Source organism: Rosa chinensis, chromosome 2, assembly GCF_002994745.2.
Source record: "Rosa chinensis cultivar Old Blush chromosome 2, RchiOBHm-V2, whole genome shotgun sequence".
NCBI classification, from domain to species: Eukaryota; Viridiplantae; Streptophyta; class Magnoliopsida; order Rosales; family Rosaceae; genus Rosa; species Rosa chinensis.
The window spans coordinates 44,739,535-44,811,623 of NC_037089.1; the positions used below are offsets into that span (position 1 = coordinate 44,739,535).

The 72,089-nt window shown below is 38.5% G+C and overlaps 4 protein-coding genes and 1 pseudogene across 6 annotated transcripts; 3 read left to right on the forward strand and 2 right to left on the reverse strand.

Moving 5' to 3' along the window:
• Positions 1-23,174: 23,174 nt before the first annotated feature.
• On the reverse strand, positions 23,175-28,256 carry LOC112188420. Of its 3 annotated transcripts, none has more exons than XM_024327538.2 (5): positions 28,100-28,256; positions 25,087-25,262; positions 24,201-24,762; positions 23,709-23,851; positions 23,175-23,628 (listed from the first exon to the last, which is right to left on the reverse strand). In XM_024327538.2, exons 2-5 carry the CDS (start codon positions 25,180-25,182, stop codon positions 23,461-23,463), a joined length of 969 nt encoding a protein of 322 aa, XP_024183306.1. In that variant the 5' UTR covers positions 25,183-25,262; positions 28,100-28,256; the 3' UTR covers positions 23,175-23,460. The 3 variants fall into 3 exon arrangements, with proteins under 3 accessions (XP_024183306.1, XP_024183304.1, XP_024183303.1); XM_024327536.2 differs by having other exon boundaries at positions 24,048-24,762; XM_024327535.2 differs by having other exon boundaries at positions 24,024-24,762; positions 28,100-28,255.
• Positions 28,257-29,135: 879 nt separating this feature from the next.
• LOC112188159 (uncharacterized protein At1g03900) lies at positions 29,136-32,679 on the reverse strand. Its single transcript, XM_024327213.1, has 8 exons — positions 32,556-32,679; positions 32,260-32,291; positions 31,851-31,951; positions 31,668-31,740; positions 31,463-31,494; positions 30,450-30,540; positions 29,684-29,795; positions 29,136-29,588 (listed from the first exon to the last, which is right to left on the reverse strand). The coding sequence occupies exons 1-8, from the start codon at positions 32,652-32,654 to the stop codon at positions 29,283-29,285; spliced, it is 846 nt and encodes a 281-aa protein (XP_024182981.1). The 5' UTR covers positions 32,655-32,679; the 3' UTR covers positions 29,136-29,282.
• Positions 32,680-55,580: 22,901 nt separating this feature from the next.
• LOC112184350 lies at positions 55,581-56,021 on the forward strand. The gene has a single exon (XM_024322608.1). The coding sequence runs from the start codon at positions 55,581-55,583 to the stop codon at positions 56,019-56,021; it is 441 nt and encodes a 146-aa protein (XP_024178376.1).
• A 14,016-nt stretch (positions 56,022-70,037) lies between these two features.
• Positions 70,038-71,795, forward strand: LOC112184352 (protein BONZAI 3). Its single transcript, XM_024322611.1, has one exon. It carries the CDS (start codon positions 70,038-70,040, stop codon positions 71,793-71,795), a length of 1,758 nt encoding a protein of 585 aa, XP_024178379.1.
• Positions 71,796-72,082: 287 nt separating this feature from the next.
• Positions 72,083-72,089, forward strand: part of LOC112184353 — a 2,621-nt pseudogene continuing 2,614 nt past the window's right edge.

Below are 72,089 nucleotides of genomic sequence, written 5' to 3' on the forward strand. Positions count from 1 at the left end.
CAGGACGTAGCTCAACTCCTTATTCTGCATCTACGTTGAAGTTGCTTATGGATGTGGAGAATCATTCTGGTGCAAATCGATCAAGTGGTTTGTTTCCACCACTGACTCTAAGTTCATTTAATCATCCTGATCCGAATTCGATTAAGCCAAAATTAGCATATGGGTTGTTTAAGAAAAGCATACCCATGGGGTTTTCAGAAGGCGTTACGGTGCTGAAGGAGGCGATCTCCATAGAAGAGGAGGCCTTAGAAGAGGGCTTTACGGGCAGCTTAGGGGTGGTGAGGGCAGCCTCTTAGGCAGCGAGCTTGGCCTCGTCTTTCTTCTCGCAGTAGGGCTCTGCCTCTTCTACTCTTTCTAGACTCATTGTCATCCACCATGGACACCTCTAGCTTATCTTTGGCCTAGTTCCAAAAATTCACACAAATCAAAACCCAAACTTTAAACCACATTGTCAACCAAAGACACCTATTTTCTCTGCTAAATCACACGGATAAAAAAAAAAACACAAAACTCAAATGAATTACCAGATTAATTAGATGATCACACTCCTCCTTAGAAAGAAAATTCTTATAAATAAAAGCCCTACAGATCATGAAAATGATAAAGAACAAGGTCAATTGTGGACAAATAATCAAAATCGAGATATGAAAAATGCAAAATTGAGAAAGAAAAGAAAACCTGGGATTCCATGAGAGTTGAGAGACGCGAGACGGATCGAATGTAGCAGAAGAAGGACCTTTCTTCATTCTGACCAGGGATTCCACACTGCAAAAATGCACAATACTCCATCAGGGATTTCCGGCATGATTGGGCAAGCAGCGGGCGGGTTCGGCACCGAAGGTAGCCCAAGCGCGGCTTTGGGTTTTCGTTTTGGGGTGTTGGTATTGGTCAGTGGCATACGCATAAATATTTCATCAAACTGAGCATTTTGGTCATTTTCCATTAAAATTGGGAGTCAGGCTTGCATAATTTGGATTTTGGGCTTGAGCTCATATAATTATTTGTATTTTTTTTTTGAAAGTGAGTATTCTGTGTTTATATCTTTGATCATGTGATACTATGTAATTTTCTATTAACTTTATTAAGTTAAAGGTTGCTTTTAGTCTCTACTCTTATCGATCAACTTCTGTAGTGATGGGTCTCTTTCAGGTTCAAGTAAGATTTATATAAATTGTCCTTTAAAAAAAAAATTTATATAAATTGTTATAAACAACAACAATCATGTTAACTCCATAGTCTTTACGCTTCATAAAAAGATGCCTTCAATCCTACACTTGTCTCTAATGCGATTAAAAATGAAACTAAGATTCAAGTTTGAATTTCTAATGTCAGTGATAATCTAAAAATGATAAAGGATGCACGCCGCGGGCGAGTGATGGTCCGTTACTCTACTTCAAGACTACTAGTGTCCTCTAGCGATTTCATCAGCCGAAGGTGAGTAGCTAATCTCGTGTAATATTCTCCTCAATTATTATTCAAAAATGCAATTATCTGAAAAATGCATTGAGCTAACGGAAAATTGATCGTATCTACTTCGCAGCATCGATCGGCCTTTAGGTTCTCGACAACAAATGCAATCATTTTAAACCGATATAATCAAAGTCATATTATGATATATATAGGTCACCATCTTCTTTGGGCCAAAAGTCTGTCATAGCCACTTTAAGTACTTCACAAGGCTAATGCCTAATGGATAAGCCACATTAGTTAGTTAGAAAGAGTCGTGCGTTTCATATCAAACAAAAGAATAATTGACCTAACTTTACTTAACTAAATGGATTTGATTTCCACAAGTTGATGCATCACCGGATGATAAGTACCAAGTATATATTATACATGGGAAGTTTCTAAAACAATGACTCAAAATTACGTAATCAGACTAATGTCCAAAGACTCAATTATGGCAACACCCCCTTGTCATTGATTAGTTGATTTGAATTGGCTGCATTTACCTAACTTAATTGTGCTTTACGAAAGCTGTGTTTATGGTGTGCATGATATTGAGCAGCCAATATTGATTGTGGACAACTCGATCAATTATTTCACATGCTACAAATTAGGCTATTTTTAATGGATGTTTAATATATGCATGGATGGTTTGGGTGTTGTAATTAAGGTTGTACACGGATTGGATTGGATCAGTTTTGACTCTAAACTATCTTTATGCCAAATTGAGCGGTTTATGTATTTTGAACAACTGATCATCAGAAAAAATAAGCATAGTCCAATCCAATTAAAAAATGTTTGGTTCGGTCGGTTAGGCGGTTTAACCCTAATAATATTATTTATAAAAAAAAATCTTAGTAAAATTCAATCACAATAATAAAAATTATGTTAAATAAACAATAACTAAATTTAAAATTCAATAATTAAAATCCAAAACTAATATTCGATCAAAAATCAACATTTAGAATAGATTCAAAGTGATTCACTTATTTGCTGGCTCAGCCATTAGTAATAGCTTAATTTGCTAGTATTGAAGGTTAGAGAATGAGAGACTGAGAGATGTAATAACAAACAATAACTAAATTTAAAATTCAATAATTAAAATCCAAAATCAAAATTTAGAATAGATTCAAAGTGATTCACTTATTTGATGGCTTAGCCATTAGTAATAGCTTAATTTGCTAGTATTGAAGGTTAGAGAATGAGAGATGTGATGTGAGAGAATCAAAGTGATTGTAGCGATTACATATTAGAGTTCTAGGCCTTTGGGCCTTAGATTTAATATTGTAATATATCATTTAAGAATAAAATTGTAATTAGAGTTCTAAAACTTATTTATTTTTTTCAAAAGAGGATCAAAGGATTTCATTTCGGCTCTTTACTTCAGTAGTCCAAACTATAAACAGTACAGTATTCATGGTTCTAGCAACATTACCTAATCAATATTTGGTGTGATACATATGTAGCTCTAATCAAGATGAAGTTGACACCGTACCATCGTTCTTTTTTCTTGGTTTAAAGTTTTGTCTCATCGAATTTTATTCGAATAAAGTTTTCCAGAGACCATCTATAATCTAGATTTGAGAATTTATTTATTTATTTATTTATTTTTGAAAGGGATTTGGAACCCAGCTAAGCTGGGAGGCTCATCCCCATACCTTACTTATTGTATTATTTAAAATAAGGTGTGTCGAGGGTGACATAGGGCCTTGACCTCGCACACTATTATAATATCTTCGTAGAGTACATTTCGAATAATAGCAAGAGACTCATTTAACCATACATCCCGAAGCAAATGGGGTTGCCAATAGATTGACAAACCTTGTTAGTTTCGATGTTATTTCTAAGGGTTTTTGTCCATTTACCCTAATTCTAGGGTCATTTATCTCACTTACCCCATTAAGTTTTTTTTAATTCCCCCTTACCTATAAAGACTCTAATAAAGTATTCCTTAATACCCAATTAAGTTTATTTTTTATTTTTGAGACTATTTTACCCTCATCCATTTGTTACATAGAGAGAGAGAGACAGAGAGAGAGAGAGAGAAGGAATAGGAGACTTCGCCGGATTCCAGTCACTGGATGCCACCCACCGGACTTCTTTGAAAACCTCGCCGAAGGTCCCTAAAGAAGTCGTCGAATATCTCATATGTCGCTAGAAATCTCTATTGCCCTCCAATATACCTTTATTGGGGGGCAACAGAGATTTTTGAAATCTCGCAGGAATTCCCAAAGAGATTGTCGGAGATCTCATATGGGGCCGGAGAGGTTTATTACCCCCCCCCCCCCCCCCAATAAAGGTCGATTGAGGTCTATTGCTCTCCAATAGAACTTTCGGTCCTCGAAATGGGAACTAATCTCTCCAAAATTAGACAAATAAAACTTTGATTGAATCAAAACATTTATTGTCCTCAATAGAAGTCCATTTCCCCCAATAGACCTTTATTGCCCTCCAATAGAACTTCTTTTTTCCTTTCCTTCTGAGCATTTTATTGCAAAACAGAAGTTGCACCATTTTGATTTGCAATGAAGAAGCTCCATCCCAAAAAGAAAAAAAATTAAATCAAAGGCACAATTAGCTTCGTCTTCTTGAAAGAAATGGCGTCCAAAACTACACTTTCAATTATCATGTCAAATAAATATTTGTATGGCTTGGTGTCTTGAGAAAACTATAGACTGGAGTTGCTTAATTTCAGACAAATGCAAAAGAATGAACTCTGAGAATCCTATCAAAACTAGTGCTCCACTTGACCTGAATTCGACTCACCAGATCAACGTTCTCCGCTACCACTGTCTTGGGTCGAGAACTGGAGGGGCTGAGGTCCTTGCCGGATGGGGTCTTCGGGTCGAGAGGTGGAGATCGGTCTCATCGAAGCTAGTGATGACCTCCTCGACGAAGTAGCGAGTCAAATTGAAGTGACCCCTTTCCTGGAGCAACAACGACGACTTAGCGTCGTCGACGAGGCCAGGACTGACGTCGAGAATTGCCTGCTACGGTCTGGTACCCTCCGGCATCGACGGACCTCAATTCAGACCAAATCTTGGCCTCACGATCTAATCGGTTTGGCAGAGAGAGAGAGAGAGAGAGAGAGAGAGAGAGAGAGATCAGAGAGTGGCATGATATAATTTCTTAATTAGGTTATGGGCAAAGTTGTCATTTCTCTTTAAATTGGGTTAGTGTGAATAAAATATGTTGCTAGAGTAAAAGTGAGATAGTTTTGGTCAATTTTGGTGCTTTGGGTCAAGGACCCTATTTCTAATGTATGGAGAAAAAACTTGTTCTACTCACGTGATTAGTAGCAGTGTGTTTTTGTTTCCTCCCTTTCATATTAGACTGTGAATTATTATTTTAAATTTTATCATACTTATATGTTATGTAATTGCATCTCATATGAATACAATTTTACATTTACGTTTCAAAAAAAAAAAAAAGATGAAGTCAAGGTCGTTTTGTGGTCAACACCACCAAACAATTAACACATTTTGACCTCTTAAGTATTGATTTTCATATTGCAATTTTAGATAATAATGTCAAAAGACGTTGAAATCATTTTTTTGGTTGTAAAGCGACCAACTTAATTGTGTTCCAGGCAAGGCCGGTCCTGAAGTTGTGGAGGCCTAGAGCAAAATCTAAATGAGGCCTTACTAATTCCAACATAAAAAAATATATTATAAAAATTTGGTCAAATTAATTTAACAAGGCAAATAAAAATAATATATAAGAATGAAAAACATAAATAAAAGAGAGATTACTACATAACGAACACATGTCATGGGTGGAAAATGGACAGTGACTTGGCCAACTAAACTATTTGCATTTCATTAAATTGTTTGACGTTTTTTGTTAATATATTTTATATACACATATTCTGAGATCTGAGGCCTCCCGAGATTGGAGGCCTAGTGCGGCCGCACCACTTGCACTACCTCAGGGCCGCCCCTGGTTCCAGGATACATTGATAGATAAAACCCTACAACAAAAAGAAAAGTTTACGGATTGTTAGAGCACTAATGTTCTCCTGGTTAGAGACGCCCAACGTAACTATCATATTCACGTTCGATGAAAGCGAAATGATTAGATTGGTATGAACAATTTACCTTGGAGTGGCTTAGGGTTGACATAGAGTGAAATAATGGCAGGAGTCCTATAGACTAAAAATTCTTGGAGTTGAAGGAAGGTACCCCAAATAGGATTGGGCCACTTTTTCAGTCTTTTCTTCGTTAATAAAGACTTATAGAATTTTTTTTAGACATTGGGCTTGCCCATGTCAAGCACCACAAGCACAGTTGAATCCCAAATCTTGTTTTATAGCCCATATGGGGTTAAATTGTGTAGTACTGGACATGAGTCAGCATTATGAGTGATCTAGTTGGTTTTGTAAGAAAAAACCTTAAGAGACTAGTCCGAGACCCACTCACGCTTCGGGTCTCTCACTGCTAGTTATGATAGTCTGAGAGTATGGTTGCTGATTGCTAATTTAGTTTTATTTTATTTTTTTATTATTATTATTTTATTTTATAATTTTTGTTTATGTTTTTATTTTATTTTATTTTATTTATATAGAGTAAGTTATGACAGTTTGAGTGAAAAGAGGTCAAGGAGAAGCATATTGTCTACAAGGGAATTAATTGTGCTAATGGTTTCTATTGGCAAATTGGTAATGGAGAGAAGGTGAAAGTTTGGTGTGATCCGTGGATACCAGGACTCCCATCTTTTAAACCAGAGCTGCAAGTTAACGATGGGGACGATTCACTCAAGGTTAGTTATCTTTTTCTAATAGAGCATTCTTGGGATGAAAGGAAAATTCGGAATTTATTTTCAGCCAATACAGTAGAGGCTATCTTGTGTATACCTCTAAGCTCAAGAAGAACTTAGGACAGGTGTGTTTGGAGGTTAGAAGGTGATGGAAAATTCTTGGTTAAATTAGCCTATAGATTAGCTTTCTTACAGTCTTCATCATATCGACCTAGTACTGGGGTAGTCACAACTAAGTTCTGGAAGCAAATTTGGAAGTGTAATATTCCCACTTCCGCAAATATGCATATTTGGCGGATTTGTAATGATATTCTTCCTTCTTTGGAGTGTTTGGCTTCGAAACAAGTTCTATTGGAGTCTCATGATTGTGTTTTATGTGAGGGTGAATTGGAGTCAACACTGCATCTGAGTTGGAACTACTCCTTTGCAAGGCAAGTACTTAATTCACATCGAGATCTGTGTCAAGTTTGTTTTGATGCACAAACTGATGGTGTTAGGGTGGTTGAATGGCTCATTCATTGTGTTGGGAAGCTGTCGAAACACTCTTTTGAGGAGCTACTTGTTCTACTTTGGAATATTTGGAAGGAAAGGAATACAAGGGTCTGGGAGCATAAGAGGACTGAAGCAAATGATGTGGTGATTCGTACGAGTACTAGCCTTGCTCAGTACCGTCTGCACAATGTCCAAGCAAGGCAAATGGGAACTGGGTTAAAGCAGCTCGATAGAGGTGTCCTGCCATAGGGGTTTTGAAGGTCAATATCAATGGCTCGTTTCATGCCTGCACGAAGATAGGTGGTTTGGGATTCATTGTCCGAGATTGACAGAACCCGCCCCGGATTTCAGGGTGAAATCCGAAGTGGCCCTGCGGGGCCCACTTTAGAAGAAATTCTACCAAAAATTTGGCGAAACTTCCCATAAAAGTAGGCTACCCAAAACATGTACGAAAACATTTACACTTCTAAAACATCCATCTTTATTCTCCTGGAGCCACCCTGCTCCCCAAATCAACATCAACCAAAAATCACATAACACAAATCACAACTTAAATAACATTAATTTCCTCAGGTAATCAGAGCAATTCTAACAGCAAGGGTAAACAAGGAAAACCTAAATCAAATAAAAACGCGGAAGTCATGCTGTTGACTATGCCTCAACTCCAATGTACGCCCGACCTCAACTAATTCCGCCTGCAAACTGGACATTTGAAACCGAAGGGCGCAGGGGAAAGTAATTGAAAAACACGTTAGAGTGAGTGGACAAAAATAAACGACTAAATAAATAATTTAAAAGAAAAGAGGTTGTATTACTTTCCCACGAATTTAAATTCGTAAAACTTCGATGCATGCAACGTTTATAAAACGTATGTCTTTAAACTCGGCGTCTCATGAAAACATACCAGTCCCCGCTGGCTAAAAGAATCGGACTAGCCCCGCTAGTCAAGTAACACATAAAGGATATGGGGAAAAGATGTCACCATACGGGTAAAAGAGCCCCTTAGGCTCTACCTACCCTCGACTGCCACTCACACATAGATTGTGTGAGGAGGAGAACTAATAACCTCTACTTCCACTCACACATAGATTGTGCGAGGAGGAGAACATTACCTCGACTGCCACCCACGTGAGGAGGAGAAAACCTACCTCAACTGCCACTCACAAACACAAAGTAAGTGAGGAGGAGACCTAATCACATGACCCGCGTATGGTGAGGAAGAAAATCGTCAAAAACCAATAAATCCATATAGCTTACCCACACTTCTCACGAGATAAGAATCCAAGTGTGCAAAGACGTGACCCCGCACGCCAAGATTTCTCTCAATCTCAGAATAAGTAAGTGAGAAAAAAATCCATAATAAACCAATATTTCACTTTGGCGGATATTTTGAAAATAAAGTAGAGTATAAATTCTGAATCCGCGCATAGCAAAAATAATATCCGAAATTAATCATTAATTAGGCATTCCCAATGCCAAAACCGAAAGTCAATAAATAAAAGAGAAATCCAACTCCATCGAAACTCGTCTCGAAAATCTTCCAGGAACTTAAATCGGCGATTAGGAATATACTTAATTCCGGCAATTATCTCGGAAATAAGTAATTAGTAAAATAATATTATAAATCATAACCAACCTTTGAAACTCATTATTGAAAGCAAATCTACAAGATAAACCGAAATCAAATTCCGAAAATCAATTCATTTGCTCAAAATGTAATATGATTAATAAGTAGAGCATTATTTTAAGAAATAAATGCATGCATCATTATTTAAAAACAAAAGTCCACTCACAGTACTATATAGGCGACCAGGCGTACGAGTTCCTTCATCGAGCAAAAGCTCGGTATTTCGTCCTGTACACAATTATTCGTACATAAATAATTATCGGACGGAAAAAAATCTTACGATAATCAATAATTAAGTCTCAAAACCCAAAACCTCAACTTCTCCAATTCTCTTCCACATCCAACCAAACTTCACCAACACTGCCCACTCGTCGATTTCAGACTATATATGGAGGAAATCCGACAATCGGATTCACGATTAACATTAACCGAAATCCAAATCTTTAGAAATTTATAATCGATTAAAAACTTCTCCAATTCCAACCAAATTCACATATTCAACCTCTACAAAAATTATAGGATTTAACTAGCTAAAAAAATGTAATTTAAATTACTGTTTAAACGCCACCACTGTTCACGAGCGGCACTGTTCATGCGGCGGCCAACAAATTTCAACCACAGAATCATCTCAACATTCTAAGCTTTTTTCATAACTGTGACCAAGTGAGAAAATACCTTGAAGTGCTCCAATTTTGCAGATGAACACAAACCCGGAAATCTCCAAACCCACCAATTTGGAAATCTTTCAAATTCACCTTCCAAATGTGGAAATTTCAGCTAGAAGTCTTGAGGGAAGATGATCAGTGACTCGAGGCGCTCCTAATAGAGCCAATTTCACCGCCGAAGATAGACTGGAACTGGAGAATTTCGTAGGAGAAGCCAACTACTACAGTAAAAATGCTTGCATAAATTCGGGGTTTTCCGGCCAAATCGCCAATACCCACTTGTACCATCGTGTAGAGGAGGAAGAGACGGTCCAAGGACAACTGGAATCACGTCAATCGGACGTCGGACGGTGAAGAAATCGGAAAAGAAGAAGGTAACTTTCTATATATATAGAAAGTTACCGTGAACAGTAACTTTAGTATTTAGGCTATAACTTTCACATACAAACTCCGATTTTTACGTACCACATATGAACGCGCTCGGTTTAACGTCCTCTACAACTTTCATGAAGAACATTTTCTCACATTTTGACCCGAACAAAAAGTCAACTTTTAGGGCCACTAAAAGTATCGAACAAAGTAAAAAGTGAAAGTAATTGTCGTTTACCGTCCAAATGACTAGTAAACTGGTAAATTGAGGTACGAGACATTATAGAGATAGTCAGGGAGTAGTGATTGCAGGTGGTGTACGGTCTCTTCATCATTTGTTCTCAGCTGAACATGCCGAGGCATTGGCATGTCTTGAAGCAGTCAAATTTGTTCTGGAGCATAACTTGAACCCTGTTATTATTGAGACAGATTCTCAGGTTGTCCAGCGACAAGCTTCTCTGTCAAGTGAGGCAAACTCTTCTATTGTCAGTAGAGTTTATGAGGATATTGTAGAGCTACTCTCCTATTCTCCAAATTTAAAGATCACTCATACCAAGAGAGAGGCCAATCAGGTGGCGCATAGGCTGGAAGCTCATGCTACAACTCTTCAGCAAGCAAATTTTTTCTTTTCTCCTCCTAGTTTTCTTATGGCTGCACTTGCAGTGGATACCATTCTAGTGTAATTCTCTCAGTTTCAATAAGGGGATGACAATTTTACTCAAAAAAAAAAGGAAGAAATATGGGAAAAAGATATGTGCATACAACAATTTGGATCACAACTAACCGGCCTATTTGATTGTCTAAACGGGTTATGTAATTTGATCCACCACTTTGTGTTCACAAAGTTCATTAGGCGGAAGAAAAAAACATCAAATTTCATGTTCCTTAAAGCAGGCCCATCACTTAATTTTGAGAAGCAAATTTCATTTATTGAATATGCTTTTGAAAGATGAAGAGATCAGCGTGGTAATAAATAAAAGGCTACTTTCATTTTACCTCTCTAAGCGTTACACTTAAAATTAGTTGTGTTCCTATACTTTATAATTTAAATTTAATCAATGATAAGTACTTGCAATTAATGGACAAGCTAAAAAATTGTTAGCTTGTTCATTTAGTGCTTACGGGGCTCATTTTGACTCCACATTTTTGATGATGTGGCACACATAATCAACATGTCACGTCATTAATAAATAAAAAAATTAATGGTTATTTTAAGAATTTAAAAGGAAAACCTAAGTCTTATTGGCTTTCATCTAGCAACACTCCACGTCTGCATTGGCCTCAAGTCTCATCGTCTCAAGAGGAGTGCAGCCAAACGAGTTGTTTCGGCACTTTGGAACGTTGTTGGATGCTCATCAACTCATCAAGTAGGTGAAGCAGTGAGTTGTTAGGAATGAAGAGGTTGGATTAGGGTGGTGAAGTTTGTTCATATTGATTTCGATTTGGGGGTGTGGTTTTTGTGAGCGGTGGCCATGGTGGCTCCATGTATGGACATGTAGTGGGTGGTGGTCGTTGGATTAGGCATATGTCACAAGAAAGCGAGATTGATGTCAAGTATGTTGTGATGTTTTTGAGAGATGTTGGTTGTATTCCAATAATAGGATGTCCTCTGAAGGGTAGCACGTTCAAGTGGTGGCACGACAATGGCAAAGTGATAATGTAACAAGGTAGGTGTGATTGCCCTAATGTGGTATAGGTTGAGGTTTATGATGAGTCACTTTGTAACCACATAGGATCATTGGGTATGCGGTGGGTCAAGTTTGGATAGTGAAGGGTGGTGGGCCTTGGCAGTTCGGGTCCACAAATGATTTTTCGGCAATCTGGTATTTTGACAAGTCTATTATAGTTGGATGGATGTTCATCATCGAAAGGTCGCAAGTGTGGCTCTATGTCGATGATGACCTTTCGTTTGTAGGGTCAGATTGCTTGCAACATGTGGTTGGATGTTTTTTGTGGCTAGATGTGGGTCCCGCTGGCTCGATGAGAGTGGCGGCAAGATAGTAGCATCAGCTGAATGGATGACTCCTAGCACCCTCTCAGTGGTGGTTTTGGTTTTTTTTTTATGTTGTTTATCTTGTTCTTAGTTGTTTTAGTTTTTGGATCTATTTTGAAATCTCAAATAAGTATATGCTCTTTCGAGCCAGAGTTGAGTTTGTACCAAAATAGTCTTATTGGCATAAAAATGTCGTTAGGGCCTTCTTCTTTTACATATGTCCTTCTGGCTTCATGAGGCGTGTATGGGCATGCCAAACAAGGTTTTGTTTCTGGGTTGTCGAATTTTTCCTTTGGTCTGACTTCTAATCAGGAGATTATAGGCCAATAATGGTTCAATCTCAACTTCAGGGTTCTTGATGCCTTGATGCAAGAAATTAACACAAGTCGGTCTTATTAGTTGGAGTCTTCATGTTGTGTAACTCAATGACTGCTTGTAAAAGTGCAAGTAACGATGAAGAATATAAAGTTTGTGAGAAGATGAAATGCATTAAGTAAATGCCAAGAGAGTAGGTGGATGCAAGTAAATAAAATGCATTAAGATAAAAGAAGAAATTTAAAGATCAAGTATGCAAAATGCAATGATCAATCAATTTCACAAAGGCACATGAGTAGAAGGCCTCCGAGGTCTTCAGAGTGATCTTGCAAAGTAAAACCCTAGGTTTTGCATGTTGCCGGTGGCGAACACATATTCCTCAAACCAAGCATCGGCGAGGCTCCAGCGAGAGGGTGGCGAGGTGATGATACGACGACGTTGCAATGGCGGTGAGAGCTACAATCGGTGATGGAGGTGTGGTTGATCATCGTGGTGGAGGTCAGGGTTGTCTAGGTGTCAAGGCTTGTTCTTGTTGATCGACAGCAGCTTCATAGCTTTGATGAGGTTTGCGGAGGATTTTGAGTTTATTGAAGGCGGTCGGAGGCGATGGTGATTTGGTTCCTGGTAGGGTCGCAGCGGTACACTTCTTAAGTCGATCCAGGTAGGGGTTCTCTCAAGTCCAGAATGATGGTGGAGGATAGAGGCCGCTCGCTAGAAGAATGATGAGGCACGACCACTTGCCGGCTCCTATCTAATCGACCTGAAGGGAGGAGGAAGAAGTGATGGGGTCAATGGGCCTCCAAGCCGTCTGGATTGCAGTTTTGTGGCCTTGACGGGTTAGCCCATTCCTTTTCCATTTTTCTTTGGGCTGCTGGAGAGTGGCATGGCCTATGTTTTATTGCTTTGAATAATTGAGCTTTGCTCACTCGTGCCCTATTCTATCTGGGATCGTTGTTGTTTACTGGTTGATAAGTGACGATGTATAGCATTGAAGGTCTTCGGCGTCAACGCTTGTCAAATTGGTTGCTCTGGTTTAGGATTGGATAGGCGTAGGGGTTGTTTTACTTTTTGCAATTTTTTTAGTTTGGTTTTTTTTTTTTTTTTTGAGAAAAATGCACCATCAGTGCCTCAACTCTTGCGCACCGGCCAAGTTGATACCCGGACTCTCAATTGTATCAATGTGATACCTGAACCCATATTTTGCTATCAACGAGGTACTTCCGTCAAATTTCTCAAACGGAAACGTTAAAAAAGTCACATGCCAATCACATGGGCCAAAAAAAAGGGCAAATACGTCTTTTGCCCAAATGCAGGCCAATTTTTTTTTTTTAACACAATTTTCTCTCTCCTCCTCTTCTTCTTCTTCTTCCTCCTCCTCCTCCTCCTCCTCTGTTTAGTCATTCAGTCCAATGAAGAAGGTAAAGACAGAGACCAGAAACGAAATCTTGCAGCAGTTATCACAAGACAATCCTTTTGCCTTGTCACTATCCCTACTTTTATTAAACACCGAAGACGTGAACATCGACGAAAGCCTCTGCTTCCCCATCACCGCCGCCGTAAGCAACGAATTGGGCTTTTTGGGCCGCGGTTCCTTTTCCTTCTTCTCCACCTTCTTTCTCCTCCTGGGCCTCATATCGTTGTCTGATTCATCCGATGATGTCGGAAGCCCGCAGAGGGTCCAGTCCTCTTCCTCGTCGTCGTCGTAGTACCTTAGGCCGTCATCATCCTCGATGAAGTCCCGAACTCCTTGAGGAGCTTAGCGATAATCGCGTCGTACTCGTCCTCGTCAACCGTGTCGTAGATCGGCTTCTCCATCTTGATCTGGAACCGGTCATCGGAGTTTTCAGAGCAGCGGCCGCCTTGCCGACCAGTATAAGCTGCCAGTACGTCGCCACCTCCGCCCCACCAGAGCCTCGAGTTACCTTCAAGTCGCTGTAAGTGATTTCTGGGTATGCATTGATTAATGGGTTTTTGATCTAGCTCCTAAGGAAAGAAAGCATAAAGCTTGAGTCTATGTTGAACAGATGGTGTTTTGATTTTGAATGATGTCAAATGCCAATTGATTGGATAATATATTGATTTCCAGATTTGGTTTTGGTTTGTTATCGAATTTCAATTTTGGTCAAGACTTACAAGTGGAATTGCTACATTTTAATTTGAAGCTCTGAGATTTTTGGGATAGTGGAGCACCTGCATCTGTTTGCGTCTGGTTTACAATGGCAATGCATTCATACCATCTTCATTCTGGGCCCTTTTCTTTATCTTCTTCAACCTCAATTTCCCTCATTAATTTGCTTCGTACCCTGTTGAAGGTTTGTGTACAATTTGTTGGGTTTTGGTTGTGATTGGAGAACTGAGTTTTGGCAATTTGTTGAGTTTTGGTTGTGATTAGAGAACTGAGTTTTGGTTTAATGGAGCATTGCTTTAGTAAAGTTTGGAACTTTGGATTGAGCTGAAATCGAAATCGCATTGAACATTTTTTATGCTTAAACTTAGAGCTGAGGTAGTGGAGGTCCGAGAGGCAGGCGGTTCTCGAAAATGACTACTAAGGGAATGGTGATCATCCCCTATTGAAAATGGCGGGAAATCAAGGTTTGATAGAGTCTGGGGTCATTTAAGTCATTTCATGGCATTTTTTGGGTCCGCATGTTTGCCACATCAGGCATCTGCCGGAGCCGTTAATGAAATGTGACGGAAGTACCTCGTTGATAGCAAAATATAGGTTCAGGTATCACATTGATACAATTGAGAGTCCGAGTATCAACTTGGCCGGTGCACAAGAGTAGAGGCATTGATGATGCATTTTTCTCTTTTTTTTTGGTTGCTCTACTCTATGCAGGCTGATTTGTGCATCGAGATGTATTATGAGAAATTTTTTAATTACTATAGCTTCACAAAGAGATGTCATTGCTGTTATTAATGGAACCTGATTCCGTTCCCCTAAAAAAAAAGTATGTAAAATGCTGAAAGATAGAAGAATATCATAAGCAATCTTTAAAAATGTTGAGACTTAATAGAGATTGTTGTAGATGCTGAATGTATTGAGATTTTGTGTTTGGTCAAGGATCTATAATAAAAATTTCTATGATTTTTTTTATTGCCAAAGATAAAACGAGTGAATAAATATAACACATAGTCTCGGCTTTAATTGTCGAGACCTCATTGATTACAAGAATTGAAAGTCATGAATTTAATTGTAGTAACTGCTAATTTGGAAATGTCCCAAGTTTGGTTGCAGCTGCTTTGAAAGCGTGCTTTATTCTCAATTAATGAGTGAGTGCCATCAGCCGGTTGTTACGAGTGGCTCACTGCTCGTAAAGAGAAACCTCACTGCACCGAAGTGGCTCCCTTACTACTCAATTAGCTTTCGCCTGCGTCACACTTCTCATTTTAGACATACTAACAACATATGACCTCAGCCTAAGTTGGCCGTGATGTTGGCTTCACTTGTTATTTTGTGGACAACTTAACTGCGGTGACGATATTACGTACTTACAATCCCAAAACCTAGCTAGCCACGGTGCCAACTTCACTTGCTATTTTGCGATCAAGTTGGTCACAATATCGAAATACTTACAATTCCAAAACCAAGTGCGTGGTGTACTAGCTTAACTTGCTATTCCACAACCAACTTGGCCCTGTATACGAATACAATAAGTTGAGGTGGCTCCCTGATGGCCTACCAAGCCTCAGCCTACGCGACCTGGTACTCACTTCTCATCTTTGCCTCGTCAGCAAAATGCCTTATGGACCTGACTACCTGTCTGTCACATGGGCCTTGCCAAATGTAGATTCAAACTAGTTATGGTCATAGGTTTCGACAGGTGGCTGGATTAGAGTAGCCGGTCGGTTATCAATATGATAAAGTTCTCTGCCAACTTAAGGTCGTGCATTTTAGTGCCAACTTGTTGTGATGTGATCGATCAGGAGATCTTAGTATGACCAACTCAATAGTTTCTATTGTGGCACTTGTCCCGATTATTGCTAATTTTTTTGTCTTTCTGGCTTGTTTAGTTTCTTAATTTTGTTCCAGTCGTTGGATTCATTGATCTGTCAGTTTCTTCTCTTTCGAGTGATGATGTTAGTTTTAGTTTTATTGATATTAGTCATGGTTGTAAGACCACTTTGGGTATTGTGATTAAGTCATTACGTTTAATTTGTAATTGCAATTTTATTAGAATAAAATTTTACCTTAATAAGAAACAAATTCTTAGATAAAAATGGGCAATCTTATTGAAGAAATATTTAGGAAGTACAGTCTCTTTCAATGACCTCCTAAATAATCTCACTATGGTCATTCAACAAAGAATAACTAGAATTCAGAGCTAGTGCAGTAGGAGCTGAAACATGTGCTGCAGTGCTACATTCACGTCTTATATATTTGTGAGCATATTTGATAGTAACTCCTTGGAACTCTGCCATGATAGCCGACAGGACCCAAACCGGGTTCCACCCTGAAATTCGGAGTGGCCATGAGGGGCCCATCTTAGAAAAAATTTCACAAAAAATTTGGTAGAACTTCCTTAAAAGTGGACTACCCAAAACTTGTAAAAATATTCTAGCACTTCTCAATAAACTTATCAATCCTCAACTTCTGGAGCCTACCTGTTTTTTTTTTTTTTTTTTTTCTAGAAAAAAAAAAAAGAGGATGAAACGGTTTCACTCTTGTCTCCATGGTGACTCGAACCCATGACTTCGTACATAGGTAGTAGGTGCTCTAACCCTACCTGCTCCCTATAACTCATAATCAACTTCCTAACAAGTAATAGAAAACGAATCTGAATCTCAAATCTTGAATATAAAATTATCTTTCTAATAACACACCTGAAAAATGGTCATCAAAGCAATCTACACAAATGATAGAAGCATTTTAATGTGGTATTTTAATAGTTAATTCCTCACATTTTGCTTAGTTAATTCCTTAACGAATTGATTTTTAACTCAAATTCTTTTTCTTAGGTACATTGGAGTAAATGATGGTGAAATGAGCATTATGTCCACACTTACCTACAAATGGTGGAGAAAAATGGAAATGTACTAAAATGTCAATTTTACACATTTTCCTACTCCGGCTAGGAGAAACCAAGCCAAGCAAGGAAGAAGGAGCGGCTGCCTGACCAAATGAACTTTAAATGAGCTAAAACTTTCCAGATCCATTGTAGACACCCAAAGGAACATTTCATATGAAGAGTGCAAGATCCAGATAGAAGTGGAAGACCTTCATTGATCGGTCCAAAGTTCTGACTAAAAGACGAAAACTGAAAGTCGGACCTGAAGTATTCTGGAAGCATTTCCGGCCAAAATACATTTCTAAAAGATCTGAAATTTTACCAGGGTAATCTACATTCATGGGGGAATATTTGTTATGAAGAAGTCTTGGGCAGAATCTAAACTTTCGGTGGAGATAAAATTGAAGTAAATGAGTAGGAATCCATCATCATCATCACCAAAAAACATTCCATGTTTTAGGGTGTAATCATCATGTTTTCTCCATCATTACTCACACTAATCCACCATCATCATCACCCAAAAACATTCCATGTTTTAGGGTGTAATCATCATGTTTTCTCCATCATTACTCACACTAATTTACTCAATCTTTTCCAATTTCACTCTTCTTTCTCTTCCCTATATAAACACATTCTCCTCTCACTCTAAAACATCTTCCTTCATCCATCTCATCTTCTTTGTCTCTCCATTTCCTTTCCATTTTTCTCTCCATTCTCTAGTTTTAAGTTTCTGCATTTTTAAGCAAAGAGAAGAAGAGAAGAAGCCATGAAGCCTCCTAGCCGTCATCATCCACCTTGTGCCGTGATAGTGAAGTCTTGCTTTAAAGATTCAAGATCAATGTCTCAAGCTCTTCATCATCCACTCCCTTCATGGTGTAATTTTATCTTTTTCCTTGTAATTTCTTTTGGTTTTCTTTGTTTAGATTTGTAGAACTATGAATTCTAGTTAACAAATAATGCTAAGGGCAAAGTTTAAAGCCCGTTTATATGTTTTGAGATAAAGTTGTGATTTCTATATGTTGATTTTTATGTTGCTTTATGATTAATTGAGAATTTTCAGATTCATATATTGTGATTCGAGAGTTGCTTATGTGAGTTTGTTTAATTAAATTTGCGTTATAGATAACTTTTGTATTTTAATCTTATGTGGTTGCAAACACGTAGGGTTTTGATATGAATGGTGCTAGGTTTAAGAACATGAAATCGACTTTTCGTTTTGTGTAAACTTGAATCAAAGTAGCAAAGGTTTTGTGCAAAGACCGAATTTAATTAAAGAGGATTGCAATTAGGTGGACTTTTCCATACTAAGTTGTACACTTGAGTTGATAGCCTTTCTCTATGTGTAATGCGTTAAACATGACATGATTGACTAGCTTTCTAGGGTTTGATTGCATGTTTAATAGGATTAATCTAGGTGCTTTCACTTAGATTAATTAGCATTGAAAAGTAAAATATGGGAAATTGTTTGCTTTTAACGTTTCACATGATCAACTCCTTTCTCATGACTTAGATGAACAATATTAGGGTTTGAATCAATTTTAATCATATGTTTCGGTTTTTGATCTTTTTTCTCTCACTCCATTTGTATTTTTATGTTTTTGCATTTTAATTATTTTGTTAACTTAGTTTTATTTTCGAAAAAAAAAACCAAAAACAAAATCCCCCCTTTTTTCGTAAATAATGTTTATACTTGTGAATATCTTTGTGAATATTATACTTTGTTTTAATTTTAATTGTTTAATTGTTTGACAATGACAGGTGTACCCTCAATCCCCGGAATAGAACGATCCCTATTTACTTATACTACTAACGACATTTCAGGGTTAAATTATGCGCTTGTTTTTAGCGCATCAACAAATGAACTGGAATACATACAAGTAGGTTAACATGTAACCTATAAAGATAACGGAAGTGGTGGTCACTATGCATCGACATCCTACACAAGCTCGATCTTAACTACTCTGCAGACTTAAGAGAAACCAAAAAGCCCAGGGAAAAGCATTAAAAAAAAATTGTTAGAATAAATGGACAAAAAATAAATAATTTCAAAGAAAAATAATTTAATGCTTTCCCGATTTATTATCTGAAAAACCGAACATGCAGTAAAGTCTCGTAAAAGTACTCTTGATCCTCTTCTTTACTAAAATCCCAAACATGTATTGTAAAACATCTTGAGAACCATCTCAAAATCTCATTAAAATACTCATATGATAAATACCTCAAATCATACTGTAAATCTCATCTCATAATATAACTTCAAATCATCAGTGAAATCATCTCAAAACTCTTGGAAATCTCATAAAATACTCGTATCGTAAAATCAACAATGACTAGAGGGAACTGTTGACTACTCATCTCATGCCACCTAGAGGGTACTACCAACCGGAATATGAGGTGGCAATGGTTAGAGGGTACTACCGACTTACTACCCCATGTCATCTGGAGGGTACTACCGACCAGACAACGCATCGGAGGGTACTGCTAACCGAAATTATATTATTGAGAGTATTTGTCGACCATAATATTGTCTAGATGGTACTACTGTTGACCAGAGGGTACTGCCAACCAGGTAATGCATGTATGTGCTAACATATTAACCTCCTCGAATAAACTAACCTCAATCTCATTAAAATATTAAACTCAACAAATCTCGAGAAATCAAACATACTCAAAGTTTTAAATATCATACTCTTAACATTTAAATCTTCGTTATTCTCATATCATACTCTTAACATTTAAATCTTTGTTATTCTCAATAACTCAATACTCAAAATACTCAATAGAAATCATTATAAGATCTCAATAATTCAAATATTAGCAAAAACTCTGTAAATCCACCATAACTCAAAATAAACTCATAGCCGATAAATCATAAATAACTCGTTGAAAACATAAGATTAAGAAATCTTGATAATTATAAGTAAATCGTAAAATCAATTATCAACTCAATTATTATCTACTTAAATCAATATGATAAATTAATGCTCAAAAATCATACTGCATGCAATTTAATTTAAAACAAATTTCCACTCACATAATTACGCTATAATGTCCCTTCGACAATTTTCTCCTCAAGCTCGATCTTCACGTCATCCTGAATATATTAATATTATGAATAATTGTTCTCGAGAATCAGTACTAAATTGACAATAATAAATCAAAACCCTAGAAACTATAATTTGCCGAAAGCTCGAAATCATATCAGAACTAGCCCAAACTTCATAGGTTATGTCAATTCGATTATTATAACAACATATCGAAAATTGGGATCGATCCAACGGTTGGGTCCTCCCAAATCAAAACCCGAATTTGTGAAACATCGGAAATTCCGATCATTTTCAATACGTGCTTCAATTGATACCAAGTTCATATCCACATGCTTGTAACAATAAGTTCAACCCAACAGACCAAAGCAGGAAACCAGAAGCGGACAGATGCGCTCCCACGCTTTGCCACAACCCGAATTGGGTCACCAAAATACATCAACATGTTCCTCTCATCATCCCTAATAACTCTCTACTATAACATTGATATTTTTTTTTTTTTTGTCAACATTGATCAATTTTAAGTGTATAGATCATAAATTACCTCGAACCTGAAATTCCCAAAATTGCTCTACTCTTCGATTATCTCTTCTCCGATCAAATTGGGCCAAAAGATGTATACTAGGATGATTAGTACATCAAGGGCTTCAAAACCCGGGTGGTGGGAGGGGCCAAGAAGCTTCCAAACTTCTAGAGAGAGAAACTCTGCCTTCTCTCTAAAAACACCCAGCCGACACAGCTTTCCCCCCTCCTCCCCCCTTTCTTGCCAGATCTAGATCTCTTGATCTGGATCTTTGGCTTGAAAGTCGGGGGAGATCCCTTCCCTCTGCGTGAGGTTTTTCCTACCCTTCTTGTGGTAGCTCTCTGCCACGGCGGTGGCCGGTATGTTTTCTCTTCTGCCTTTGTTTTCCTTTCATCCCCAGATCCCTTTTCCCAACCTTTCCTAACTTTTCAATTCCAGCTTACCCATCCCTATAAACCCTCTGTTCTTCTTTTTTCTTCATCCTCCCCACCCCTACCATCCCTCTTCCTTCTCATGTCTTTTCCATCAATTCCCTCTTCTCTTTTTCTTTCCTTTTCGTCTATTTCTCAAATCTCTGATTCTTCATGGACAAGATGCACATCCTCCTCACCTTTCAGACTCCACTTCACTGATAGCTCGTTGGTCCTCCGGAGCTCCGACGTCGGCGTTGTTTGGATCGTCTCTTTAAACGGGGTTGTCCCTTTATCGCGCATAAATCCGCTGACGGTAGTGCAACAAGGTTCTGTATGGTCTTTGGCCATCTGTCCCTTTGATCCCTCTGCGGATCGTTTATTTTTTTCTTCTTTGTTGGTTCCTTTGTTTGTTTCAGAGGCTGTTTTGTATGGTTTAGAGATTTGGGTTATGGAGATATTTCGATGGGTTCTGTGCTACTTTTCTTGTATGGGATTGTTTCGGTTGGTCTCCAAGTTCTCGCCGGCCGATCTCGTGACGTTTCTGTGTCACCCTTGGGTTTGGCTGGTGGCGGCGACGTCACTGCGTCCTCTCTCTCCTGGTCGATCTGCACTGTGGTTGAAGCTTGTTGGGCTGTCTGGGCCTGTTTGTTTTTGTTTGTTTGTTCTTTTACTTTGGGCTCGGTTTGGGTCTTTAGCTTGTACTGTTGTTTCTAATTGAATAAAAATCCTTCCATCGCCAAAAAAAAAAAAAAAAAAAAAACCCGGGTGGTGGTGTCATCGGAGGTGGAAAACGGAGATAGAAACGGGTCAAGGCTACGGAGATCTGTACAAATCCTCAATCACACAAAGTTTGAGAAATAGTAATGCATGCACAACAGTCAAAATATCTCTTTACCATTTCATTAGTGAAGCTCTTGGCAACAAGAGTGGTCTTCCCAGATCCTTCCATCCCGACCACTAAGATGATTTTCTGGTTTTTCTCCTCATTCATCAGCAATTGTATTAACATGCTCTCTCCTCTTCAATCCCAACGAGCTCATCTTCCTCAATGAAAAGAGAAGACTCTGCTTGGTTCTGCACACATTTCTGACTATCATGATTAGAACTCGTTCCTTCTACACCACCAACAATTGAAAATAACTCGGCTGCCCATAGATTAGCATGGGGCTGGTTAAGTAGTAGCATCATGGCCAGTAGAAGCCCAAGTCAGACCAATAGTTTTTTTTTTTTTTTTTTTCAGCGAAAACTGACGAGAGAATCAGCATTCGAATCAAGTCACACTTCCAAGTCTCTCTAAGTAAGACTTTAATAAGAACTATTAAGACATGGTATTCGTCTGGAAATGTAGTACGTAGTACAGGAGCATATTTGCAAGAAAAAATTTATACATATGGAGCCTTGGTTTGTGTCGTAAACCAACACACGTACAAGAGTTCATGAACAATAATTTGAAGCAAAAAGAGTTAGCGTCACGTTCATGATGTTGAAAAGCATACCTTGCCTGCAGTCAAACTCAAATTTGCAGAAGATTGAATCAATATGTGGATATGTCAACATTCTCTCAGTATCAGAAAAATATGGATCCAGGGTTAACATACCTTATGAGGGGAAGCAGTAGGTAGATCTGCTAGAAAGTAAGTCTCAAACTAATTGAAACCTGACAACCAAAGACAACAAGATTTTGTGGTTTGATCTATCATCCAGTACTAATAGAAAGGTTAATTTTTCATCTTCTTCTCTCACTTCTAGAATCTCAAATAAAGAAGGTTAATTCTGCTATTGCAGAGATGTCATGCATTACTTATTATGGCACTCTCAAAACTTCAACATACTAACTGCGGTTCAACTATCATTGTACTCGAGAAAACAAAATGCGCACATACAAACGCAGTCACACACAAATACAAGTACATTATGTGTGCATGCAGCCCTGTAAATCTAACCTGAAAATGCCAGGCATCAGTAGCAAAACACATGAAAAGGGTCAATTACCGTTTACACCACCTGAAGTTCAACCAGTTTTTTTTTTTGGTCTAAAATGCTTTTAATAAAAAGCCCAAATGGAGAAGAGATACAGAAGATAGCAACTATTACAACATAGCAGCAACTGGTACAACACACCAGGCAATAGGTAATAACTGCACATAAAAGAACTAATGTGGACACGGAAGACCATCACTAGACAAAACAGAAACTAAAGAGGTTGGGGGTCTGTTGACCCAAATTTCATTGCACAACCTTGATTTGGCAAGCTTTGCGGCCACATCAGCAGCGCGATTAGCTTCTCGGGAAATCCATGACCAAGAGACCGAGCTAAGAAGCCCTATTAATCGGTGGAATTCTGACAGAAAAGGATAGATTCTCCAATTTCCTTTTTCAATCCTGTTATTTAGAGCAGCAACCAATTCTTGGGAATCACTTTCAAATATGATGTTGTCCAGCTTCAACCAGTTAGGAAGGCTCCAGGGAACATCTACAACAAATTTCAGGAGAAAAAGAATAGCAATAGAAGCAAAACAATAGTTTATTCACTCATGGGTACAAGCCAATTTATTTATGATTCTGGGTACAGTGAAGGTCTCATTTGGGTTGGCCCAAGTTGTACTAAAATAACATTTCCAGGTACTTTATTTTGTATAGACGACATGATTTTTAATACTCGACAACTGAGCCCAGTAGCACCAAGAGATTACATAATCACTGGCCACTTATTTGCAAATTTTCAGAAGCTAGATAATTTAGACAGCACCATGATCAGCCATGGGATGCTGCAGTAAGTTGGACGCTTATTTACAATTTACAAAGGCGCCTAGAGAATCTCCCATTCAGATTCGCAAATATCACGAGTCGGGGATTTCTTTGAATCTTCTCCACCTAAAAATGCTTTTGTATGATGCCCATGCCATAATGCAAGCTGCTCATATTCTTGTTTCCTTGCTGAACTCGTTCTTGAAGTGAAGGCTTTTGGAATTTTTTTCTAGAAAAAGGTTTTCAATTAAGGCCAATGGCAATAGAAAAAAATGCAGAAAAATAAAGAGAGATACAGAGAGACTCTACCTTGTAAGGCTTACAGTTGGCTACCATGTGATGAACAAAATGAAGTTCTTCACCACTGACCATCACACAAGTTTCCTCGAGCTTTGCCTTGTCAGATTGTTGACTGATTTCCGTTCCATGCACACTGGAGATATTAGATCCACCTGCAAATGGTCAACCAGTAACTACACATACAAAAGAATCTGCAAATAATCATGCCAAAGAAACACAACACCCCCCCAAAAAAAAAAAAAAAAGTATGCAGGAATCAAACTAGAAACCAAACCAATAGAAAACATTTAAAAAAATGCAGTTTTATAGTATTAAAGAAATCACCATTTGATTCAGCTGATAACCCACCAATCGATGACTCTAACAGTTCATTCCATCTTTTTCCATCAGATTTATCCAAAACAATCAAATCAGATGATTGGCAGTTAATTGAAACATCATCTGTACATTGGCTAGCATTCGCAACCACACATCTTTCCCTCATGGAATCACATCTCATACCTTCCACTGTAGGAGTTATAACTTCATCTGGTTGGTCACATGAAGCGTCATGGTTTTCATTTGAAAATTCGCTGCATGATAGTGATACTCTGTTAAAATCTTTTCCAACAGCAGTATTTGCCCCTGGCAATCTGTCCTTGATAGGAGTTTGTTTGACAACCAAATTTTTATTGATATAGCTTCTCATGCCATGGTCTTGTCTTGAGTACAAGTCAGAGCATGCTACTTTAGCACAATCACCTGAGGATCTTGTGCAAGAATCATACACGCGCTGTCTATGAAACAATCCTGTATGTTCCACATTCTTCTCCACAACAGAAATCACCTCTGAATCCCCATTTACTTCTTCAACACCAACCTTTACATGTTCTTTCGTTTTTCTAATCTTTGATTTCTTAGAATTATCAACATCTGAATAATGTTCAATAGGAAAACCACAAGCTGATATATTATCTCCATCCAATGAAGAGTCACAGAGCAAATCTTGCATTATATCTGCATAGAACTTTTTAACACTCTCCCCAACAGTCTGTACCTGATCTTCAACAAATTTAACTGTGTCCTGCCAAAAATAGTTGAAAGAAGACATAAGTTAAGAACAAATACTAGATGAACTGAGTAATGAAATAGCAAGGGCACTGTCTACAAGGAAGACAGTATCACATAAACCTTGTTCAAATTAGACAGCGGGAATGTAACATGCATTCTATAGGTGTGATGAAAAGATAAGCACAAAAAACAACTCCGGCAAGAAAAAAATGTCACCAAGCACTAAAGATAGGAAGAAGGCAAAGAACTAAAAATTGCAGAAATTCATAAACACTACAATGCCAGCAGTCTCTGGCAACCATTCCATTGTGAAGATTAATAATCCAAAAGGTCTTACCTGGTACATATTTTCTTCCACCTCCAAGCACATAGATTCAAATTTCTCGTACACACACCCAACCCAGTTTATACCTTTGACATCCATAGTTGTCATAAATTTTCTTCACAGAACAGGTGTACGTCGTCTGCTACTTTGTAGTTTCAGTAATCAGTTCAGCATCAACTAGTGCGCATCTGCAGGATATTACAATCAGAAGAAGCTCTTAACAACACATAAAAGTCTTTCTAATCCAGAGTAAGGAAACAACGAAAATCCATAAAATGACGGTTCATTAATTTATAAGGTTCTAGTTTTCATAAAATAAAACAACCTATAGGATATGGTAAAATGTGACTAGTACTCAAAAGAAATATCACATTAAATGGTCCACAATTTTCAGGTCATTTTGTACTTTGTGCAAAGAAGTTTAGCTACATATTGTGCCATTTTTATTTAAGTTTACTTAAACACTACAATTATTACAAAGGAAAATATCATTTGCAATGTCTTTAACAAAAAGCAGAGAGTTCAGTAACAGATGATACCTGAACATTTAAGTAGTGAAATCCATTATTCAATGAATAAAGTGCTATTATTTACATATGCCAAAGTAAGCTAAAAGAGGCACAAGCCAAAACATGGTCTGACCATAAAACATATCTAATCATCAGCTGACCGACAGAGGATAGTAGGAATGGGTAGGCCCATGTGGTATATGGTTCAAATCCCCTCACAGTACCTACCTAGTTATGTGCTAGACCTTCCTGTCTCATATAGATTGTAGGGTTGGGCAGGAAGCCCCAGTTTTTTATGCCTGGGTCCACAAAACAGGTTTGGAGGATTCGTTTTGAGAAAAAGAGAATTACCAGGTGGGATATAGTTATAGTTCAAATATTGGTCATTATGGTTCTAGAGAATTTCTTGGGGCTCTGTATGGAAATTGGCTATTTAGATTTCATAGTGTAGCACTCTACGGCATGTTGTAATAAGAAACAACTTTAGTGTGCACAAGAGAATGGGTGTGGCTCCAATAATATGCGAAGAGGCTCAAGTTGTTGCACTTGGAAAGACATCCCTCAAAGTTGTTTCTTTAATTTACCTTTGCCAATTGTGGAGTGGAATGGGGAAAGGGTGAGATTTTGGGAACACTACTGGATGCTGGCCAGAGTCTTTTGCACTCTTTAGCCTAGGCATTATCATTAACTATACAACAATAACTATTCCACTGCTACATAGTGAGTAGATCCTTCTTCATATCCCTTCAGTAGAGATTTTAGGTTCTGAAGCAAATGATCTGGAGGTTCGAGAACTTACATCACTATTTATCATATTTCTCTAGACCAATTTGGAGAATCTGATGCTTCATTGATGAGGGGCTACATCTATTTTGTTCGAGCTGCGCCAGCCAAACCTAATGCAATGCTTTTCTATCTGACAGGTTTAATCAATTTGGGGTGAAAGGAGAATAAAGTGCAACTTTAGGGAGATAAGCTCTCATAAACAGCTTTTGGGTGGTTGGGGTGTCGAGAAATAGAAGGATTTTGATGCTGTGGAGTGTGAAGAGCTGGATCATCTTTGAGAAAGGTCAGTTTTCAAAATTCCATGATAGCTCTTTTACTACTATTCTTTTAAAGTGATATGTTTTAGATTCTTTTGTTTTGCTGTTTTTTCTTTTTTCCTCTCGGTCTGTTTTGTTTGTAAGTTTTCCTACTGGTAATGATGCTTCTGTAAGAGGATTTTGTCGTCCTCTGCCGTGTTAAGATGAAAGAGAACAGGTTTATTAAATGGTTTCAATAGTAATATCAGGCAATACTTGTATTAGCAAGAGATTCTACTTCAAAAGCACAAGCACAGTAATTTCCTTGGCAAGAGATTCTACTTGAAAGTTTGTTTAACATCTTTCAGTTTCCTTAGACCTGAAAAATATCAAGTCTGTACCTTGCTGAATGCTAAAAGTTGAAATAATCAAAAAAGTTTTTCTCATTTTGCCTTTCACATCTAGTGACTATCACCATGGGACACCAGAGATGCCAGTACCTCATCACCTAAGCCCTCATTATGACCATTGTGCAGCAGTAAAATCAACATCACCAACATTACTTCCCATCCAACAAAGTAATACAAAAACTGAGACTTCCACTACAACCATCCTCCCAACTATGTCCATCCCACACACCTTCCTATCCATAATCAATGAAATACCAGATTCTAATGAGTTTTCAAGCTTAAAACTTCAGGACTAGCATTCAACATGCTTAGTATTCAAATCTTATTAAAAAGCCCTATAAACAAGGACTACAGTCGGACATTATCTCTAATGATCTGATGGAGTGATGGTTATTCAAGATGGCTGTCTCAGTGATTAGATTAAATTTTTTATTTAAGAGAATGATAGTTAGAATTTTGTTACTATCTCAATGCCCAACAAGGAAAAATTTCACCTGGAAGACTAGCAAGACATTAATATGAACAGTTGCAAAATCTGATCTTAACATGACTAGATGTCTCAGCAATCCCATAACTACTTATCAAAGGATAAGCAGAGGGCATACTAGAGTTATATGAAATGAATTGAGGAAGCAATATGATAAACAGTCCTTTAACTTGTTGAGTTACTTTAGTACCCATTAAAAGCCGAAATAGTCAGGTTTTTCCAAAAACTCCAATTCACAAAACCCAAAGAACCTATAGAGTAAACAGTAAAACCTCAATTGATCACCATTTCCTTCTCATAATGCAGAAATTCACCCCAAAACATGACAACCAGTATCAAAAAATAAAAAATTTAAACACGCCTGCTATTTTCAGATATGAGAACAAACTACAAAGCTGTTTCAGCTATAGCAAAACAGCATCATACAGTGATACCAAAGCCTTCATACAAAACCATAAGCTGCAACAAGCTGATCACATATATTAAATGGAAAAAGGGCATGCATGATCAGGGAAGAGAAAACCCTTATGACAATTTGAGAAGATGATAATTGAAGCTTGGATCATCTAGTATGAAAATTGAAGCTTGAGAACTTACTTGGAACCCAGAAAAGCCAAAAGGTTGAGAATAAAACCCAAACCCAATTCAGTTTTGGTGTTGCTTGTAAAGGTCCTATTCGTTTAGAAACAATAAAGGACTAAACAGAAGAAACGGAGCACAAAAGAAACATGAAAGGCAGGCAGAAAGAGGGAAGCACAAGAAACGTAAAGACACATTTCACCTGGCTTTCTTCCATTGCTTAAAATCTTGCCACGTGTTTTTTCGGAAATATTAAAAGTCAATTAAGGTCTTCGCCTGTTTTTTTTTTTTCTTCCTTCGGTTGTCAAATGAGTCTCGGCGTATTAGCAATAATTTTCTTAACCTAACTTTTTACAAACTTTATCACCGTGAGATAAAAGATTGTATAGAGTACCATTTATTTACGTTTGTTTCTGGATTGGTGGACTTGTAGCTTCAATATTACGATGAAACTATTCTGGTGACGTAGTTACTCTAACTTGACCTAGTACGGTCGTATGATTTTTCAATCAATGAAATCATTTTCTTTCCTCTTCAAAAAAGAAAAGAAAAAAGCTTTATTAGCATGGAAAAATTTGATCCCAAAACAAAAACAAAAATAAGAAGAAAGACGGTTTAAGCATTCAATGATTCAATACTTACATTACAAGTGTATATGTTCATTTGAGATCCAAAAACTTGTTGCAGAATCAGTATTCTGGGGACGAAGAGCTTGTTGGAGAATATGACTCCAGTGTATTACGAACAAATACCACAGTATCAATTTCTTTTTTGGTCGAAACACAATATCAGTTGGGAATCAAAATTTTTAGTGAATGTAACATTTTGTGGGTAGCATGCTGCATGCACAAGTATTTCCTCTTGGTAAATCAAGTGAAGCATTGCATGAAACAGAATAAAATAAAATGTGGCTTCATTCCAATCATCGAATGGGAGCATCCATGAAAGCTCCATTGGAATTGCAGGACCAAGCCTTTTCTTTTTTCCTCTATGTCCACATACTTGCATGAATTTTAACACATATCTCAGGTAGAGATCATCATGATTGGCACAATTTCTCTTCAAAGTAAATTCACATTGGTTGGTATGTAACAAGATATACACCAGATCCATTAAAATTTCAAACCCCAATCCGTCTAGGGAACAGACATTCAGACACTTGAATATAAGCATATCTCATCTCAGAGTTTATAATTTTATATTAAACAGCAGCCTGAAAATCCCCAAAGTCATCATCTGGTATTTCTTGCGTGCTTTGATTTGCAGAAGTATTCATTTCTTTGGAATCATCTGCCATTGATTCTGGAAGTTTAGAAGCACCCTCCAGAGCCAGATTTGGTGGGTTTGAGGGAGACTTCTGGACATTCGTAGAAGGAGAGAGTGGTCCTGGAGGAGGTGGTGGTGGTTTGATACAGATCAAGGACTCTTTTTGGTTACTCTTTTTCGCGGGTGGCGAATTGCTCACTCCCTGCTCTGAGAGCTTGGACTTCACACCTTCAGAACTTTTCTGTTGACCAAAGAAATAAAAGTCAGTTAAAGCACTCACTCTAGTAAGTAGCATGAATGAGAAGACAGTTGACAATAAAATACAGATGCACTAACACTTTTTAACTGCAGTACAAGAGTCTCCCCCTCTTTTAAGCTGTAATCAACTGATGAAGTTTGCTGAAATTTCTGTTCCATCTCTTCCGCAGTTTTCTTCTTGTTTAGATATCTTCAAAGCAAATGAAAAAACAACTTGAGCTCGAGTGATGGAAATTCATCTTCAAAGCATACAGTATCAGCATTACAAAATCAGATAACAAAACCTCTAAAATGTTGCAGAAAAAAAAATAACAGTCAAGAGAGGTTCTTTCTAAAGCCATTGGATATATCTATTGCAGGGTCTCTCTTATTTTTGCTGACTTGGGGAAATTGAATGTTGGGACCATGAAGAATTACAGGCAGGTGTTTTGGTTTAGTGAGAAGTCTTTTCAAACACAATTTCCCGGTTTAAATTCTTTATCCTTGGACCAAAGTTCTGTCATTTTTTCAAACTGCTCATATTCTCCTACTGGGAGTGATTTCCATTTTTCTTTTGGGAACTAGTTTCAGAAGAAACTTGAATCACAAGGAGCTTCAAGAATTTTCAGTTTGCTGTCATCTACATTCTGTAATCTCTTCCAACTATTCTTTTGGGATCTAAAAATGACATGTTCTTCAATTCTGGTTCTTGTATTTAGAGGGTGTATCATGAGGGGGCTACTGGTGCACTTTTTTGTACTTCCCTATTTTTGTATAATATAACATTCTTCTTCCTACCACATCAAGATTGTTGTAGAAAAAAATGACCAGGAAAAATTGTAAGAATTGTCTGTATAGAACATACTTCATGTGATCATGCAGGGCTGCTTGGAAATCATAAGCTTCTGTTCTTTCTCGAAATCCTAGGCCAATGAAAGCATGCCGAAGTCGACCATCTGCATAAATTTAAGAGTAATGATGACCAGAGATGAATAAATAACGGGGAAAAAAATAAAGTGAACAAAACACTCTAGGAAGCTTTAACTTGCTTCACAAATCTAGCACAATTTTTATTTTTTAAATCAGAAAACTAAACACTATATGGGTAAAATAAAGTAAATCAAAAAGAAAAATGTGACATCATTACTCTGCAAAAACTGTAGGGCATATAGGTCTTTGGTTTATATCACCACATGGTGGTGCACTGATAAGCATAAGTTAAAAATATTTCCCAGTACATAAGACAATTAAATGAAATCCTGTATATTCTCTAATGTCCATCACATATGTATCTAAGCACTAACTACACCTTATCGGTGTAGCCTGTACTTCTAAGGATATCCTACTTTCTATCCTTCAGAAACCATCTGTAGGAAAATGGAGAGATTACATACGATTTTTATCTTTCATTTTCATCTTTTCTTATCCTGTTTTTTTTTTCTTTGATAAGATGACAATGTTATACTAACAATATCTATGAATTCAGAGTAACAAATCCAACCTTTTCCGTTCCCATCTATGATATTAAACCAACATACATGGAATAAAGGCTTTGCAATTTTAGCCCTGTCTCATTAACAGATACCTATAAAAGTTTCAAAGGCCTTGTACCCATGGGTTTCCATGTCTAGAATGGATATACACATATTATTGCACATAAGTTTTGCTATACTGTTTTAAGTTTTTAACAACCACTGGCTGGTTTCTCTTGAATCATGGCTTTTCTTTTCCTATAAATCAATGGGAAGATGGAGAAAGGGGGATGATCTAACTTGCAAGTTAAAAATTAATAAGAAATAGAATCAAAAGTATCTATATATAGGCGGCTAATAGAATTCATTATAAAAGAGATTTTAAAAGAAGAGACCAGCAGCTCACCAATATTCTCCTCTACACGAAGAACAAAGTATCTGCAGAACAAAACATACATCAACTTGTCAAACACCCTCAGAATGATAAAATAAAATTCACATAAGTTCTAAGGCTTGATAAATTCAATTTACGTGAGTATTGCAGTAGATTGATGTATAAAACTCACGAGACACATATAGATTGTACAAGTTTATGAAGAAATGGGACTAACCTGCTGCTATCAATTACAGGTTCAACTGGATGCGGCTCTCCTTTTCTTAAAAATGCCCGAGCATATAGTTCACCTATTAAGGATATATCAGATTATGGTCGAAAAAGAGATTATGTTGATACAACAAAAGGAAAACATACAACATAGTTCCACCATCTTATAGTAAATAAAAAGCATTCTCACCAGTGCTCTTCTCTTCAAGTCTGATAATGCAATCTTCTCCTTTGCTAATGACTTTCAATATTCCTTCCCAAACCCATTTGTTTACATCCCATTCATCAGCCCTGAAATAACCTTCAGACTTAAAAATCACCTCCAACATATACAATCTAGAGTTCCAAAAGTAATCACAGAAACTGTCGATGGAAACAGTATCTTCTTTTTGTGTTGTATTTACAATCTATCGATAAGCAACCAGTGAATAAAATCCTCAATCTCAGGAAACTTATTTCCAAACCAATCTTTCAAAACCTCACACAATCTAAAGCCCAACTACTCCAAACCTCACACAGTCAATGGCATTGCACCCTAACAATGAAAATTAAAACATAAACTGTCCGACGCATACGAAATTTGATGAGTTGAGCAAAACCTGTACGAAGCTGCACTTTTTCTGGGTGGTATCTGCACAAACAAAAACACAACTTGAGCTTGACATCACAAAACAACTTGATTTGGTGTGAACTAATCTAACTCTAAGTGAAAATTCCGTATGTCACATAAACATTACCAATTTCTATACATTCATACACACAGATCCTAAGCACCGCCTTATTTCGGAAAAGGGTTCGTACTATATAATATCAGTTCTCAAATGAACTCATTATCAAAATCACAACACCAAAACAGAATCGGATAACATGTATGAAAACTGAGGTGTATATATACCAAGTAGACGTAGCATTCAGAGACTTGGAAAAGCACAAGCTCCAGTGCCTCAACTTCGGCGTCGTCTTGATCATTCAATATCTTCTGATCCTGCTCCATGATTGGATTCTGATCCCAAACCCAGTAAGGTAAAAATGTGAATCCGAAACTGGGTTTTGAGGGTACTGGGAATTTGGTAAGAATCAATGGGGTTTTGGTTTTCAGATTTGACGAAGTTTCTAGTCTCTCTCTTTCTCTCTCTCTCTCTCTCTGTAAAAGAGACGCAGAGCTCTGTTTACTTCAGATAGCCATCAGGAACCGTTGGATCCGATGACTTTTTGTGATCAGAGACTGTGGAAGGGTGTAGGATTATTTGGTGAAGTTGAAGCATAAAATGGTATTTACGGACGGTTGTGATGAGGAGAAAGGTCATTTATATGGACGGTCTAGATGGGGTCAACGCGTGTTATTTGGTAGAGGAAACTATAGTTCCCCATTGAAATTTACCGGGGACTTTCTTGGCCAAATAATACCGTGAATGAAAACAAGTACATTAGGAGAAATAATAAAGGAATGACAAAATCACTTTAAAACAAACAAATGTCAAGTGCTTCTAAAACTACCTATGACACATTTTATATATATTTTTTATATTTATTATTATTTTTTTAATTCAGAAGCACTTATGCCAATTTAAAAATAATCTCAAACAAGTCTTAAAGTAATATAGGAAAATATCATTCACCCTAAGCTCCTGAGCATATTGAAGCCTTTCCTAGACGGCTTGTGACATTGTTTCTAATAGAGGCCTTTGTCCTATGATACTTAAGATTGATTCTCAACTGTTGGTCTGTGTGCATGACTATCATCTCAAATACCTTGAAACATTTACTTTGATCGTATTTCAAGTATGTCTGAATACAAGCTACTTGTCTAATGGGAAAGGTAATAGGCACGACCTCCTGTTACTGCTTCCCAAGATGTACTGCAGCTACAACAACCACTTTTTGTGATGTGATGTATGTAGATACTTGACATGGATTCCCAAATGTTGGGTTGTGTCAATTCAGAAATTTAATGCAAAAATTTGATCAAGTTCTTATGTTCATTGCATAATGACTTAAAAAATGAATGGCTAAATACATGTTATGAAAATATCATTTAATAATGAATGGGTAAATAATGTTATGAAAATTATTCTCAAACAATTAATCAAGATAACTGAGAAAGTGCTCAGTACCATTTGGTCTAGTGACATAGTCTCTCCTCCGTAAGTGGGAGGTTATGAGTTCGATTCACTAAAAATCAGTTGTAGCATTTGAGTTATTTACCTGATCAAAAAATAAATAAATAACTAAGAAAGTTTCAAATAATGTTACACACGAAACTATAACTCCTAATACATTCATGATGATAACAAACTTAATATGTAACAAAAAGGTAAGGGAAAGAGAGCTAATATGCAGTTATATGTAATTAACCCTTGTTTATATTCCTCGTCTTATTATGGTATTAGAGTTCTTGGGTCGCTTTGGCCTTGTCAAATTAGTTTGATCTTTTTCATTTGAATTTGATCCAAATCATGACTAAATTGGTTAAGGGATCGTTTTCTGAATGTGATTAAGGCTTTGTTTGCGAATGTTTTAAAATGATTTATGAAACAAAAATGGTTAATTACATATAAGTGCATATTTGAATGTTTTTTTAGCCATAAGGCCACCAAATATTTTTTTTCCCTCATAAGGCCACTAGAATAAAAATTGTGTTAAATTTTGGATATAAAAATTAATATATTTACGTAAATGTCACTAGAGTAAAAAGTTAACAATCATCCTCTCTCCTCTTCGGTGAGGTCTCTGGCCAACTCCGGCGTGTCTCCGGTGGGTCTCCGGCCAACTTCCGGCGGGTCTCCGGCCAACTTCCGGCGGGTCTCCGGCCAACTTCCCGCTAACTCCAACCAACTTCCGGCGACCACAAAATCTACTGTCACTAACACTAAAAGCTACTATTACCAACAAAATCTACTGTCACTAGCAACAAAAGCTACTCCGGTGAGATTTCTAGCTATTGTCACTAGTAACAAAAGTTACTGTCACCAACAAAATCTACACTCTCCAAAACCAAAAGCTAATGTCACCAACACCAGAAGCTACGCTCACTAGCAATAAACGTTACCGTCACCAACACCAGAAAGCTACACTCACCAGTAAGAAAATCTACTCTCACATCACCAAAACTTACTTTCAACAACGCCAAAAGCAATAATCAAGTAGAACAAAAGCTACTTTCGAAGACTGAGAAAACTATTCTCAGAGACTAAGAAAACTATGACAATATAAAGGATACAACAAAAATAAAATGCTACTGGAATTGAGAAAAGAAAACATATTCAATGTTACAAAACGTATGCTAGGTTCAACAATAATGTAACTATATAAAATGCTACTGGAATTGAGAAAAGAAAACATATTCAATGTTACAAAACGTATGCTAGGTTCAACAATAATGTAACTATATAAAAAGCTACTTCCATACTTGTAAAAAGCCACTACCATAGTTGTGAAAATCTATTACAATAGTTGTATAAAGCTATTGTCAATGTTGTAATGCTACTATCATTTTCAATGGTGATGCTCTAAATGATAGGAGCACAAAGTGTGACATTTTTAATATGTATTTTCCCTCATTTGGCTAAGTTATTCTCTTAAAATTAATAATTATAATAAAGTTTATGTTTTTAGTTACTTCAAGGTCGGAAATGGTGAAAATAGGTAAAAAAAGGGCATAAATGAGCATAAATTAAAGACAAGTCATTTTAGAAACTTTCCTCTTTCATTTTAGGAAATATTTCCTATTTTGTTTTAGGAAACTTTCTTCATTTGAACTTTTCTATTTCTGATTTTCCTATTTTAAAGAGAGTCCATCCCATTAAAAACTCTTGAGTGATGAAATCAAGAAAAATTGAAGGATTAATCAGGAAGAATTCGAGGAGATAAAATGGATTGTTTTTAATCAATATTTATTCCTTATTATCTTATTTCTTATTGATTATAAACTCTAATTAAATTCTGATTTTTCTTGATTGTAGGAGTTTATTGTGTGCACAATTCTTGGAAGAAATTAGTGCAATTCAAAGGAGAGGAATAAGGGATGTATCTGGTCGCTATTCAAGGCATATACAATGAGCCATTAAGGGGAAAAGAAATCAGAAAATTCATGACTTTGTCAAGAGAAAATCAAGCAAATTTGGAGGAGAAATCACCTCTAGATGAATGGCCATGATTACATCACAAGATAGGAGAATTCCACTATAAATAGCAGCCATTCTCAACACCAAGAAGATCACTTCCTGACCAAGATTACTTCCTACCTTATCAGTTCCTAGCTAAAAATTATTCCATAGCTCTGCCCAATTTGCTTCTCAAACCTCCATCACCTACAAGATCGTGACCACCATCATTCCATCAATCCAAGAAGTTCTTAGGCGCTGAGTCAAGGACGCTCCACCACCATAGCAGAGACGAGTTCATCACCTTGTTGCTAAGCCGCTGAGGAAAGCTTCAAAAGTGTAACTATGACTCTACTTATAATTATTGTTTCGGTTTTGTGTGTTTGGATTTGTGAGTTGTGTAATTGGAGACATGAGATTTTCAGAATATTTTTATTAATATTTTTGAGATTTTCAGTTTATTATTGAGTTAATCTCGAGAATTCTTTCATGATGCATGTTATAATCTTGTGCCCTTTTATGTGTTTAGGTAATTTTCAGAGTTAGGTTAATAAGTTTGCATGCTAGAATCACGCTGAGTATTCATGTGTGTTTGCTTAATTTGCCAAGAGTAATTATTATTTGTTAAGACGCTGAGTTAAACAAGTAGTAATTAGTTCTAAAGAGTGGTAAAAATCATGCTTTAATGATTAAACGATTCTGGAAATTACGTGTTAATTGCTATGAGTAATGGTTAATTTGCACGTGTGAGTTGATTCAAAGAACGGATCATATAAATGGATTGGACCGTGACAGATTTTCATTTGAGCTCTTATCTAGCATTTAAGATGGGCACGTTTTTGTTGCATGTTGAAATGAATTTTCTGTTTTTACACCTAATAATTTCCGAGTGGTAGTGGTCTAGGTTACGGAAGTCGATCATTGTATATAATTTTATTTGTTTTTATTTATTTTATTTTAAGTAGAGTCATAGTTACACTTTTGAAGCTTTCCTCAGCGGCTTAGCAATAAGGTGATGAACTCGTCTCTGCTATGGTGGTGGAGCGTCCTTGACTTAGCGCCTAAGAACTTATTGGATTGATGGAAGGATGGTGGTCATGATCTTGTAGGTGATGGAGGTTTGAGAAGCAAATTGGGCAGAGCTATGGAATAATTTTTATCTAGGAACTGATAAGCTAGGAAGTAATCGTGGTCAGGAAGTGATCTTCTTGGTGTTGAGAATGGCTGCTATTTATAGTGGAATTCTCCTATCTTGTGATGTAATCATGACCATTCATCTAGAGGTGATTTCTCCTCCAAATTTGCTTGATTTTCTCTTGACAAAGTCATGAATTTTCTGATTTCTTTTCCCCTTAATGGCTCATTGTATATGCCTTGAATAGCGACCAGATACATCCCTTATTCCTCTCCTTTGAATTGCACTAATTTCTTCCAAGAATTGTGCACACAATAAACTCCTACAATCAAGAAAAATCAGAATTTAATTAGAGTTTATAATCAATAAGAAATAAGATAATAAGGAATAAATATTGATTAAAAACAATCCATTTTATCTCCTCGAATTTTCCTGATTAATCCTTCAATTTTCTTGATTTCATCACTCAAGAGTTTTTAATGGGATGGACTCTCTTTAAAATAGGAAAATCAGAAATAGAAAAGTTCAAATGAAGAAAGTTTCCTAAAACAAAATAGGAAATATTTCCTAAAATGAAAGAGGAAAGTTTCTAAAATGACTTGTCTTTAATTTATGCTCATTTATGCCATTTTTTACCTATTTTCACCATTTCCGACCTTGAAGTAACTAAAAACATAAACTTTATTATAATTATTAATTTTAAGAGAATAACTCAGCCAAATGAGGGAAAATACATATTAAAAACGTCACACTTTGTGCTCTTATCAAATTCCCCCACACTTAGTTTTTGCTAGTCCCTTAGCAAAATCCAAACAAAAGACTCAACCAAAACAAACAATTCACTACCAGACTCTACACAAATGACACACAAAGACTAAATTTCCCTTAACATTTGTCTCATAAATCCTTACTCTCATGGCATCAAAATTAGCACTTAATCAAGAATCAATATTTAGATATTCGAGAGTTAATTGAAGCATATAATCCACATATAAATCAGTAGGACTTGGGTGTAACAATGGTGATGGGTGGAGCTCAACATGTTTCAGACAAGTATGATTCATATCCTCACAAGGTATATCCACTCTTTCTTCTCTGAGAACAGGGCAATGCTTAAAACCTTATAATCACTCAAATTATATGTGAGAGAAAATATTTTGAGGCAATCAAATATCTCACATATATAAGAAATGAAAAGCACTTTGTAAATATAATTTTTCAAGATCATGAAAGATATCAACTACTTGCACGGATGGACCCAAGCCATAGGTTCAACTCTTATAACTCATCTCCACAGATCAAAGGCTATCCCATCTTAAAGATCAAAAAGGACTTTAAAGGGTTGAAATGGGGCTAAGGTTCAAGGTTTTAAGAAACAAAGGTTAAGGAATGTCAAAGTATCCTAAAAACCTAGTAGAGCTTTTATTGATGTAGAGAGACTTCTAGAAATCCACCAAGGCATAAAAAAAAAAATGTCACACCCATAGAGGCAAAATATGAGGCCTAATATCTTCATGTTGGGCACAAACTTCATTCTAAACTTCCTTTGAACTCTCGTGAACTGGACAAAGACCAAATTTTTATGTAATGGGCCTTCAATTCAAAACAATCTCCAAATTCACCAAGTATGGGGGACTAAAATCCATAGACATATTTTTCTTTTTTTTTCTTTTTCTTTTCTAGCCGTACACATTGTTTTCTTTATTTCTTTTTCACGGCTTCCACATTTTTTTTCTTATGGACAAGTCTACCCCCACACTTGAACTTTCACCTCTTTTAAATCTTCATATTTGCCACCCTCATCTAGTAAGTCTCAAAAGATAGCTCTACTAAATTTTTAGAACAAAGGGTAAGGTTGTAAATATACTAAGGTTCAGGGTTAAGGATTTTAAGGGTGATGAAAGAAAATGTTTAATGTAGGCTCAAAGTGGTTAAACTAGGGAGTCCCACGACGGGCACAAATATGGACACAAGTTAATTTGGCTATGGTGGTGATTCCTAGGATGCCTCTATCCTTTCCAGAATCAGGGACATGTATTGATAAAAGTCTCAACAAGCACAAGAGTGAATTCTAGCATTCTCTAGTCCATCAAACTTAATCTATGGCAAGCAATCAATCGAATGAAGAATAATGAGATCATCAAAACATCGCCAAGAAAATAAGAATATATTTTTCATTTATCACTCCAAGAAAAAGGGACATGGGCTCATATATCTCACATGAGCTTTTATGAATCAAAACTCATATTAACATGGTCATATTCTGTACCAAGGTTACGAAATCCATATCCACTACACATGCATATGCTTTTTATATATCTCAATTAACCAAAGAATAACATTTAAAATCATCTCAATATTGTGATCCTCTTTTAGCTATAATTTCAGAGATATTGAATCATCCTAGACAGTTAAGGGCATCCTAAGACTCAAACTTAAAACAAAAGACTACGACTGACTCCAAAAAGGTTTTGGACTAGGGTTATTTCCTTTCTCCTTTCAGTAACTCCTTTGGAACATGACCAGGTAAAGAGGGGACCGATTTTGGCGGAGCTCAGCTCACTTGTTTGACAGGGGACGAGACCATTTGTCAGCACTTCTCGGATCCAAACTAGACCTTAGACATCACATCCCATCAGATGCGCCTACTTTGAAGAAATTATTTCACTCAAAAATCATTTTGACTCAATAATTAAAAGCAACAAATTTTTTTTTATTTTAATTTTTGACATTTTTCAATTTTTTTATTTATTTTCAATATATATGACTGAAGACAAAAGTATAAATCCCTTCACCCACACTTAAATATTGCATTGTCCTCAATGTAATCAATCATAAGCATGCAATGGAACAATTAAGTATATAGGAATGGAATTTATGAAAATAAATACAAAAACAAAGGCGAAAAAACAAAAATAAAAGCTACAAGTACAATTCAACCTAAACAAGTGAAGGGATAGAAATGTCAAACTCTCGTTGATGGCTCATCCACAGCTTCGGTTGAAATGGGTTGCCTCCCATGCAGCGCTTAATATTTATAGTCCTTCAGCCTGGACTCTTCTCCTTGTTCACACAACAAATTTTTTTTATTTTTTTTGAGTTAATTTTCTCTATTTTATTTTTTTACACACTTACAACAATTAAGTATTTAACAAAATTCAAAACAACCTAAGTATATTAATCTAAGTGAAACACATACAATTTACAACATGCTTAATCTAAGTGAAACACATACAATTTACAACATGTTAAAATAAAACCTTCTACAAATTGCACAACAATTATAAAATACATGCTTAATTTGGTAACACTCATAAAACTTAAACTAAATCACAATTATAGCTTGGCCTAGCAAAAATCGCAATTTGTCACCATTCCACAAATGTAGTGCAAAAATTTAGCATGCATTCTATATAAACAACAAAATTAATGACACTTTAAGCATTAGAGATTTTAACAATCCCCGGCAACGGCGCCAAAAATTGATGCGGTCGAAATAGCCTCATAATTTAACCCTGCAAAATGTAGTTGTCAGTATAGGATAAGCAGGGATCGTTCAGTCCGGGGATTGTAGGGTACACCTACACTAAAAGGTCAATTAACAAATAAAAGAATAAAATGGGGAGTTTTAGATTTGGTTTCTAGTCTACTTAATTATAATAAAGTTTATGCTTTTAGTTACTTCAAGGTCGGAAATGGTGAAAATAGGTAAAAAAGGGCATAAATGAGCATAAATTAAAGACAAGTCATTTTAGAAACTTTCCTCTTTCATTTTAGGAAATATTTCCTATTTTGTTTTAGGAAACTTTCTTCATTTGAACTTTTCTATTTCTGATTTTCCTATTTTAAAGAGAGTCCATCCCATTAAAAACTCTTGAGTGATGAAATCAAGAAAAATTGAAGGATTAATCAGGAAGAATTCGAGGAGATAAAATGGATTGTTTTTAATCAATATTTATTCCTTATTATCTTATTTCTTATTGATTATAAACTCTAATTAAATTCTGATTTTTCTTGATTGTAGGAGTTTATTGTGTGCACAATTCTTGGAAGAAATTAGTGCAATTCAAAGGAGAGGAATAAGGGATGTATCTGGTCGCTATTCAAGGCATATACAATGAGCCATTAAGGGGAAAAGAAATCAGAAAATTCATGACTTTGTCAAGAGAAAATCAAGCAAATTTGGAGGAGAAATCACCTCTAGATGAATGGCCATGATTACATCACAAGATAGGAGAATTCCACTATAAATAGCAGCCATTCTCAACACCAAGAAGATCACTTCCTGACCAAGATTACTTCCTACCTTATCAGTTCCTAGCTAAAAATTATTCCATAGCTCTGCCCAATTTGCTTCTCAAACCTCCATCACCTACAAGATCGTGACCACCATCCTTCCATCAATCCAAGAAGTTCTTAGGCGCTGAGTCAAGGACGCTCCACCACCATAGCAGAGACGAGTTCATCACCTTGTTGCTAAGCCGCTGAGGAAAGCTTCAAAAGTGTAACTATGACTCTACTTATAATTATTGTTTCGGTTTTGTGTGTTTGGATTTGTGAGTTGTGTAATTGGAGACATGAGATTTTCAGAATATTTTTATTAATATTTTGAGATTTTCAGTTTATTATTGAGTTAATCTCGAGAATTCTTTCATGATGCATGTTATAATCTTGTGCCCTTTTATGTGTTTAGGTAATTTTCAGAGTTAGGTTAATAAGTTTGCATGCTAGAGTCACGCTGAGTATTCATGTGTGTTTGCTTAATTTGCCAAGAGTAATTATTATTTGTTAAGACGCTGAGTTAAACAAGTAGTAATTAGTTCTAAAGAGTGGTAAAAATCATGCTTTAATGATTAAACGATTCTGGAAATTACAAGTTAATTGCTATGAGTAATGGTTAATTTGCACGTGTGAGTTGATTCAAAGAACGGATCATATAAATGGATTGGACCGTGACAGCTTTTCATTTGGGCTCTTATCTAGCATTTAAGATGGGCATTTTTTTGTTGCATGTTGAAATGAATTTTCTGTTTTTACACCTAATAATTTCCGAGTGGTAGTGGTCTAGGTTACGGAAGTCGATCATTGTATATAATTTTATTTGTTTTTATTTATTTTATTTTAAGTAGATTAGAACCAAATTTCAAAACCCCCCATTTTATTCTTTTATTTGTTAATTGACCTTTTAGTGTAGGTGTACCCTACAATCCCCGCACTGAACGATCTCTACTTATCCTATACTGACAACTACATTTTGCAGGGTTAAATTGTGAGGCTATTTCGGCTGCATCACTAAACCCATAGGCATCATTTGCCACTTTTAGCACGAAACTTCATTTCAACATTTCTTGGTTGGCCGATGGATCTCTTGGTCAATGGAGGCTTCAATATCCAAATTCACATGATTTTCTAAGGGTGAAGATCCTCTCCTGAGCAAATTCCCCTCCTAAGCTACCTAAGCTTTTTACAAGATGACGACACGTGTTGTTCACAGATCTAATGGTCTATCTCTTTTCCTTCACATCCACTTTGTTTCTTTGCTTTCTCTCTCCTGTTCTTCTTTTACTTGGCTATTCTTCTTTTCCTCCCCTTTCTCTTTCTTCTGTTCTTCTTTTCTTTACGTTCTTCCCTCCTTATCAGACGAATTGCAGTTAATCAATCTCTTTCCTTCCCACATAGATTTACTCTGTCTCAAAATCAAAAAGTTACAATTCCATTCCTCCAAAAAAGCGCCACAACTTTTCAATCTTGCAATTTTCCGGCGAATCCCAATTTACCAAACTAGTTTTCCAACGAACCCAATTTACCAAACTCTATCTTAATCCACAAACTGTGTTACAGTTTTAAGAAGAGACTCATCCCAAGGTTTTCGATCGTTAAAGTTTTGATGTGGAAGGACTGATAGAAGAGGAAAAGTTGAGTTTGACTACTGTTGTTGTGACTCCAGAGAACTACTTCTTGAATAGGTTTCTGACCACTAATCTCAGCCAAATAACTCAGTTGTTAAATGTATACTAAGGCAAAGTTGCTGTGCAGAACCAATCATAGTAATTTGTATACCAATTTGTCATGTTCTTTTGCATTAATTCATCATGAACAATGAGATACTTGATGGGCAGAGATTGAATGTGATCAACGTTATCACTCATTAATAATGCGGGCAAAGCCCTCAGCCTCTCTCAATTCACCCAGGTCTTCAAAATTTCATGATTTTTGACTTGGAATTAGATTGGTTTTATTTAATTTTCCATCATTGTAGCATTTGAAATCGCTCCCTTTTGTAGTGCTCTCCACAGCTTCAGTTTGTTGCTATTCCTTTAGTGATTGCTTATCAATCTCTTTTGAGGGCTTAATCTAATTGGATTTAGTTGTGGCGACGGAAGCGATGAGATTGGGTAGCGATGAATGATAAACAAAATCTACCTCAGCTAGATTTGGCTTGGAGTTAGTAAAATCTAATTCTTACCTTCATTTTCCAGGTGCTTTACCAAGATCTGGGGCTTTCGAAATGCCTAGATCTTGTTGACACTAATGTACGATTTAGAACCATCATTCATATATGAGAGGTGGGGGGAGAGAGAGAGAGAAAGGTGGAGACTAGAGAGAGAGAGAGTTGGCATCGGAGGGTTATTTTGTAAAATCAGTAACTTTTTATGTTGAGGAGATATGTAGACCATTAGATATGAGACTTGACACGTGTCGTCATCTGGTAAAAAGCTTAGGTAGGTTAGGAGGGGAGTGAGCTCAGGAGAGGATCCTCTCCCATTTTCTAAATCTACTACTACAAATGCAAAGGAGAAGAACTCTGCAAGAACAAAGATGCAACAAAATATTAGTATTTGAAATGAAAGCTAAAACAACAATGTACCGTACCGCTGTGCTACAAAAGTGACACTCTTTATCAACTAGATAAAAAATAAGCAATCTAAAAAGCTACTGTCATAAATACATAATGCTACTATAACACACATACAAAACAACTAAATCAGTAACAAAAAGTTACTGACATAGGTACAAAAAACTACTATAAAACTTGTACAAAGCTACTAGCTAGACCATTAATAAAACGCTACTATAACACATGTACAAAGCTGCTAGACTAGTAATAAAAAAGGTACTGACATAAATATTGATTACACAAACCAGCTAATTATACATATTGATAGTGTAACATAAATTTCAAATAAGAAATGCTTGAAATATGAAATCACAACAATAAGAAAATTGAATTTCATTTAGGATCATGCTTTTTCATTTTGATAAGCTATTGACAAAAAAACTACTTAAAATCAATCAAAATGAAAACAAAGAAGCTATTGACATTAGATTGAAAATATACTAACATAGAGATAGAAAGCTACTATCATCACTGTGTTGAAAAACCACTGTAACAATTATAGCAAGCTACTGGCTTGAAATCAATTAAAACAAAAACAGAAAACCTATTGACACCAGATTGAAAAGATACTAATATAGGCATAAAAAACTACTATTACTGTATTGAAGTCACATGTAGTCCATATTTACCAACGGCTGAATACAAAATTCCACTGGTTGATAAAAGAGATTTTAACAAATATGTTTGACCATCAGCTGCTTTAATGGCAGTTACATGATTCACCACAATTGGAGGCAATTGGTATAGAAAACAGAATGGTTAGTCTTGGTTGGTCCCTGCGAAGGGCTGGAAAACTCGGGGTCTTGACCTTCCAGCTATGTGACTAATAAGACCACCACGAAATGTACGTAGGAGCCTTCTATCAATTATCAATTATCATCTAGCACAAGCTACATTATACGTTGGTAACCATTTATTGATTTTTTTCCCTAGGGGTCTGGAAGACAACGAAACTACCTATGAAATCCAACAATATGTATACCACATCAAACTAATAAATAAGGTATAATTAATGAATTTACCTTTCTAGAGCAATAGCAAATAACATATCAAGCTCAATAGGTCGTACATCTCCATACTAGTGTTTGTCACTAACCGATACAAATTCTTAAGAACACAACTCATTAATAATCTTCCAAATGAAAGATAAAACCCTGAAAATCTAACAAGAATTCATCTTGATAATTCAAATATCACAAAGCCCTACAATTTAACAAGAAGCAGAAGCAGGAGAATCAAAGTAACAACATATGGATGGATCTGTTCGTTACAAAAAAAGTGATCAATTTCCTAGAAGCAAATCTGAACATGAACCAAACACAAGAATCAATGTAAAGCATCCACTCGCTTTAGTTCTTCGCTGCGCTTAATACTAGTCTCCCTGCTAACAATTCACACATCCACAAAATCAAAATCAAACGGAGCTCCGTTTCCAATTGCATAGGATTTACATCAGAAATTGATAAGTACAACTAACCTGGATGATGTGTCGATGACGGTGACGGGAATACAATCGGAGGAGGTGATCATATTTTTAAAGACGAAGCATAGGCTTATCCGATCTCGGAGCGACTCCAATTTGCATCAAGTCGGCGAGCGAAATCCTGCTGATCGAGTATAAAGCACAGCCCAACCATTTTGGCTCTTCTTCGTCATCACTATCGGAGAATAGGTCGCCGGCGACGTGAGAGCGACATCGAGATGCTTCAATTCAACAAGCGCCTCCGCTATGCTTGGAACACTGAGACCTCTCGCCATTCAGGTCGTACCTTAGGTTGATAAAGGTCGTTGGTTCTGCTTTGATGAAGGCTGTAGTCATCTTGGCCGCCGTTGCAGGAAGCCAAAAAATAAAAGTGACGAGTTTCGTTGGAGGACGAAGAGGAAGAGAGAGGGCTTCCTCGGGAGAGTCGCAGAGAGAGAGGGAGAGTGGTTAATCTGATACCAGGTGGTTAGTTCTCTTAGGTAGAAGGGTAAAATAGACAGAGAAAATATAATTTAAAGAGGCAAGTGGCCTTATATGCACAAAACAATTTAGGTGGCCTTATGACTAATATAAGTCTCAAAGTGACACTTGTTTGTAATTTTCTATATAAACAAAAAAAGAATAAGAAAAACAACCGTGTTATTTATCCATAAGAGTACACGTACACCAAAATTTTCATAAATTGAAAACAGAGCAAAAGGCTACATAATGTAAACATAGGAAAACCAACGCTTTGATAGAGACTCGAGTAAAAGTAGAAAAATAGATGATGCTTATACTTAATGTCTTAATTAAAATTAGGGCTGTCAATTCCAACACGACTCGAAACCCGCACGAAATAAAGTGGGTTGAACCCGCACGATTAAAAAGCGAGTCAACCATGGGTCAACCCGCAATGACCCATTTTATAAATGGGTCGGCCACGGGTCAACCCACCAACACGAAGTGAATCTGTATAACCCGATTATGTATACTTTATCCTGAAATTTTAGACGTTGGGAATATTTGATCATAGGATTAGACAATTTGAAATATTTTTCTTTATAATTATTCTATTTAATTATTTATGAATTATATATAATTATTTATATTCTTCGTCTTGTGGAGTTTTTAGTGAATTTAATCAATTTATGCATTTTTTTAGTTAAATTGGTCGCATTGTTAACCTTTAAATAAGTCATTTTGTCAAACACGACACAACCTATTTTTTAAATGGGTTAAGCGGGTTGAAAACGGGTAACCTGTTTAATAAATGGGTTGGGTTTGGGTTTAAATTTTTGACATGATTATTAAATAGGTTGGGTTTGGGTTTGTATCTTGCGACACGACAAATACCTTGACCCAACACGAATCCAACCCGACACGACCCATTGACAGCCCTAATTAAAATTCTCTGACGAAGAGTAGCTGCAACTACTTATTTTCTTCCTCTTCTTTTATGTAGTTTTCCTTTCAGAGATTTTTTTTTGAAAACACAATTCTCTCCAGATTTGCTAGTCCATGGCTTTGTCACGACAAGGTTTTTGCATAACTCGAGCAAAGATTGATCCCCAATCCTTAATTCCTCAAGTTCTGACTTTGCTAGTAGCGTTATTTCAGTCTTGAACTCCTTGTCAATTGGTATTTCATTCATAGTCTCTCTGTTCTTTTTCTTGGATAATTTTGTATCAAGGTTTTCCTTACCTCTCAACTAAGCTTGTAATTATGAGTCTTTCCTATAGCATGAGAATCAAGTCTTATAGGTATCAATGTTGCGACTTTTTTTAAAAGCTATTCCAGATAATAATTACAGTATCGACCCTAAAATTAAGTAATTAACCCTGGAAAGTCATAAGATAAAGTGTTTACTGGTGGAAAAAGATTTTCTTGGCCAAAGTCGATCTCTTTAATTTGTTGACTCAGTGTAATTAATGTGTGCATATCCAACTATTTGATTATGTAATCTTATGTCATAAATATAAGTAGAGATCCTTGTGAGAAACACTCGTTTACTGCAATTGCTTATTGTCCAAGCAGACCAAGCTCAGAGCATATTTAGCAATGTTATCCATTTTTTAGTCAAATTATAGCCAAAGTAGTTAAAAAGTCATTTTGCCTCGCCAATATCTATATATGTGATGTAGGAGGAGAATGGGCTTGGTTTAGCCAGAAAACCATAAAAGTAAAGAAGCGGCGTTGAATCAAAAAAAGTGATTGGAAAATAGATAATTCACGCATTATGAGGTTATTAGCCACTGAAATATTCAAGAAGATTAGGTTTTGGATTTTTCGGGTTTCTCGTGCAACTTCTTGATTCTACCGCTTCTTTACTTTTATGGTTTTTTGGCTAAATCAGGTCCATTCTTGTCCTAAATCAATATATCTTCATCAGTTCTCTCTATTTTAGCTAGGTTTAAATATATATTTCTTAATAAATAAGAAATAGTTTATATGCATTAATTATAAATTACATATAATAACTTAACTGTCAATTCTACTCTACTGTCATTGGATTTGTATCCAATGGTGGAGGATAAAGTGAAAAGTAAATAAATTCTAACTAACTTACTATCATCGACCATGTGATTTATATCCAATTATAATTTAACATAACACAACTGAATAGAGAATTGATTGAGTAAATGAACATGGCTTTACTGATAGTGGTCATGATTTACGGTCCTTCAACTAGCTTCACTAATTCAAAAGGACACTCGGCCTTTTATTTTAGGGTCCTTGACCCAAAGCACCAAAATAACAAAAAATTATCCCACTTACCCCAACAACAAATTTTTGTTCACACACACACACAATTTAACATAAAATGACCATTTTACCCTCAACTCAATTAAATAACTACAACCACTGCCACTCAATATCAATCTCTCTCTGGTCCCGATCTCGCTCTCTCTCTCTCCCTCCTTACCCACTTCCTACTGACCTCCAACTCCGATGCATGAGCCAAGCCTTTTCCGGCTCCGGCGTTCTACCCACGCAACCTACCTCTCTCTTCCAGACTCCGGTGTCGAGGACCAACCCGCCGGTGCTGCTCATCTCCGGCATCGATCCACTCCCCGATCTTCACCTTGGCGCAATTGCCCAGATTCCGGAGTTCGATCCACTCCGCTGCGCGTCACCGACGTTCGATCCACTCTGCCGTTGCTCCGGTGTCGTATCCTCCAGTGCTAAATGCAGGCCAGTGGCAGAGGAGAAAGGAGAAAGATGATTTGGCCAATTTCGCAGCTCCGGTGCCCAAATCAGGACGTGGAGTGGAGGAGGAAAGCCTTTGGGATGCTGACCAGTCGTGGCAGAAGTTGCTTCACCGGAGGATTAGAGGTCACTAGTTCCTGGGTGCCCAGATTAGTATATGGGTGCACAAATCAGTTTATGGTTTTTTTTTTTGTAAAACAGAAAGAAAGAACAAAGAAAAGAAAAGTTTTATTAGGGGCTAATAGACGTCTATTGGGGGCCAATAGACGTCTATTCGGGGCAATAGATGTTTTAAATTTATGTAATCTCTCGTTTTTTTTGTTTAATCAAAGTTTTATTTCTGTAATTTTAAGAAGATTAGTTCGCATTTCAGTAATCGAAAAGTCTATTGGGGGGCAATAGACTTTTTGAATTTAAGTAATCTCCTTGTTTTTTTTTCTTTAATCAAAATTTTATTTGTGCAATTTTAAGAAGATTGGTTCCCATTTTGGTAATCGAGACGTCTATTGAGAAGTAATAGATGTCTATTGGGGGGCAATAGACCTTATTGCTCTTATATTAGGGGGCAATAGGCGTATATTGGGGAGCAGTAGACATCTATTAGGGGGCAATGCACTGTTGGGGCAATAGACGTCTATTGTGGGGGCAATAGACGTCTATTGCTCCTCTATTGGGGGGCAATAGAGGTTTTTTAAAAAAATCATGTGGGCGGCAACCGGTGACCAGATTCCTGTCGCCTGTAACCGGATTCCGGCTACCGGTGACCGGAATCCGGCAAAAATTGGCCGGAATCCTGTGACCGGTGACCGGAATCCGGCAACCGGTGACCTGATTCTGGGGACCGATGACCGGTTCCGGCGAAGTCTCCTATGGTTTCTCTCTCTTCCATTTTCTCTTTCTCTCTCTCTGTCTCTAATAAAGGGGTGAGGGGTAAAATGGTATTTAATAAAAAAAAAATCTTAATGGGGTATTAGGGAAGACTCCCTTAGAGGGTATTAGGTAAGAGAGAATTAAAAAAACTTAATCGGGTTAGTGGGAAAAAAATCTCTAGAAATAGGGTAAATGGACAAAAACCCTTTATTTTATGTCTGACAGGCATAGGAGGCAAACAGTCCACTAATAGTACGACTGTAGGACAAAAAATAGCCTACTAATTACAAACTGACATACATAGTAATTGGAATTTATATGAACGTGCTCCATTGCAGTCCCTTCATTGGCACAGACAATGTGTTTCAACATTTCTAATGCTAGTTTCTTGAGTTAAGATGAATGGATGAATGAACAATTGGATATTTTCATCCTAGCTAGTTACAACTTTACTAGACTTTATATCAGAATCTACTTTTATTGGCTGGAAGGTTTTGTGGCACTAGCAGTCGGCTCTTAAGGAGACTAGGACTGGAGTGTGGCTACCAGTAAGAGAAGGAGAGGGTTGCTGATAGGAGCATTTTAATGTGATATTTTAATAGTTAATTCCTCACATTTTGCTTAGTTAATTCCTTAACTAAATCAATTTTTAATTCAATTTCTATTTTTAGGTACATTGGAGTAGATGAAGGTGAAATGAGCGTTAGGTCCATAATTACCTGGAAATGATGGAGAAAAATGGAAATGTACTAAAAGATCAATTTTACACATATTCCTACTCCGGCTAGGAGAAACCAAGCCAAGCAAAGAAGAAGGAGCGGCCGCCTGACCAAATGAACTTCAAATGAGCTGAAACCTTCCAGATCCATTCTAGACACCCAAAGGATCATTTCTTATGAAGAGTGCCAGAGAAAAATATGAGTGGAAGGCCTTCAAACAATCAGCCCAATTCTCTACAGAAGCAAAACCGGAAAACTGGACCTGTAAGAGGTCCAGCAGCATTTTCGGCCCAACCACATGGCAATACATTCTGAAATTTTACCACAATGATCTACACTCATAGTGGAACATTTCATATGAAGAAGTCAAAGGCTAAAACTGAGTTCTTAGTGGAGATAAAAATTAAAGGAATAAAGGAAGAGAAAGTGCTCTTACCTAACAAATCCACCAAGTGTTTAAGTGCTCAAACCTAACCCATTATGATTTGTTTAAAGGCCAAATAGTGTTGCTTGGAAGCCTATAAATAGAGACCAATTCACCATTTCATAACACCAATTCCTTCATCCATCTCATCTTCTTTGTCTCTCCATTTCCTCTCCATTTTCATTTTCCATTCTCTAGTTCTTAGTTTTGCATTTTCAAGTAAAGAGAAGAAGAAGAAGCCGTGAGGACATAGCCTCCATCGTCCACCTTGAAGACTTGCTTCCAAGATTCAAGATTCCAACGTTCAAGCTCTCCATCTCCATCTCCCCTCACGGTGTAATTCATTCTTTTTCCTTGTAATGATCTTTTGTTTTCCTTGTTTGAATTCATATGAACTTGTTTCTAGTTAACAATTAATGTTAAGGGCAAAGTTTAAAGCCCGTTTATATGTTTTGAGATAAAGTTGTGATTTCTATATGTTGATTTTTATGTTGCTTATGTGGGTTTGTTTAATTAAATTTGCATGATAGAAAACTTTTGTATTTTAATCTTATGTGGTTGCAAACACTTAGGGTTTTGATATAATTGGTGCTAGGTTTAAGAACATGAAATCGACTTTTCGTTTTGTGTAAACTTGAATCAAAGTAGTAAAGGTTTTGTGCAAAGACCGAATTTAATTAAAGAGGATTGCAATTAGGTGGACTTTTCCATACTAAGTTGTACACTTGAGTTGATAGCCTTTCTCTATGTCTAATGCGTTGAACATGTCATGATTGACTAGCTTTCTAGGGCTTGATTGCATGTTTGATAGGATTAATCTAGGTGCTTTCGCTTAGGTTAATTAGCATTGAAAAGTAAAATATGGGAAATCATTTGCTTTCGAATGTTTCACATGATCAACTCCTCTCTCATGACATTTAAAATCAACTATATGAATTGTAATTGGATTTCTTGCATATGGATGTGGTTTTGATCCACCCTTGTATATATGTTTTTACATTTTCTTTATTTTATTTATCTTAATTTTCAATTCTATAATTCTTAAACCCCCCTCCCTTTTTATTTTGTTACTTGTATATATTTCTATTCTTTATTTTATTTTTGTAAATAATACTTTATTATTTTAATTCTTTATTTGTTTATACAATTGTATATATTTATATTCTTTATTTTATTTTTGTAAATAATACTTTTCTTTATTTGTTACACAATTACAGGTGTACCCTCAATCCCCGGATAGAACGATCCCTATTTGCTTATACTACTAACGATATTTTCAGGGTTAAATTATGCGCTTGCTTTGAGTGCATCAGTTGCTCTAGAGAGGCTTGGATAATCTTAGAAATTGTTGTTGTGAATGTGTTTGGACCCAAAATGAGCATTTTGGCCTGACAAGGCATGTGTTGGAGAAATTGAGCCAATGTCAGTAGCTCAAGCTATATATTGTCGACAAGTTCGAAATATATTATTTAAAGGCTAAATAAAGCCTACTATGGAGAATTATGCGAGCTGTAAGAAAAGGAAATGATGGAAGCATGGAAATGAAAAGTCAACTTTAGCACATTTTCCTACTTCGGCTAGGAGAAACCGAGCTAAACAAGGAAAGAGGGGCGGAAGACTAACCAAAGAAGATCCAAATAAGCTGAAACTTTCCAGATTAATACTAGACATCCCAAGGATAATTTTTTATGAAGAGTGCAAGATCTAGTTTCAAGTAGAATGCCTTCAAACAATCAGTCTAATTTTCTACATAAGCAAAACTGGAAAACTGGACCTGTGAGGAGTCCAGCAGCATTTCCGGCCCAACCATATGGAATTAAGCTCTGAAATTTCATCACAATGATCTAAACTCATTGTGGATCATTTCATATGAAGGAGTCAAAGACCCATTATGACTTCTTGGTGGAGATATAATTAAAGGAATAAAGAAGCCGAAAGTGATTCAAAATCACTCCAAAACTCATCATTTCTATCTCCATTTAGTGCTCCACTATCTCCAATTAGTGATCCACTATCATTTGTTTAAAGCCAACCATTTTGGCATGGTAGCCTATAAATAGAGATTACAATGAAACACTTGAACACACACATTCACAACAACAATCTCTCAGATTATCCAAGCCTCTCTAGAGCAACCATCTCCTTCTCTTACCGGTAGCCACACTCCAGTCCTAGTCTCCTCAAGAGCCGACTGTTAGTGCCACCAAACCTTCCAGCCAAGCTAAAGTCACGCTTTAGCAAGTTCTCCTCACTTCCTAGAAGTTCTCGCTCTGCTCGATCTACAACATTGAGTATCAATTGTGATTTTGAAGAAGCTCAGCAAAAGTCCTCACCACGAGGCACAAAGAATCCCACGACGAGGTTGGTGCTCTCCTCGTCCACAATTGTTTGAAAGAAGTTAGGTCAAGGGACACCCCCGACGACCGCACCCGAACGGTGTTGGCATGCCAGTGCAAGAAAAGAGACTGTTGACCATCTGCAACAAAATTGGAGCCAAACATTTTGGCACGCCCAGTGGGACCTACTGCAAGCTATAAATCACACCACTATTAAAAAATTGAGGTTGGTAAGGGGTTGTGAATCATAACGGAATAGGTGAAGTCTCTTTTGTTAATATTGACCTAAACTCCTTATTGGTGCCTAGTTCAGGTCCCTTAAGGTTAAGGGAGGTTTTTATTAATATTTGTTGAACTGTCTTCACACTTATGATCTTTCTCATCTTAGTAAGTATAGCCTATGTGAAATGGTGTCTAGAAAGGGGACAACATTCATAACAGGTTATTGAATCCATAAGTGCGTGCAAATGGGCCTAAAATCACTATGTGGAAGTAGTTCATGCCAAAATGGATTCTGCCTCTTTTGTTCACCCTCCCCCATCTGGCCATTTCAGTAAGGTTACCCAAAGGATTTGAAAGAAAGTTTGTGTCTAGGTGACTATACTTGGGCCGCAAGTCTAAACCTTGATTCACAGTGTCTTATTGAATTCAACTACTTTCAATTCAGACTTCCAGAAGCCATTGGGAAGTCAAGCGCAAACCCTTATCAAAAGGTTTACGTTAACTGCCCGAAACATAAGACCTTCAGTTACAGACTGCACTCGCGTGCAGATTGTCGTGGTCTTTCCGAAGAACAAGTAATCCAAAGATTTTCTCCCCACCCTCCATCGACAGAGATGTCAATTGAACGAGGAGGAAATCAACATCCTACTACTGAAGGCGAGAAAGTTCCCACCGCCCAGCCTAATCAGGCTGGCAATACGTCTAGCATCACTCAGGTAGCCGCGAGCGCAGTTACAACTATTGAATTTGTGCCTATTCTCGTTCCAGAAAATGCGACCATAGAAGAGCGACTTAATATCCTTCAACAGAATTCTGCTGCATACCATGAGAAGATGGAAAAAGCCCTTGCGGAGGACCGTTGACGGCTTGATGAGTTCAAGATCTTGGTCAAGAGGCTTGCGCTAGGGGCACAACAAACACAAGGTCAATTGGATGGCATGAACCAAAAAATGCAGAAGAACCACGAAGAGCTGTTGGTCGCAAGCAAACACATCGCTTCAGAAGTCGCGACAATTCGCAAAGAAGGATCCAACATCGTGACCCAGGTGGCCATGCAGAAGGCCGACCTTGACCAGGCCAGAGAGGTTCTACATAAAACACTGGGAGATCCTAGTGCCATTCTAGGCTCTCTAGGTCAGTCCCCCATATCTGGCAAGTACATACCACCAAATGCTCGAGAAAAAGCAAGCGGCGGCAGTACAGCCACATCCGTTACTGCTGTATCAGTCAGAGGTAAAGAGACTACTGTGGCAACGGGTGGGAAGAACAACGCCGCGTCATCAGTCACACAAGGGACCAGGACTTTGAAAATCAATGAAGGGGCCTCTGTTGGTCATAACCTGTTTCCCCAATATGACAGGGACGGAGTTGAATATGTGCACCACGATCCACCTCCAGCAAGTCATTATGGTATCGACCGGGTTGAAAGTCCAGCGAAGGTCACTGCAGCCACAAAGGGTAAGCCAGCAGTGGGTTTTACGTCGCAGACGTCAACCCGACATAAAATGACCCATGGAGGCGGCTATCTTTGGTTAATCAGGCTTCACAGGAGCCACCGCTGATCTAGCCAGTTGATGATACAGTGGTTCACCCACCTCCTCCTGATCCAAGATATATAAGGATAAAGGAGGTAGAAGCAATGATCAGGGCCGTGAACCAGAGGCCTAACCTGAAGGAGGCCTACCAAGGGCGCTTCCCACCGCATATTACACAGACACCTTATCCTAGGGGATATAAGAACATTACGTTCTCTACTTTCTCGGGAGAGGAAGTCGAAAATGTCACGGCCCATTTGGTTAGGTTTCGAGTACAGTGTGGCCAGTACCAGAACGACGACAATCTAAAGCGTAACATCTTCGCTACTTCTTTATCGGGGTCTGCCTTCACCTGGTTCACTAAGCTGCAACCCTGATCAGTTGAGAGTTGGCCCTCGATGGAGAAGCTGTTCAAGGAAACCTTCGGGACTATCGAGCCGGAAGTAGATCTGGCTTCACTCACTCAGATGGCTCAACAGCCAACTGAATCAGCTGTCATGTACCTTCAGTGCTTTCAGATCCAGAAAGGAAAGTTGAACGTGATTCTGCGGGAGAAAGAACTGGTGAAATTGGCAATCAAAGGCTTAGAGCCACGCCAACGCAAAAAACAGCATGGAAGCATGTTCAATTCCATGGGGGAACTGATCACATAAGTAGGAAGTTTCGAGCACTTGCTCAGGGAGATGGACGCTATGAAAAAAGCCTCGAAAGGGACATACATCCCAGGGAAACGCCGAATAGTGGCTGCACTCAGCCATCAATCCAGTTCCTTTGATCCTTACTATAAGAGTGAGGAATCTAGTACAGCAGAGGCTGATGAGTCTGAAGAAGATGAGATAGCTGCCCTGGAACTCACCGAAAAAAAGGCTTCAACGCTAAAGCAACTGAAACTGTGCAAAGAGCTGGTAAAGCTCAAGTCGGTGGTTTTCACCAAACCAGAGTTCGCAAGTTATACTTACGACGCGACAAAGCGCATGAAATCTTGGATGAAATGATTGCCGCGAAGATGGTGAAAACCGACTTCGGCCCATTTCCCAAACCAGAGCAGCTAAGGGAGAAGAAATACTACAAACTCCATAATATGTGGAATCATAATACAGCCGATTGTGTTAAGCTGAAGGATCAGATCCAAATCTGGTTAAATAACGGTAGTTTGCAAGTAGAGGCACCGAAAATAGCAGCAGCGTTGGTGGACCTAGATCCCTTCCCAGATACCGGCATCAACATGGTGGACGTGGCATGGGGTGAAAAAGATCAGCAGAATCAAAGTCCAGACCATGCTGCTAAGGATTTGAAAAAGGTTGGAGACAAAGTCATGAAGCGGGAATCCAAGACTCGTTTACCCATCGTCCTATTCTCGCGGTGCAAGGAAGAATGTGACACTCAAGCCCTAGATGAGGAAACATCCCAGACGACAGCTTTGGATCTCTGCCGCCAATACGATTAGTATCATCCTCTAGAAACTTCCAACCATGCAGCCCAAGAGTATACAGTGGTTCAGAAACTCTTTCTCCGAGGGACTCAAACTTAATCAAAAAGTTGAAGACCGCGAGGGAAGAAGAGCAAGTAGATAAGCGGCAAGGGGTTTTAACCAGACCTTACATTCTGCCAGTGTCGACGTCCTCTATCAAAGAAGGGAGATGGTATACACAGAAGAAGGGCAAGGCGGTGGAGATGAGCTCTTCAAGGAAGAGAAAACTCCAGCGGAAGTTTGGAGAAGCGAAGCGAACCTTGGAAGCACTAGATCAAGGACTGATCAAACCATCGCAATTACTGAAACCTCCAGAAGAGTATCAGAGACAATTGGAGGCACTGGCCTCCAAGAGATTCGTTTCCCCGCAAGTTCAGAAACAGCAGCCCAAAGTATCACACAAAGAGCAAAAGCCACGTGCCCCCAAGAGCAGCGCTCAGGAGAAGTCCCTAGTTTCCACGAGGCAAGAACAGCCGCCAGCTCGTAAAGTCAATGTTTGGCAGAGAGTATCTCGCGAAGGAAGAAATAGCGAGCTTTCCATCTTTGACAGGCTGGGGGGCAAAGACAATCGGTCCGCAATTATGCAGAAAGTTCAAAGCTTGGTGGTCACTCTCCCAGAGGAAGTGCCAGCAGAAAAACAAATTTTAGTATCACTGAACCAGGTTCCCACGGTACAAGAGCACGAACAAGCCAAGGTGGTGATCCCCGCAGAGGAATCATTGGTTGCTTTCATGGTTAAACAGTTCAACGCCGATATCCCAACAGAATAAATAGCGACCACCAAGCTTTGAACTTTCTGCACAATTGCGGACCGATTGTCTTTGCCCCCCAGCCTGTCAAAGATGGAAGGCTCGCTATTTCTTCCTTCGCGAGATACTCTCCGCCAAACATTGACTTTATGAGCTGGTGGCAATTCTTGCCTCGTGGGAACTAGGGACTTCTCCTGAGTGCTGCTCTTGGGGGAACGTGGCTTTTGCTCTTTGTGTGATACTTTGGGCTGCTGTTTCTGAACTTGCGGGGAAACGAATCTCTTGGAGGCCAGTGCCTCCAATTGTCTCTGATACTCTTCTGGAGGTTTCAGTAATTACGATGGTTTGATCAGTCCTTGATCTAGTGCTTCCAAGGTTCGCTTTGCTTCTCCAAACCTCCGCTGGAGTTTCTCTTCCTTGAAGTGCTCATCTCCACCGCCTTGCCCTTCTTCTGTGTATACCATCTCCCTTCTTTGATAGAGGACGTCGACACTGGCGGAATGTAAGGTCTGGTTAAAACCCCTTGCCGCTTATCTACTTGCTCTTCTTCCCTCGCGGTCTTCAACTTTTTGAATAAGTTTGAGTCCCTTGGAGAAAGAGTTTCTGAACCACTATATACTCTTGGGCTGCATGGTTGGAAGTTTCTAGAGGATGATACTAACCGTATTGGCGGCAGAGATCCAAAGCGGACAGTCTGGGATGTTTCCTCATCTAGGGCTTGAGTGTCACATTCTTCCTTGCACCGCGAGCATAGGACGATGGGTAAACGAGTCTTGGATTCCCGCTTCATGACTTTGTCTCCAACCTTTTTCAAATCCTTAGCCGCATGGTCTGGACTTTGATTAAGCTGATCTTTTTCACCCCATGCCACGTCCACCATGTTGAAGCCGGTATCTGGGAAGGATCTATGTCCACCAACGCTGCTGTTGTTTTCGGTGCCTCTACTTGCAAACTACCATTATTTAACCAGATTTGGATCTGATCCTTAAGCTTAACACAATCGGCTGTATTATGATTCCACATATTATGGAGTTTGTAGTATTTCTTCCCTCTTAGCTGCTCTGGTTTGGGAAATGGGCCGAAGTCGGTTTTCACCATCTTTGCGGCGATCATTTCATCCAAGATTTCATGCGCTTTGTTCGCGTCGTAAGTATAACTTGCGAACTCTGGTTTGGTGAAAACCACCGAATTGAGCTTCGCCGGCTCTTTGCACAGTTTCAGTTGCTTTAGCGTTGAAGCCTTTTTCTAGGTGAGTTCCAGGGCAGCTATCTCATCTTCTTCAGACTCATCAGCCTCTGCTGTACTAGATTCCTCACTCTTATAGTAAGGATCAAAGGAACTGGATTGATGGCTGAGTGCAGCCACTATTCGGCGTTTCCCTGGGATGTATGTCCCTTTCGAGGCTTTTTTCATAGCGTCCATCTCCCTGAGCAAGTGCTCAAAACTTCCTACTTCTGTGATCAGTTCCCCCATGGAATTGAACATGCTTCCATGCTGTTTTTTGCGTTGGCGTGGCTCTAAGCCTTTGATTGCCAATTTCACCAGTTCTTTCTCCCGCAAAATCACATTCAACTTTCCTTTCTGGATCTGAAAGCACTGAAGGTACATGACAGCGGATTCAGTTGGCTGTTGAGCCATCTGAGTGAGTGAAGCCAGATCTACTTCCGGCTCGATAGTCCCGAAGGTTTCCTTGAACAGCTTCTCCATCGAGGGCCAACTCTCAACTGATCAGGGTTGCAGCTTAGTGAACCAGGTGAAGGCAGACCCCGATAAAGAAGTAGCGAAGATGTTACGCTTTAGATTGTCGTCGTTCTGGTACTGGCCACACTGTACTCGAAACCTAACCAAATGGGCCGTGACATTTTCGACTTCCTCTCCCGAGAAAGTAGAGAACGTAATGTTCTTATATCCCCTAGGATAAGGTGTCTGTGTAATATGCGGTGGGAAGCGCCCTTGGTAGGCCTCCTCCAGGTTAGGCCTCTGGTTCACGGCCCTGATCATTGCTTCTACCTCCTTTATCCTTATATATCTTGGATCAGGAGGAGGTGGGTGAACCACTGTATCATCAACTGGCCAGATCAGCGGTGGCGCCTGTGAAGCCTGATTAACCAAAGATATGCCGCCTCCATGGGTCATTTTATGTCGGGTTGACGTCTGCGACGTAAAACCCACTGCTGGCTGACCCTTTGTGGCTGCAGTGACCTTCGCTGGACTTGCAACCCGGTCGATACCATAATGACTTGCTGGAGGTGGATCGTGGTGCACATATTCAACTCTGTCCCTGTCATATTGGGGAAACAGGCTATGACCAACAGAGGCCCCTTCATTGATTTTCAAAGTCCTGGTCCCTTGTGTGACTGATGACGCGGCGTTGTTCTTCCCACCCGTTGCCACAGTAGTCTTTTTACCTCTGACTGATACAGCAGTAACGGATGTGGCTGTACTGCCGCTGCTTGCTTTTTCTCGAGCATTTGGTGGTATGTACTTGCCAGATATGGGGGACTGACCTAGAAAGCCTAGAATGGCACTAGGATCTCCCAGTGTTTTATGTAGAACCTCTCTGGCCTGATCAAGGTCGGCCTTCTGCATGGTCACCTGGGTCACGACGTTGGATCTTTGTTTGCAAATCGTCGCGACTTCTGAAGCTATGTGTTTTTGTCACGCCCCGAATTTTGAATAACCAATTCAATTCCGAAACATGAATAATTACAATTATAAATACCAATCTAAATTTTTCTTTCAGAGTAACACGCCTCACACCACTCAATATTACAATACCCAACTACTCAATTTCTTATTACAGCACACTCTCACAAATTCCAAATTGTAAAGTTCGAAATGAACATAACAAAACTCACAATAATGCTGTGACTCGATTGCCACTGCCCTAAGTAGCCCGATATGCACCCTGATTCTCCTGACCTGCAGGATTATCCGCTACACCGTTTGAATAGTGTACCGGGATTGCAACAACCCAAAACCAGGTAAGCTTTTGACAGCTTGTATGAGTAAACTTAAGGATTGCACAAATTTACATTAACAATTTCAACTCAAGCATAGAAATTGTAGAAATAACACAATCACAACGACCACCACAAAACCACATCACTTTCTCACTGTCATATATATATATATATATATATATATATATATATATATATATATATATATATACAGATCCTATCCAGAGCGGAGCTCCGCTTTGAAAATTAACGTGTGAAGTTCAAGTTTTGGGTCACTTTTCGGTTGCATATTCACATCTCGATCGTTCAGTTTTTAGGTACTAGTGTATAGATCGTCTCTGCAAATTTTCAGCCAAAATGATGATCGTTAAGGCATTGATAACTGACTTAAAGCTAGTATGGTTCAGGTTGACAGATTCAGTCTGTCCATTGGTTTAAGCGAGTTAGATACCTTAACGATCATCAATTTGGCTGAAAATTTGCAGAGATGATCTATACACTAGTACCTAAAAACTGAACAGTCGAGATGTGGATATGCGACCGAAAAGTGACCCAACACTCAAACTTCACATGTTAATTTCAAAGCGGAGCTCCGCTCTGGATAGGATCTGATATATCTGTATATATATATATATATATATATATATATATATATATATATATATATACTTATGAGTCACAAGTAACTCCACGTTACCCGTTACCCTCATAAGATCACTCAACATTTGGCAGACAGACTAGAGCTCTAACTGATCGTTTCCACCTACCCGGCGCAAGAGCGCTGTTCACGATTTAATACTATTAGTAACCACCAACCCGGTACAAGAGCGTGATTCACTGATAGTATGCCATGGTCACCCCGTGACCTATTGATCTCCACAGATCAAACAATTTATTGTTTCTCAAAAAATAAAACTCAACACCTTACTATACGGTTTCCTCAACAAAATCCATCAATACATATATATTTTTCATGTAAATAATGTATGTACATAGACATTCACACAGGAATGACTATTAATACCAACTATAGATCTCATACAATAAAGAATTAAATTCCTTTTTATACTTAAAATCATTTTCTTACCTGTGAGCCGTAGCCCTATGAACCGTAGTCAATCGAGTTCATATTTTTCAAAACAATTATTTATTTCTAAACAATTTCCACAATTAAACACAAATCTTTGGAACTTCGGTTCGTAAATGAACCATGTGTGATTTACTAACCTCTAATCCCACTGCGTCTTCTTAACAGCTCAAAATACGATTCACAATCGTCCACAAACTCAAACCGTCAATCACCTAGTCATATACGATCTTAACTTAGCAAATCATTCTCAAACCGCACATATACGACAATCCAACGGTCGGATTCTAATTTAATGATAATCCAACGATCGGATCGTAATTAAATGAAGATTCAACGGTCAGATCCTCACGGATTGCCCTTAGGATCATCCTCCAAAATTATCACGAAGATCCAACGGTCTGATCTTCTTGAATCGTCCTTCCAAATAACTATTTCACAATTATACGAAAATCCAACGGTCGGATCTTCGCCCGTGACCTCACAAAGTCATCGGAACAGTCATACGATTAACATATTAAAATTTGAAACAAAACCGATGGTCAGATCTTCGCAGATCGTAAACCGAATATAAAACGTAAAAACTATAAATAGCAACGTCAAAACGTAAATTCACTATTTTACACCTTTTTGTAAAATAACCTTATGATATATCAAAACGCTCGTAAGGATGCATAGATCATCGTCCAGATAATATAAACTCAAAATATGGTCCGACGCGCCGCCACAAGCGATGGTCAGTGGGTGGTCAACGCGGCGGTCAACACGGTCAACCACCTCCGATGCAAATGTTGTCAACTAGACAACTACAAACTTCTTCAAAATGAAGGGTTGATGAACTTTCATACCTGGAGCTAAGCGAGATTCCGTCTAGATCGTCCTAGATCGAGCTTTGAAGTTGGATTAATCTCGTGCGTCCGATCTGATCAGATTCGTTTAGAACCGTCTGCTTCAATCCTTGATCTACCACTTTACACTCAAAATCGTCATACAAGGAGGATATGAGGATGATCAGGAGGAGAAGGACAACCCAAAACCGAGAGAATCGCCTGAGGTGATGCCGGAAAACTGGAAATTCTTCCGGGTCGGGTTTCGCATGGATGGGGCTTCTTCGATCCAGCTCTGGGGGCGGCGGCGGCCATGACGGTGCCATAGAGCGACTGGGCGGCTTGCGGCGATCACAGGAAGGGTCGGGTAGTGGCCGGAGGAGGAGCAACGACGCTGCTGGTCTCGGGTCGGGTTAAACGGTTCGGCCGCGTGGGAGAGGAGAGAGAACGGAGAGTTTCGGGGCCAAAACGAAAAATTACAATTTTTCTGTCCTTAATGACAGAATTCGAATTTTTTTTGGCTATTTATAGAAAAATCAAAATTTTCAAATATTCATAACTTAATCATACGAACTCAGAATATTGCGTTCCACAAATGCACGAGATCGTATCGACGAGCTCTACAACTTTCATGAGAAAGTTTCCCCAAATTTTGTACGTATAAAAAGTCAATTTCCAAGAGCCCCTAAATAACGTTCGTTTTCGAAAATAAAATCGTTCGAACTAATTCCACAACTTCTCCATAGTAAGCTTTATTTAGCCTTTAAATAATATATTTCGAACTTGTCGACAATATATAGCTTGAGCCACTGACATTGGCTCAATTTCTCCAACACATGCCTTGTCAGGCCAAAATGCTCATTTTGTTTCCAAACAGAAATTAAAAACAATGGTTGGTGACTAAAATTCTTAGTCACCGGCTTATCGTGTGAACATTATTCATAGGTGACCAAGAATCTTATGGTTACTCATCCTTAGATTTAATATCAATAATTGAAATTAAAAGAATGGATTTTAAATATTTTAATCTCAACTTTGAAATTAAATAGAATGGTGGGTTGCCACAAAATTCTCGGTCACATGATCATCACTGTATAATCTATGAGGATCAACTCAATGTTTTTTTTGATAATTGGCTAGCCCAAAAGCGTAAATCAAATATTTTGTTAAGCCGAACCAAACCGTATTTAATTAAATTAAAAAATCACAACATAAGTAAAAAAAAAAAAAAAAAAAACAAAAATCACCAAACTAATGTTTTCCTTTCAAGTATGGATTTAATATTGACCAAGATCTTAGTAACTGTTTTAGGGAATGATAAATTGAGAGGGATTTGCTGTATATTCTCATTGATAATAGGGGCCTATTTATATAGAGGATTACAATGCATAGAATCTGAATCGTATAAGGGAAGTAAATCTACATTGAATAGGAATCGAAATCCTTCTAATGTAACTCTATTACCACTAGATCAAGTAACCTAGAGTTTGGGCTAAACACAAATAGAGATATCCTTAAACACTCCCTCTTGTGTCGTCCAAATCTGGTGCTTATCTCGTTGCCTCATTAAAAACCTTGCCGAGTAACAAAAACCCAGTGGGACAAAAATAACCTCGGTCGAAGAGGAAAAAGAGCACAACACACCCTTCACGTTTCGAGGTGAACATGTAGACATTTCCCCTTGATATCTGCGCCTCCCCTTGATGACTACGATCCTGGGAGTCATATAATTTCCTCAAGCCAATTCTTGCCACATGTTTCTCGAACATGGATTTGGGCAATAACTTACTAAACAAGTCTGCCTCATTGTCCTCAGATTGAACCTGGTTCACTTTGATCTTGAGGAGCTTCTGTTGTTGCTGATTGTAGAAGAATTTGGGCGATATATGCTTGGTGTTGTCGCATTTGATGTAGCCTTGCTTCATTTGTTCAATGCAAGCAGCATTATCCTCATAAATGCTCGTTGGCTTATCTGTGGTAAACTTCAAACTACAATTGCTTCGAACATGCATAACTATGGATTGAAGCCATATACATTCACGAACTGCTTCGTGAAGAGCAATAATCTCTGCATGATTCGAAGAGGTAGCGACTAAGGTCTGCTTTGTAGACCTTCAAGATATCGCGGTCTTTCCCATGGTGAAAACATAGCCAGTTTGGGAGTGACCTTTGTATGGGTCAGAGAGGTACCCATCATCAGCAAAACCTTCCAAAACACTTATATCGTTTTGGGATGGGGAGAGGGAACGCAATCCACCATGTGTGGCGGCCCTGGCACTTGATGGGTCCGAATCCATCTTCTCTCTATAGGGATAGAACAAGCTCATATCGATCATACCACTTAGGTATCGAAAGATATCTATAACACCAGTCCAATGGCATCGTGTAGGCGCTGAGCTATATCTAGCTAGAAAGTTCACAGAGAATGAGATATCCAGTCTTGTGCATTGTGCTAAATACAACAATGTGCCTATTGCACTTAGGTAGGGCACTTCTGCCTCTAGCACTTCTTCGTTGTCATCTTTTGGACGAAATGGATCCTTCTTTGGATCAAGACTACGGACGACCATTGGGGTGCTTGAAGGCTTAATCTTGTCAGTGTTGAAGCGCCTAAGCATCTTTTGGGTATAAGCTGATTGATGAATCAGGATACCATCTTTACGGTGCTCAAGTTCTAAACCGAGGCAAAACCGTGTTTTCCGGATCTTTCATCTCAAACTCGGATTTCAAGTGTTCAGCAGTTTCCCTTAACTCTTTAAGGGTGCCAATTATGTTCATGTCATCGACATAAACCGCTACTATTGTAATTCCGGAACTTGTCCTTTTTATGAACACACACGGGCATAGTTCTTTGTTGACATATCCCTTCCCAATCAAGTAGTCACTTAGACGGTTATACAACATCCGTCCGGATTATTTCAATCCATATAGTGAGCATTTCAACCTTATAGCAAATGCGCTCCGTGGTTTAGAGCCACTTGATTTGGGTAACTGAATTCCATCTGGAATCTTCATGTATATCTCCGTATCTAGATTCCCATATAGATACGCAGTAACCACATCCATAAGCTGCATGTTCAGTTTTTCGGAAACTACCAAACTGACAAGGTAGCGGAACATAATGACGTCCATTAAGGGAGAATAGGTCTCCTCGTAGTCGATTCCAGGGCGTTGTGAGAAGCCTTGCACCACAAGGCGAGCTTTGTACCTTACAATCTCGTTGAATACCCATTTGTGACCAACTGGTTTGGTGTTGGGCGGTATTGGTACAACTTTGCCAAATACCTTTCTTTTTGCTAAAGAATCAAGTTCTGCCTGGATCGCATCTTTCCATTTTGGCCAATCAGCTCTACGTTGGCATTCATCAACAGAGTGTGGTTCGATGTCATCGTTCTTAATAATCTCACGCGCCACTGAATACGCGAATACATCATCAATGATGATGGAGTTTCTTTCCCACGTGCCATGTACACTAGTGTAATTTACATAGATCTCTACGTTCTTAGGGATAGGTTCTGACATTGAGGAGTCCCCCAATGATGTCTCTTTGACATAACCATAATTCGGAACATTCTCATGGGACGGATTTTGAGTATCAATGATCAAAGAATTTGTTTGTGCCTCATTCGCTCTCTTTCTAGGACAAGTATCATTCGAACCAATTGGTCTACCGCGCTTCCTTGAGGGACCTGCGGCCATAGATGCCACATCATTGCCATGCTGGGTAATGGCGCCATTTCCTGGTGTCACAAGAGTGGCGTGATGTCCAGTATTTGAGACATCGATCCTTGCAGGCACGTTTGCAGCAGGTATGTGTGATCTCGTCACTTTGGCAACATCAGAAAACGCATCAGGCAAAGTGTCTGCTACGTTCTGGAGCTCGATTATTCTTCGTACTTCAAGTTCGAACTGTGCGGTACGGGGATCGAGATGAGACATAGTGGGGACAGACCACGAAAATTCTTGTCCCCACTATGTTGAACATATGTGTTCTTATCTCCCCCTAACGATGGGAAGACTGTCTCATCAAAGTGACAATCCGCAAATCTAGCGGTAAAGAGATCGCTTGTCAAGGGTTCAAGATAGCGGATAACAGTTGGAGATTCATAGCCAACATAGATGCCCATTCGTCGTTGTGGACCCATCTTAGTACGCTGTGGCGGCGTAATAGGTACATAGATGGCACACCCAAAAATGCGTAAATGCGAGATATCAGGCTCGTACCCAGTCACTAGCTGTAACGCAGAGTAAGATTGGGTTGCAGTGGGTCGTAGACGAATTAGCGTCGCTGCATGCAATATTGTATATCCCCAAGCAGAAACAGGGAGATTGGTGCGCATAACCAATGTCTGTGCTATCACCTGTAATCGTTTGATAGTGGCTTCTGCGATACCATTTTAGGTATGAACATGGGGAGCTGGATGCTCTACATCAATCCCCAGTGACATGCAATAGTCATCAAACGTTTTCGATGTAAACTCCCCAGCATTATCAAGTCGAATTGACTTAATTGGATGGTCAGGGTAGTAAGCCCGTAGACGGATAATCTGGGCAAGGAGTTTAGCATAAGCAGCATTTCGAGTGGACAATAGCGCGACATGTGACCAACGTGTCGACGTATCAACCAATACCATAAAGTATTTAAAAGGTCCGCATGATGGTTGAATTGGTCCACAGATATCCCCTTGGATTCTCTGTAAGAACGGAATGAGTATTTTAAGATCCTTTGCGTAGGACGGTCTAGGTCCTAATTTCCCGAAGGACCAGACTTTGCAAAATGAGCGAGGGGCCTTAGAAGCAAACAATGAGGATTTTGGTTAGGCCTACGTGTCTGTAGCGCTATTAGAAGTAAAGTGTGTGTTTATATCTCCCAACATGGCGTTGGAGCCATGGGAATTAGTATGTATGGCGTCATGGCCATGGGGAGGAACAACCATGGTGTCATGCTCATGGTTGGCGCCATTGATGGCGTCATCACATGGGACTTGGGCTGCCCTGTGGCTCCCCAAGATGGCTGCAGCGCCAGATGCTGCGATTGTTGCGGTCTTGCTAAGTCCAGGAATCAATTTTTGATTCTTGCTTCTTCTCACTCTGAAGAATGGATGTCCGTGTGAAGTTTTTAGTATACGGAGCATCATATCACGACCAGGATGTCCTAGTAGGTCATGCCAAAGCCAATATGTGTCAGAATCCAAGAGATCTTCTCTTATCACATTGTTGGATTCAATTGGTCTAATTGTAGTGACATAAAGTCCACTAGATTGACACATAAGCTCTCTAAGATGTGCTTTCATCCACAATCATTAGAGGTAATGCAAAGGAACTCTTTTCCGTTCTCATTATGTGTTTCCGCATGGAATCTGTTGGCTCTTATATCTTTGAAGCTCAATAAGGTTCTATTTGCCTTAGGAGCGTAGAGAGCTTCAGTGACTTTATTCAAGGTGCCATTTAGCAATAGGAATTGGGCCATTCCATGTCCTTGAACTAAACCTGCCTGATGGCCCAGCCATCGTAGTCACAGAGGAATATGTAGGCAACATCTCTAAGAATAATTGCCTTTGTCAAAGAATGATGTGCGTAGTCGCACTATCCGCAAGACATTGAAGTTCATCCATTCCTAAAAGAAAAGCTCATAATAAAAAAGGAGTCATAAAGAAAAGAACTCAACTTTTATTAATAAGCCAAACGGAATTACATCATCGTTTCTTTAACCAAAGAAAATCTAATCCAATAAACTAGTTAATGCAAAACAATGCTAGTCGTCTAACTCCTTTCGGTAATTCCAATGTAAATGTGACCAGGTGAGTAGAGTGATGTCGGTGGAGCAAAGCTCGCTTAAGTACCACTTATCTCAAAACCTTCCTAGACATCACACTTACATTGAGTACGCCTACTTTGAAGAAAGACTGATATCATTGGCATCTACTACAAAAGTAATATGGCAATTGCCTACATCTCTTGGAAAATAAAAAGACTTAATCAAAATAGCCAGTTTCTGGGTCTTGATCCTTGTAGTTTTCCACCCTTAGATCAAGATCGCCATCTTGATCTTCTTGTTCCATGTAATTTGCCTCCCTTGCTTCACGTTACGTCTTGTATGCATTTGCAACATTCTGGGATGCAGTACACTTCTTTGCCCAATGTCCACTTGATCCACATCGAAGACAAACATCTTTATGGTCAGGCTCCCTTGATCGAGATGCTTTTAGTGCATGATTTGGACGACAATTACTCTTGGTGGCGTCACCACCATAGCCGGAAGCTCCGCCTCTCTCTCTCTTCACACGTTGACCTCCACGGTTCCGTGCACGCCTCTCTTAGCGATTTGCTTCCTCTTTAGGGCAAGAATATGGACCAGAACGTCCAGAATTGTCCCTACTCTTAGGGTTTCGCTCCTTGCATCCTCCCTTGGGTGCGCGACTATAGTTAGACTCCGGAATAGACTTAGTTACCACAGGTCTAGTATTATAGTTCTTCACAAGAATATTGTCGTGCTTTTCAGCTACGTTCATGGCGCCAATGAGCTCATGAAATCTTGTGATACGTCATGCTTTCACATCAATCCGATAAATCTTTGAAATCATCAGGGCAGAGGTGGGAAATGTAGAGAGAGTTTTCTCGATCAACATCGTATCGGCTATGGCTTGGCCACAAGACTCCATCAGAGACTTGATATGAAGGGCTTTCGAGTTATAATCAAGCACAGACTTGAAATCACAAAAGCGGAGGCTAAGCCATCGCACTTCTAAATTAGGAAGCAGGGAGTCACGAACGTTGCCAAATCGCCGATCAAGTTCAACCCATAGCTTTCTTGGGTCCTCCTCATTGAGGTGTTCACTTGGAGTGCGTCATTCATGTGTTTTGTCATGAGAATGATGGCTTTAGCTTGTTTTGCTTCAACAGCAATAGCTTGCTCAATGGAGACCACGTTCTGACTAGGCTCTTGGATGGCTTCCAGAAGTCCATCAGCCTTAAGATGTTGGCGCACATCTCGGACCCACCTATGGTATCCAGCGCCAGTTATCTCCAGTGGAACAAAGTTTAACTTATTCAGGTTACTCATCCTGAAAAACAACACAAGATTAGGGTTAGTTTCAGAGCGAAAAAGGCTACCAAGAAAAACTATTAAATTTCTGAGAGTAGTCGCTTCCAAGAAATTAGGGATTTTCTGAGCGTAGTCGCTTCCAAGAAAATCCGATTCCAAGAGGGGTTTTGGATTAGATTGAAACAACGATGTATGTGGTCGATCGTTTTCTTCTCAACAAACTCTAAGTTTGGAGGACTCTACAAGCTCCAAGCTTGGAGTGAGCACGAATCCCCACAGTTCTGCTTTTGGTCTCCCTTATGAAGAAGAAAGGGGGTAGAAGAATGGATGCTGGAAGTCCCCGAGAAAAAGAAGAAGAAATTGAAAAACTTCAAAAACGGAAACTTTTAGAAAAGTTTACCTTGAAAAGATGCCGGAAATCTTGACCGGAAAAATTGTTGGCTAGGCTGTGCAGTGATACTGTAGGGTTGCTGCGAGGATGTCGCGAGGACTGTTGCGGGGCCGCTGCGGGGATGTCGTGAGGATGCTGCGGGGATGCCGTGGAGATGTCGCAGGGATGCTGTGGAGATGCCTAGAGGACTGTTGCGGGGCCGCTAAGGGGATGTTGCGTGGCCGCAAGGATGCTGTGGAGATGTCGCAGGGATGCTGTGGAGATGTCGAGGGGATGCTGTGGAAATTTAGGGTTTTTGGTTCTTAGGGCTAGGGTTAGAGCTCGTGCTGATAACGTGTTTTAGGGAATCAGAAATTGAGAGGGATTTGCTGTATATTTTCATTGATAATAGGGGCCTCTTTATATAGAGGATTACAATGCATAGAATCTGAATAGTATAAGGGAAGTAAATCTACATTGAATAGGAATCGAAATTCTTCTAATGTAACCCTATTACCACTAGGTCAAGTAACCTAGAGTTTGGGCTAAACACAAATAGACATATCCTTAAACAGTAACTAAATTCTATCCCTTTGTCAACTTAGTTTCCTTTACTCTAAAGGAAACAAAGATGACATAGGAATAGAATCACATGCTTTTAAAACAATCCCGTATCAGGTTACATGAGGTACTTTTTATTATAACAGGCAATGCTTTTCCAGATTCTATAGGGAAACTTTTCTTAATTGTATAGGGAAAGGGGGAAGTTTCTGAGAAGAATCAAAAGACCAATTGGTTGGCTATATATGTAAGGACAGAGAGATTGAGAGACCTAATAGAGTTAAAGCGAGTTGTTTTGCAGAGAGGGATATTAGGATTTTGGAATTCGGAGAATTAAGGAAAGAAAAAAAGTAGACACTAGGGTTTAGGAACTTTTGTCGATCTCGAGATATGGGAGGGTGCTTTTCGGACGTCAGAGGAGGGAAGCAGGCAGTAGGGGGAGCGCAACAAAGGCCAATTAACTACCATGAGGATTGCAACGACGCCGTTGACTGCTTTAACAAGTCTCAGGGAGCTGTCCCACTATTCACTCCACTCGAGCTATCCTTCTCCGCCTCTAACTTACTTGATCGTGATTTCACTTCGAAGAGTGATCCCATGGTTGTCGTGTATGCAAAAAAAGGATATGGCGATCAAGAGGAATTAGGGAGAACTGAAATAGTATTGAATAATCTGAATCCCTCTTGGATAGAGAAAGTTAGAGTTGCATATCATTTCGAGTTTGTACAGCCGTTGCTATTCCGTGTGTATGATGTCGACACAAAATATCACAACGTAAATGTGAAGACACTGGATTTGAAGAATCAAGAATTTCTAGGGGAAGGCACTTGTGCTCTTTCGGAGATAGTGACTAAACAAAGTCGAAGTCTTACCCTAAATCTCAATGATGACTATGGACGTCTTGGAGGCCGGAGAAACCTAGGAACACTCACTGTACATGCTGAGGAATTTAGTGCTTCTAAGAGTGTTGTTGAGATAAAATTTCGTTGTTCCCGCTTGGAAAACAAAGACCTGTTTTCTAAAAGCGATCCATTCTTAAGAATATCGAGGATGGTTGAGACCGGTGGTTGTGTTCCAATTTGCAAGACAGAAGTGGTGGACAACAATTTAAATCCAACTTGGAAATCACTGTGCCTGAGTATGCAGCAGATTGGAAGCAAGGATAATCCCTTAGTTATTGAATGCTTTGATTTCAACAGCAATGGCGAACATGTTCTTATTGGAAAACTCCAAAAGTCGGTGGCAGACCTCGAGAAACTCTACAAAGAGAAAAGCAGCGTCAACTTTGTCATTCCGCCATCTTCTCGTCATGGTCATGAAAAGCTCTCCAAGGGTCTGCTTTTTGTGGATCATTTTTGCGAGAAGGAACAAACAAGCTTTATTGATTACATATCTAGTGGTTTTGAGCTCAACTTTATGGTTGCCGTTGATTTTACAGCTTCAAATCGAGATCCTAGCCGAACCGATTCTTTGCACTATATTGATCCTTCTGGCCGGTTGAATTCTTACCAGCAGGCAATAATGCAAGTGGGGGAAGTCATTCAATTTTACGACACTGATAAACGCTTTCCTGCTTGGGGATTTGGAGCACAGATAGGTCGTGCCGTATCCCATTGTTTCAACATGGATGGAACCACAACTGGCTTTGAGGTTCAAGGAGTTGAAGGCATCATGTCTGCTTATTCCAGTGCTCTACGCGAGGTTTCTCTAAGTGGACCGACTTTGTTTGGCAAAGTGGTTAACAGGGCTGCAGAAATGGCTTCACAATCCCTTTCGGAACACAACAACAAGTACTTTGTGTTACTTATTATTACAGACGGTATCCTTTCGGACCTTCAAGAAACAATAGATGCTTTGGTTAGGGCATCTGATCTTCCCCTCTCCATTATGATAGTTGGAGTCGGAACTGCAGATTTCAAACAAATGGAGATCCTTGATGCTGACAATGGACATCCATTGCGGAGTTCGACAGGTTGTTTAGCTGCAAGAGACATTGTTCAGTTTGTTCCCATGAGGGAAATGAATGGTCAGAGGATTTCTGTTGTTCAATCGCTTCTGGAGGAGCTGCCTGGACAGTTTTTGAGTTACATGCGGAACAAGGGCATCAAGCCACTCTCACCTTTCCATTCCAAGCCCCATGCCTTCTAGTTTAGATTTCAATTAATTTCATGCTGACTAGCCAGCCATGCATTTGTCTTATACGTACTGCATTCGCCTTTCTCTTATTCATAGCAACTAGCTCATCCGCCTCGATCTGTTATTTAATTTTTTCGATTTAATTTGCATGGTCTTTGTTTTGGAGGTCAAATTTCTATCCCTAGCTATCGATTTGTCAAAATAACGAGAAATTGTGACTTTTGCTACTTCTCCAAGCACATGCTGTCATTCATAATATTCTTTCTTTTGGTCAAATTATTCATAAGTAAAATGTTTTGTCAACTG

Coding starts and splice junctions, on each gene's coding strand:
- LOC112188420 (XM_024327535.2), bottom strand. CDS start 25,182: ATGACAACTATGGATGTCAAAGGTATAAACTGGGTTGGGTGTGTGTAC. Junction 24,763..25,086: donor TGGAAGAAAATATGTACCAG/GTAAGACCTTTT, acceptor TATTTTTGGCAG/GACACAGTTAAATTTGTTGA. Junction 23,629..23,708: donor CCAACTGTAAGCCTTACAAG/GTAGAGTCTCTC, acceptor ACCTTTTTCTAG/AAAAAAATTCCAAAAGCCTT.
- LOC112188159 (XM_024327213.1), bottom strand. CDS start 32,654: ATGGAGCAGGATCAGAAGATATTGAATGATCAAGACGACGCCGAAGTT. Junction 32,292..32,555: donor CTGAATGCTACGTCTACTTG/GTATATATACAC, acceptor TTGTTTGTGCAG/ATACCACCCAGAAAAAGTGC. Junction 31,952..32,259: donor AAAAGTGCAGCTTCGTACAG/GTTTTGCTCAAC, acceptor AGGTTATTTCAG/GGCTGATGAATGGGATGTAA.
- LOC112184350 (XM_024322608.1), top strand. CDS start 55,581: ATGGTGAAAACCGACTTCGGCCCATTTCCCAAACCAGAGCAGCTAAGG.
- LOC112184352 (XM_024322611.1), top strand. CDS start 70,038: ATGGGAGGGTGCTTTTCGGACGTCAGAGGAGGGAAGCAGGCAGTAGGG.